The sequence below is a fragment of the Pistacia vera genome, unplaced genomic scaffold (assembly GCF_008641045.1).
Source record: "Pistacia vera cultivar Batoury unplaced genomic scaffold, PisVer_v2 Contig656, whole genome shotgun sequence".
NCBI lineage: Eukaryota > Viridiplantae > Streptophyta > Magnoliopsida > Sapindales > Anacardiaceae > Pistacia > Pistacia vera.
In genome coordinates, this window is record NW_022196508.1 from 1,476,928 (window position 1) to 1,549,016 (window position 72,089).

At 35.4% G+C, this 72,089-nt stretch overlaps 7 protein-coding genes and 1 pseudogene across 7 annotated transcripts; all 8 read left to right on the plus strand.

Annotated features, from left to right (window-relative positions):
- The first annotated feature begins 5,661 nt into the window (after window positions 1-5,661).
- On the plus strand, window positions 5,662-23,047 carry LOC116112143 (WAT1-related protein At5g07050-like). Its single transcript, XM_031398323.1, is given in 10 exon segments — window positions 5,662-5,837; window positions 5,912-5,974; window positions 7,841-7,957; window positions 8,069-8,324; window positions 8,824-8,982; window positions 9,111-9,147; window positions 9,150-9,261; window positions 10,133-10,222; window positions 13,916-14,028; window positions 22,503-23,047. Coding segments are annotated over 10 exon segments (1,668 nt in total).
- A 2,714-nt stretch (window positions 23,048-25,761) lies between these two features.
- On the plus strand, window positions 25,762-27,665 carry LOC116112145 (annotated as a pseudogene).
- A 2,312-nt stretch (window positions 27,666-29,977) lies between these two features.
- LOC116112146 (UDP-glycosyltransferase 71A16-like) lies at window positions 29,978-37,217 on the plus strand. The gene is made up of 6 exons (XM_031398324.1): window positions 29,978-30,091; window positions 31,822-32,278; window positions 32,528-32,770; window positions 32,977-33,032; window positions 36,413-36,634; window positions 36,912-37,217. Exons 1-6 carry the CDS (start codon window positions 29,978-29,980, stop codon window positions 37,215-37,217), a joined length of 1,398 nt encoding a protein of 465 aa, XP_031254184.1.
- A 1,893-nt stretch (window positions 37,218-39,110) lies between these two features.
- Window positions 39,111-40,821, plus strand: LOC116112200 (anthocyanidin 3-O-glucosyltransferase 2-like). The gene has a single exon (XM_031398374.1). The coding sequence runs from the start codon at window positions 39,149-39,151 to the stop codon at window positions 40,589-40,591; it is 1,443 nt and encodes a 480-aa protein (XP_031254234.1). The 5' UTR covers window positions 39,111-39,148; the 3' UTR covers window positions 40,592-40,821.
- Window positions 40,822-40,973: 152 nt separating this feature from the next.
- Window positions 40,974-45,543, plus strand: LOC116112147 (anthocyanidin 3-O-glucosyltransferase 2-like). The gene is given in 6 exon segments (XM_031398325.1): window positions 40,974-41,741; window positions 42,856-43,077; window positions 43,572-43,778; window positions 43,780-43,937; window positions 44,941-45,082; window positions 45,340-45,543. Coding segments are annotated over 6 exon segments (1,659 nt in total). The 5' UTR covers window positions 40,974-41,015.
- Window positions 45,544-47,282: 1,739 nt separating this feature from the next.
- LOC116112201 (anthocyanidin 3-O-glucosyltransferase 2-like) lies at window positions 47,283-49,586 on the plus strand. The gene has a single exon (XM_031398375.1). It carries the CDS (start codon window positions 47,365-47,367, stop codon window positions 48,817-48,819), a length of 1,455 nt encoding a protein of 484 aa, XP_031254235.1. The 5' UTR covers window positions 47,283-47,364; the 3' UTR covers window positions 48,820-49,586.
- A 224-nt stretch (window positions 49,587-49,810) lies between these two features.
- LOC116112202 (anthocyanidin 3-O-glucosyltransferase 2-like) lies at window positions 49,811-52,980 on the plus strand. Its single transcript, XM_031398377.1, has 3 exons — window positions 49,811-49,927; window positions 50,395-51,866; window positions 52,901-52,980. The coding sequence occupies exon 2, from the start codon at window positions 50,400-50,402 to the stop codon at window positions 51,846-51,848; it is 1,449 nt and encodes a 482-aa protein (XP_031254237.1). The 5' UTR covers window positions 49,811-49,927; window positions 50,395-50,399; the 3' UTR covers window positions 51,849-51,866; window positions 52,901-52,980.
- A 1,988-nt stretch (window positions 52,981-54,968) lies between these two features.
- On the plus strand, window positions 54,969-56,643 carry LOC116112182 (anthocyanidin 3-O-glucosyltransferase 2-like). The gene has a single exon (XM_031398356.1). The coding sequence runs from the start codon at window positions 54,995-54,997 to the stop codon at window positions 56,495-56,497; it is 1,503 nt and encodes a 500-aa protein (XP_031254216.1). The 5' UTR covers window positions 54,969-54,994; the 3' UTR covers window positions 56,498-56,643.
- Window positions 56,644-72,089: the final 15,446 nt, after the last annotated feature.

The following is a 72,089-nucleotide window of genomic DNA, read 5'->3' on the forward strand; positions in this document are numbered from 1 at the left end:
TTTCTTTTTTTCAGGTACATGAGGTATCCAAATCCATATTGGAGTTAGTCTAATCCTCAAGGTCATGAAACATCCTATAAGCCTAATAAACCAAAGTAATTACACAAATGTGATAAGTACATCTTATGTGACTCGAACACAAAACCCCCTAAATATAGCTAACATCAGTGGCTAAATGGTTTGTCATTCGACTACAAGAGAAGAGTTATATCTAGACTTTTGTATTATGGATAAACCTAGAATATCAATATCTAGACTGTAATGAGTGGGATAATTATGAAAAGCTTCGTCGAGAAGGTTCTTAGATTGATGATTGGAGCATTTTTTGAGCGTTTTGTTTCGTCCAAAAATACTCAGTTGGTCAGGTGTTTGGATGACTGCACCTTCAATATACCCAAGAAGCACTATGGAGTTTTATATGTAAGTGATGAAGTGTGAAAGGATTGTATTTTTAGTTGAGTTTCAAATATTACGAACATTTGTTATCGACTCTTAGTTTACTTTAATATGAAGGATGCTTGGGTTTTATTCATATGATAATTCTCGATTGTGGATGTTTCTACTAGGTAAAGAATCCTTTTTATGAATTTGGTTTGTAGTTTGTCATGGTATTTTTCTACTAATTCACTATTGTAGTTTTTCAAATATAATAATAGTTTATTAGCCTTTGTATGTTGATGCGCCCGAAATACCCAACGGTGAATGATGGATACTATTTGAGTTTTGAGAATGTGTGTTCTTAATTCCAATTTGCAAACTCCAAGAATGTAAGCTTTATAATGAAGAAAACAAAAACATTTTAATCAATCAAATATATCTAAAGCATGCATAAAAGTAAATATAAATTACATTAATCTTCTGTAAACCAATATATGACGCAAATAAAAACCTACACTATCTTTAGGTATATATTAGTAAATGTATATAAAAACTAAATCATTATTTAAGTTAAATCATACCGATCAATGTTAACCTAAGTAATAAAATACGCTTTGTATCTTTAGATGCTTGCAAAAAATGGGGTTCATAAAAGGTTTGGAAGCATAGTGAAGTAACTTATAAATAATTCTACTTGGCAAATTAAGTGAAGGATGAGTCAGAATAAATTCAAAGTTTGAAAATTAAGTAAAAAAATAAGTCAGAATAAATTCATACCTTGGAAATTAAGCAAAGTATATGTGAGAATACATATGTAAGTTTAATTTAGTATGTAGAATGACCCACCATGTCTGCAAAGGCTTAGACAATAAGGTGAAAAAAGTATTAATTTTGTAATAATTGTAAAAAATTTCCATATAATGGAGAGAAGGAATCTAGATGCCCAAGATTGAGCCTAAGATTGAACAAGGGAAACAGTAGGAGAAAGAGAAGATGAAAATATAAAAGTAATCTCTTATAATTATAAAGAATGATATGAATGATCGTTTTAAGAAATATATATAGTTTACTTAATTTATGTTTCTATTAACAGATTAACCTTGTATATCAAGGGTCACATTTAACACCTTTTTCGCTTAAGCTCAATCGTATCATCTATGCATATAAATTAAACTCATTTTATTTCGTACTTTCAAACTTAATACACAAAAGAGGTGTGGATTTGAAGAACTTAACACAGTGATCATGTTCTATGTTTTGTGGGGGAAAATATTGTGATCTCACATCAAATAAAACAGGTAGACAATATCACATATGGGCTATTCTTTAAGGTATTGACAACTATCAAGCTCGTAACATTAGTCATCATTTCGCTCGTAACACTAGGCTCACAAATTTATGCATGTTTGTATAATTAAAAGCAAAAGAAGAAAAAATAAAACAATTAACAAAATGAAACAAAAATAAAACTACTTTTATTGAGATGAAGCTCAAACTCTTAGATTTATGCGTTAACCGAATGTCAATGGAAAAATTCAAACCACCACCACACCCAACGATTCTTATGCCTAAATCCATTGAGAACCTAATAAACTCCAACATGCCTAAAACCAATCTCCTACTTCTTCAATACAAATCCAGACAGTTTTAAATTTGAAATTGGAAAAATGGGTATAAATAAAAAACCTAATTAAGAAATTGGATAAAAGTTGTATAAACAAAAATTGTAATTAAGTTTGAAATTGAGGGAAAATGATGCAAATAAAAACCCTAATTTAAAGGGATTTCTTTTAAATATAAATAAAGGTGAGAAGGGATAATGATCACTTCCCAAACTAGGCTCAAAGATTGGTTAGATGTTTGTTGGGTTAACATCCTTTTGAAATTAGGGGCCTTGTGTCGCCTGTTGGGCTTTGTGTTATGCTTTAAATTTAGACTCACAATTATGCAGGTTTTTATTGTGTAGCCTGTTGGGCTTTTTGGGGGCACAGTTTTTGTTGGGGTATTGTGTGGGCTGTTGGGCTGAAGGTCCAACCCATTACCTTGACACAGAAATTTAAAATTAGAGACCATGGTGATGGTACAGTTGGAACATAGGATATCAATATCATTTTTTTTTTTTTTTTTTTGAGGTACATGAGGCATCCAAGCCCATATTAGAGTTGCCTTATCCTCAAGATCACGGAACATCCTACAAGTCTAATAGATTAAAATAATTATACAGATGTGATAAGTACATTTCATGCAACTCGAACACAAAACCCCCTATATATAGCTAGCATCAGTGGCTAAAGAGTTTATCATCCGACCACAAGGGGAGAGATATATCTAGACTTTTGTATTATGGATAAACCTAGAATATCAATATCTAGATTGTAATGAGTTGGATAATTATGGAAACCTTCGTCAAGAAGGTTCTTAGATTGATGATTGGAGCATTTTTTGAGTGTTTTGTTTCGTCTCAAAATACACAATTGGTCAAGTGTTTGGATGACTGCACCTTCAATATACCCAAAAAGCACTATGAAGTTTTATATGTGAGTTATGAAGTGTGAAAGGATTGTATTTTTAGTTGATTTTCAAATATTATGAACATTTGTTATCAACTGTTAGTTTACTTTAATATGAAGGATGCTTAGGTTTTATTCAATTATTCATATAATAATTCTCGATTGTGGATGTTTCTACCGGGTAAAGAATCTTTTTTATGAATTTGGTTTGTAGTTTGTCATGGTATTTTTCTACTAATTCACTATTGTAGTTTTTCAAATATAATAATAGTTTATTAGCTTTTGTAAATTGTTGATGCGCCCGAGACTTATAATCTCTCAAGGATAAGGATGAATGAAATTAATTCATTTTTTGAACTCAACTTATAGGGTTGTACAAAATTACCCGCTACCTGAACCAAAAAATTTGAATACTTGGAAATTCAATTCGAATACTGGTAGTATCATATGAGGTACCCAAATCTTCGGTTCAGGTACCGGTTCAATTTAAAAAACAAACGAGGTACCTAAACCGAACCAATTTAAATAAAAAATTAAAAAACCTTAAACACTGTTTCAACTTTCAGAAAGACAAAAATGCCAAATCAATTAAACCTAAAAATTTAAGTTCTAAACAGTAAACTAAAATCTCATCTTCTGCTTCTTAAATCTCGATTTTTCCAGTTCTCCTTCTCACAATTGTTCGTCATTCTCGCTCCAGTCGACAATCGCTCATCAGTCGTCACTCAATCTCACCCTCTTCACAAAACTATTTTAACTTATTATTAAATGTAAATGATCTTTTTTCTTTTCTTTTTTAATCTATTTTATACATACTACCAAATTGAAAAAAACCCTAAATTGGAAAAATATCTCATTTAAAAAGCCTTTCTAAAAAAAATAAAAAAATAAAATTTAAAATGTGGATTTTAGGATTCCAATTTGATGTGATTGTCTTTAGAAAATCAATACAAGTCTAGAGCCAAAAATCATTTTCCGAAAGTTGAATAAGAGAAGGACAAATGGAGGCCTTGTATACACATAACATAAAGTTTTAAAGTGGTATTAATTTTACTTTAAAAGCACTTTTAGAAAAAATTATTTATAAGAATGAAAGGCACTTAAGAAGAAGCATGCTTGTATGCAGTATGCTGTATGCATCACTTTTACTTTTTTATAAGAACGTCCCGAAACAAAACTAAATAAAATTAATTAGCATTGACATTGACATTGGCTTTATAACATTACAATGAAAATTCTGAGGTGCAACCCTAAAATAGAGACTTAAAAATTGAATCTCAATTCTCATTAATTAGAGTTCGTATGAAATATGTTTTGTCTTTTCACATAAAATCTTGACGGTTAAAGTTAACTTATGCATTGTTTATGTATTTCAGATCCAGACATATGATAGGTGAGTTCTCAGAGATATTGTCTTGAAAAGGCGTCTCTGGATAGTGAGGGTGTCCTTGTGCTATATAAGTAACCAAGACCCTCGTCTTCCAATCGATGTGGGACTTTGACACCAACATGCATAAATGAATCAGTTCTATGTTTTAAAATAATCAAGATGCTATGGTTTAGTAAGTAAATCTTAATTGTCCGCAAAAGTTAACTTATACATGCATGAATTAAACCTGACCGATGAGAATTGAGGTTAGACCTTAAAAAATCAGGACATTCGTAGAAAAGAATACCTATTAGAACCAATATATATATTTCCAACTATAAATTGCAGAAATGGGACAAGACATGTATAAAAGGGCTTTTACAAGTACTGTATATTTATATATGCTTCTTGCATGTGCTCACTAATAAACTAAAAAATTCCAAGTTCTTCTCCCATAGAAGTATATGAAAAGGGCATTAAATATCTCTTAATACCTCCAATATTTGAGATTTGTTCACATAATATATCAAGATTTGTGATTTGTTCTTAAAGTGAACCTCAACTTATTAAAGAATCAAAGCAATTCTGAATCAGGTTCTCTGAAATGAATGTTTCAATATTGCTTGATTAAATTTCATAGTTAAATAAATTTAATTAATATCCAATTATCTAGCAATAACTAATAAGTGGTCCATGTAGATAAATTGTATGATTCTATTATCACTAGAATCTCTTCGAAAGCATCTTACTCATCAAGCACTAGCCCCAAAGATTTATAATTGAATTATGAATTGAAATGACTGAAAATTCTCAAATGTAGATGTTTGTAATTATTAAAAATTCGAATTCATGTTTCTTTGTTAATTATTCTTTAACATTATCAAAAGTAATATTAAACAAGAATATTCTAGATATTCTAAAAATATAAACATCTACGTAATAGAACGGCGATAATTAAAATAATTATTGCCATATCATAAACATTAAAGCTAAAATGTAAGACTAGCAATAGTAGTCATATTCATGGTAGCGCCGCTCTCTCTCTTCTCTCTAAAATCCACGTTTTTTTTATTTTAGATTAATATTAAAAAACAAATTTTAGTCAAATTTATAGATCTAAAAGACTATAGGTACAAACTTTTTTCTTTATTGTTTGGCATTTCCCAATAATAATAAATGATAACATTCTACATTTTAAAGAAATAGAGACATCTACGTAAAAGAACAACTATGGGTCTAATAATTATTGCAAAGTCATAAACATTAAAGCAAAAATGTAAAGCTAGCAATAGCTATCATATTCAGGTGGTGTGATTTTCCTCTCCCTCTCCCTCTCCATCTCCAAATTGTTTAAAACAGAGAGAATCCCGAAATCAAAACAAAAAACCTGGGAGATTGAGAGAAATGTTGAAGGAGTTAAAGCCTTATATACTAAGCATATTTTGCAGCTTCTGCTATGCAGGTTACAATATTGTCTCCAAGGTCTCTCTGGATGATGGCATGAGCTTCTATGTTTTGGTTGTTTACGCTCATGGCTTTGGAACTTTGGCCACTGCTCTTCTTGCTCTTCTCTTTGAGAGGTAATTACTTCATTAATTAATCTTCTAATTGTTGTTATGTTTAATGTGATTCAGGATCTCTCTCTTGTATGCAGGAATAACGAAAGCAAACTAAGCATCCAAATCTGGAGAAACATCTTCTTTCTTGGCCTTTTAGGGTGAGTAATTTAATTATATGATTTTTTTTATCGTATAAATCTTTTAATTATGAAGATAAGAAACACTCGAATATTCATAGATCCATATTCCAAGAATAAAAACAAAGAAGAAAGGTTTTATTTGGTATGCTGGAAGTGTTCGTCTTGGGGAAAATGATATTGTGTTATTAAAAAAATAATAAGTTACATGATCACCTATCATATAAATCTATTAATTATGAAAGAAATATATAAGAAATACTTGTCTATTCATAGATAGCTCAATATTTTTTTCGAGAAAAAGAAAGAAGAAAGCTTTTATAAGTACAACTACACTGGTAAGTATCCTTATAAACTACTTCTAGGAATTGAGTGGTTTGATAGAAACTTTTAGGTGTATTACTCGAGAGGTCTTGAATTCAAATCCCTTTTTAGTGCTAATAGTGGTAATCATTAGAGTTCTCACCTGTTTACTAGTTTCAGGGTCTTGAAGATTGGTTGAAGTACGTGTAAACTGATCTAGACACCTCGATATATATATATATATATATATCCCTATGAACAATTACCTTGTGGAAGATGATATTATGACACAAGGGGCGGAGCTAGGTTTAGTTCTAGGATAACTATGGCCATCCCGGCCATCACATAAATCTTTAAAATTTATATAGAAAAATATTTTTTAAGCCTTACAGATGTAATTTTTATCATTCTGACCACCTCTAGTTTTTGAAAGCAACACTTTAGCCCCAATAAAAATAACTTTCTGAGTACTGTTTGGCCCCCTTATTTATTCAAGATAACATTTTGGTCCCTAGATGTTAGACCTGGCAAAATGGATCCAGACCCACGGGTCGACCCAAAACCTGAGAAAAGAATATAGGGCGCGGGTCTTTAAACTTCGACTCATTTTGTATCGAACCATACCTAGACCGACCCGTTTTGCCAACAAGTCACACGGGTCCACTTGTAGGTGCCCACAAGTACCTCTTTTTTACCCAAAAAATTAAAAAACCCTTTTCCCTTTCATTTTGCCCCAAATCATGAAACTAAATGAATCCCTAACCTTCTCTCAAACTTAGTCTCTCATCTCATTAGCCTTCTCTCAAACGTTGTCTCTTATTAGCCTTCTCTCAAAGACTCATTGTCATCGTCATCAATTGTCTCTAATTGCCGACGCCACTTCTCCTGTCTCCACTATTATCTACTTTCCTGTCTCTAATTCTCCTATCTCCACAGCTAGATTTTTCTTTCACACAAGTGATTTTCACTTCTTGTATTAATAAGAGAGCTGAAAAATTTGCAATTATGGCGAAATTGGGAGGAGGAAGTTTGAGTTTATGGAGAAACATAGACAATTAATGCAGTAAAATAGGCTTTGGGAATCTGGAATTGACTTTGGGTTGAGTAGGATATTTGGAGAAGGAAGTTTGAGTAACTGAGTTTATGGAGAAACGTAGACAATAAATACAGTAAAATAGACTTGGGAATCTGTGATTGACTTTGGGTTGAGTAGGAAATTATTTATGAATTTTTAAAAGACGTTTTTGTTTTAATTGAGGATATTATTTGGAGTAGTTTTATGTGGGTGTAATTATAAAAAATGAAAACCACATTAATTTTGGGGGTGTAATTATAAAAATTGAAAACTGAAGAGAGAAAAAAAAGAGACCCATGGGTCCACCACTACCCGCATAGGGTAGGGTCTAGGTCTAATATTTTGGACCCATATAATTCAACCCATTTTAGGCTCGAATCCGTTAGGACCCAACCCGACCCACCAGCTGGTTTTGCCGGGTCTAGTAAAAGTAGAGATATTACTTTGATTAGAGAATTCTTGATCAACTTTTGGGTGGAAAATTAATTTATATATATTTATTATGGCAGAGCTCTGCTGGGAAGAACACTGTTTTTTGCAGGATTAAAATACACTTCACCAACATTTGCTTCAGCCATGGCCAATGCAATTCCAGCCATCACCTTTATCTTGGCAGTTTTATGCAGGTAAACTAATGAAAATTAAAAGTAAAAAATTATCAAAAAAATAATTAATTAAGAGAATTTCACTTTTTTTTTTTTTTTGGTTGCAAAAAAAACAAAAAAAAAAAAAATCAGAATGGAGAAACTAAAGATTTCAGAAGCAAGTGCTCAAGCAAAAATTGTGGGCACTGTTGTTGCCTTAGCTGGTGCAACACTTATGACTCTATACAAGGGTATTGTGGTAATTTCCTTACCGTCGTCCTCTGGACACCATAAGAAGAATCAGAGTGTTGGTATCAACTTAACATTTTTCTCAGATGCAGATTGGATAAAAGGCTCTGTCATGCTCTTCATTTCATACCTTGCATTAGCTGCATTCTTCATCTTACAGGTAATATTATCGTTAAATTTAATAGAAAAGTGAAAAGACATAAATGCCCTTAAACCAATAACGAAGGAAAATAATTTTTTTCTTTTTTTTTTGAAAAAAAAATATAGGGTATATCTGGTTGATAGTATTGGACTGCACTAAAAGGGTAGAGCGTATTATTTTGAAAATATAAAACATTTGGTTTCATTTGAGGGAGGATGAACTGTATTAAAATTTGAAGGCTTGCTGTGGACAGCACAAGAAAAAGTTAAAAACATTTGTATTACATTAAAACTAATTAATAAATATTAAAATAAATAAAAAAATTGGTTGATCGGTGTAACGGCGATAATGACCGTCATTGTCGGTGATGCATCCGTAGACATTGTTGGATAAATAATCCAACAATCTACCCCAAAATGGTAACAGAAAGGTTGCAGGAAGCGACGTTTCACCGGAAAAAGCAAGCAAAGATTCACTGAATGACTACCATTCTTTAACTTGCTTAAAACTATTGCAGGCGTGGACAATCAAGAAGTATCCAGCACCAATAACTCTCACATTCTTAACTTGCTTAGCAGGAACTTTACTTGCGGCAATAATGACTGCTATTCTTGATCATAAACCTTCTTCCTGGAAATTGTCCTGGAACATCAGCCTTCTTGCTCCTGTTTACAGTGTAAGTTTATTTTTCAACTTCGATACCAACGCTAGCTATAACGTGACTCTGTCGATTATAACCAATCAATAACATTATCGAATCAATAACTTGATAGTTCATGACATTTGATTAATTAATTTTTGCAGGGAATTGTTATATTTGGAATCACAGTATATTTACAAACTTGGTTATAAGGGAAAAAGGTACAATTTTCATGACAGCATTTAGATCATTGGCAACAGTAATTGTAGCTGTTATGGGACTCCTCATTTTAGGAGAAGAACTCTACTTGGGAAGGTATGCATTTTTATTTTACTGCTATAATATATAATGCTCGGATACTCTCCAGATTCGAACTTTCATAAATTTTACAATATATGTATATTATGACATCAGTAAATGTTGTGAAACCCAACTCGAACAATGACTCGGTTAGACGACCGAGTCCTAGGTTGAATAGTTTAACTAGTTCGACCGATGGGTTAGATCGGTAACATCATCATGCTATTAATCATTTTGCTTGTATAATTTTCTCCCTATTTTCAAATTTCTCTTGCAGCCTAACAACTCTATCAAAATTCACATCTATTACTTCAATCATTTGAACATTTTGCAAATATTCCAATGCTTGTTTTGAAACTGCATTCAGAGCCTCCTTCTTGCTCCTTCTCCATGACCCTTGGAAATGGCTCCGAACTTTATTTCTATGATCAAATATTTCAACAGAACCTCGATATTGTTTTGCATGGTCAGGTCCTTTGCTTTCAATCGAAAACGTTGGACGAGCAATATTAAGCTGCTACAATGAATCTCTTAAAATCTGTTTGAATGGAATTTCTACTCTTATTTTCTCCATATTGCTGCAAATAACAATAATATTTTGATACTAATACTCTTATATTTATATTCATTTTCATAATTATTGCCAAACTCATCAACTTCTAAACGTTTGATTATCATGGATCAATTATTAATCTAATCAATATGTATACATTAAATATATTTATCTTTTAGAATTTAAGGGAAACTCTTAGTTTTCTTCAAGAAAATTAATGTCGATTATTTCTAGAAGATAATATATTGAATTAACCAAAGGTGTTAGGTTTTTTCAAGATTTAAACATTAATTTTTGAAATTAATTAACTATTTTTTTCTTCTGATTTTTCAGTATTGTGGGATCAGTATTGATCGTTCTTGGTTTGTATGCAATTCTATGGCAAAAGATTATGAGAAAAAGAAGAAAGTCTTGGAGCTCATGGTCTGTGATCAGCATACATGAATTGAGATCAACTCATAAAAATGATATATATATGACACAACGCACTAATGGTTCCAATCATTGTGTTATATTTAATTGATATATATCGTCAATTTAATGTGTAAATTTGATCGATAAAAGTTTTAATGTGTAGACTTAAATGGGCAACGATTAGTCTGACTTCACAAAATATAAACTTGAGGTCATTGATCTTTAATCTGCATCTTGAAAAATTCAAGACATTGAGTCTAACTTCACAAAATATAAATATCAATGTCAATAGTAATCTAACTAGTCTAGATAATTAGATGCTGTAATAAAGAATCTTAAATATATTATCCAAGAGGTCTTGAATTTAATTAATATAAAAAAAGATAGACGAGAGATTTAAACTGGCCGGAGACTTTAAAAATTATTGTTTTAAGTATATTTATTTTTAAATTTTGAAGAAGAATATTGGAAAGCGACAATTCACATAGGATCCTTAAATTCTTAAAATCCGATTATGATAATAATAATTAGTATTAAAATGATCGAACAGAACAGACCAAACAAAACCCATGTTGTTCCAATGAACTAAAATCTCTCTCTCTTCGATTCTAAGTGCAATCCAAAGTGATGGAGATGGAACAACTACTAAGCATGGGCTTCCCAAACGAGTTAGCCGCCGAAGCCCTCGCCGCCACCGGCGGAAAATCCACTCTCAAAGCCACCGAATGGATTCTCTCCCGCCGTCCCTCCGCCGACCCACCGCCGAACAACCCATCTCCCACCCAACCAAAACTCGATCGTTTCTTCGCCAAACCCATCATACCCGCCATTGCTACTGCCATTGCCACTGCCTCCGCCAACCAATTGGTCGAATCTGCTCCCCCATTAAAAAAACTTAAACCTGTTTCAACTTTCAGAAGACAAAAATGCCAAATCCATTAAACCTAAAAATTTAAGTTCTAAACAGTAAACTAAAATCCATCTTCTGCTTCTTAAATCTCGATTTTCCAGTTCTCCTTCTCACAGTTGTTCGTCATTCTTGCTCCAGTCGACAATCGCTCGTCAGTCGTCACTCAATCTACCCTCTTCACAAAACTATTTTAACTTATTATTAAATGTAAATGTTATATCCAGCCTAAATCAATCTACTCATCCACAACAATCTAAACACACAATCAATCAAGACAATAAACCAAAACACAAGAATTTTACCGTGGTTCAACTATCCTTTAAAGAATAGTCTACATCCACGTTGAGACAAATTGAGGGGCTCCCTTCACTAGATTTAACCTTTGTTCAGTTTATACAAAACAGAATCAACTCCTCTTAATAGATCTCACAACCTCTCTTGATACACTACTGCAAACTATCACAAGAAATACTCAACCTGCACTTCTTTACAGAGATTAAACTAAAACCCCCAATATGTGATCATTTGATCACAAACTCAGCATACAGCAATCAGAAGAATGGTTTCGCAAGAACTCACCACAGAGAAGAAAAACGCAAAAGAGATTTGCTCAGATCTGATTCGTGAGGAGAAATGCTTTTGTATATAGTTGGACAGGTGCACTTACAGCCCTTGATCATCCTCTAATTAAAGGTCACTAAAGGTGCAAGCCAAACGCAGCGTTTCGGCTTCACCTTTAACAGTAAATGATCTTTTTCTTTTTTTTTTTTATCCATTTTATACATACTACCAAATTGAAATGAAATTAAATACATTTACGTTAAAAAAACAAAAACAAAAAACCCCTAAACTGGAAAAATATCTCGTTTAAAAAGCCTTTCTAAAAAAAATAAAAATTAAAGTGGTGGATTTTAGGATTCCAATTTGATGTGATTGTCTTTAGAAAATCAACAAATCTTGAGCCAAAAATCATTCTGAAAGTTGATAAGAGAAGGACAAATGGAGGCCTTGTATACACATAACATAAAGTTTTAAAGTGGTATTAATTACTTTAAAAGCACTTTAAAAAAAAATTATTTATAAGAATGAAAGGCACTTAAGAAGAAGCATGCTTGTATGCAGTATGCATCACTTTTATTTTTTATAAGAACGTCCCGAAACAAAACTAAATAAAATAATTAGCATTGACATTGGCTTTATAACATTACAATGAAAATTCTGAGGGTGAACCCTAAAATAGGGACTTAAAAATTGAATCTCAATTCTCATTAATTAGAGTTTGTATGAAAATGTTTTGTCTTCACATAAAATCTTGACTTTTAGAGTTAACTTATGCATTGTTGATGTATATCGATCAAAACTATGATATGTGAGTTCCAGAGATATTGTCCGCTTGAGTTTAAGACCTTACAACTTGTCTTGAAAAGGCGTCTTGTGAGTGGTCAGAGTGTCCTTATGCTATATAAGCGATCAAAGCTCTCATCTCCTAACCGATGTAGGAATTTGATACCAACATGCATAAATAATATTCTTACTAGTGAGAATCAGGTCTAGTTTTAAAATAATCAAGATGTTATGGTTTAGTAAGTAAATCTTAATTGTCACAAAAGTTAACTTATACAGTGCATGAATTAAATCTGACGATGAGAATTGAGGTTAGACTTTAAAAAATCAGGACATTCGTAGAAAATGAATACCTATTAGAACCAATATATATATTTCCAACTATAATGCAGAAATGGGACAGAACATATATAAAAGGGTTTACAAGTATATTTATATATGCTTGTTGCAGGTGCTCTCACCTAAAAATTCCGAGTTCTTCTCCCAAAAAGTATATGAAAAGGGCATTAAATATCTCTTAATGCTCCAATATTGAGATTGTTCACAGAATATATTAAGATTTGTGATTTGTTCTTAAATGAACCTCAACTATTAGGAATCAAAGCAATTCTAATCAGGTTCTCTGAAATGAAATTTCAATATTGCTGATTAAATCTGATAAATTAAATAAATTAATTAATTCCAATTATCTGTAATAAGGGGTCCATATGGATAAATTTTATGATTCTCTTATCACTAGAATCTCTTCGAAAGCATCTTACTCATCAAGCACTAGCCCCAAGAGTCATAATTGAATTATGAATTGAAATGACGAAACTTCTCAAATGTAGATGTTTGTAAATATTAAAAATTCAAATTCAAATTCATGTTTCTTTTTAATTATTCTTATATTATCAAACAGTAACATTAAACAAGAATATTCTAGATATTCAAAAAATACTGACATCTACGAACCGTAAATAATTATTGCATATCATAAACATTAAAGCTAAAATGTAAGACTAGCAATAGTAGTCATATTTATGGTAGCGCCTCTCTCCTCTCTCTTTTCTCTAAAATCCACGTTTAATTATTTTATTTTAGATTATATTAAATAAAATAATCAAATTTATCGATCTAAAAGACTATAAGTACAAACTTTTTTCTTTTTTTCTTGGCATTTCCAATAATAATAAATGGAATATTTACATTTTAAATAATACGACATTTACGTAAAAGAACAACTATAGGTCAATAATTATTGCAAATCAATACATTAAAGCAAAAATGTAAAGCTAGCAATAGCTATCATATTCTGGTGGTGTGATTTTCCTCTCCCTCTCCTTCCATCTCCAAATAGTTTAAAACAGAGAGAATCCCGAAATCAAAACAAAAAACTGAGAGATTGAGAGAAATGTTGAAGGAGTTAAAGCCCTAATAATCAATATTTTGCAGCTTCTGCTATGCAGGTTACAATATGTCTCCAAGGTCTCTCTAGATGTGGCAGGCTTCTATGCTTTGGTTGTTTATGCTCATGGCTTTGGAACTTTGGCCACTGCTCTTCTTGCTCTTCTCTTTGAAGGTAATTACTTCATTAATTAATCTTCATTGTTGTTAGTTTAATGTGATTCATGATCTTTATTCAGATCTCTTTTTGTATACGGAATAACGAAAGCAAATTAAGATCCAAGTCTGGAGAAACATCTTCTTTTTGGCCTTTTAGGGTGAGTAATTTAATTATGATTTTTTTTTAGTATAAATCTTTTAGTTATGAAATAAGAAACACTCGAATATTCATAGATTCATATTCCAAGAATAAAACAAAGAAGAAAGGTTTTATTTGGTATGCTGGAAGTGTCGTCTTGGGGAAAATGATATTGTGGTATTAAAAAAATAATAAGTTACATGATACCTATCATAAAATCTATTAATTATGAAGAAATATATAAGAAATACTTGTCTATTCATAGATAGCTCAATATTTTTTTCGAGAAAAAGAAAGAAGAAAGCTTTTATAAGTACAACTACATTGGTAAGTATCCTTATAAACTCTTCTAGGAATTGAGTGGTTTGTAAAAACTTTAGGTGGTACTCGAGAGGTCTTGAATTCAAATCCCTTTTTAGTGCTAATAGTGGTAACCATTAGAGTTTCACCGTTTACTAGTTTCAGGGTCTTGAAGATGTGAAGTACGGTAAACTGATCTAGACCCCTCATATATATAATATATATATATAATATATATATCCTATGAACAATTACTTGTGGAAGATGATATTATGACACAAGGGGCAGAGCTAGGTTTAGTTATGGATAACTAATGGCCATCCCGGCCATCACATAAATCTTTAAAATATATAGAAAAATATTTTTTAAGCCTTACAGATGTAATTTTTATCATTCTGACACATCTAGTTTGAAAGCAACACTTTAGCCCAATAAAAATAACTTTCTGAGTACTGTTGGCCCCTATTTATTCAAGATAACATTTGGTCCTAGAGTTAGACCTGGCAAAAGGATCCAGACCCACGGGTCGACCCAAACCTGAGAAAAGAATATAGGGCGGGTCTTTAAACTCGACCCATTTTGTATCGAACCATACCTAGAACGACCCGTTTTGCCACAAGTCACAGGTCCACTTGTAGGTGCCCACAAGTACCTCTTTTTACCCAAAAAATTAAAAAACCTTTTCCCTTTCATTTTGCCCCAAATCATGAAACTAAATGAATCCCTAACCTTCTCTCAAACTTAGTCCTCATCTCATAGCCTTCTCTCAAACGTTGTCTCTTATTAGCCTTCTCTCAAAGACTCCTGTCATCGTCATCAATTGTCTCTAATTGCCGACGCCACTCTCCTGTCTCCACTATATCTCTTGTCTCTAATTCTCCTATCTCCACAGCTAGATTTTTTCACACAAGTGTTTTCACTCTTGTATTAATGAGAGAGCTGAAAAATTTCAAATATGGCGAAATTGGGAGGAGGAAGTTTGAGTTTATGGAGAAACTAGACAATTAATGCAGTAAAATAGGCTTGGGAATCTGGAATTGACTTGGGTTGAGTAGGATATTTGGAGAAGGAAGTTTGAGTAATGAGTTTATGGAGAAACGTAGCAATAAAATACAGTAAATAGACTTGGAATCTGTGATGACTTTGGGTTGAGTAGGAAATTATTTATGAATTTTTAAAAACGTTTTTTTAATTGAGGATATTATTGGAGTGTTTATGTGGGTGTAATTATAAAAAATGAAAACCACATATTTTGGGGGTGTAATTATAAAAATTGAAAACTGAGAGAGAGAAAAAAAAGAGACCCATGGGTCCACCCTCTACCGCATGGGTAGGGTCTAGGTCTAATATTGGACCCATATAATTCAACCCTTTAGGCTCGATGTTAGGACCCAACCCGACCACAGCGGTTTTGCCGGGTCTAGTAAAAGTAGAGATATTACTTGATTAGAGAATTCTGATCAACTTTTGGGTGGAAAATTAATTTATATATATTTATTATGAGAGCTTGCTGGGAAGAACACTGTTTTTTGCAGGATTAAAATACACTTCACCAACATTTGCTTCAGCCATGGCCAATGCAATTCCAGCCATCCTTTATCTTGGCAGTTTGATGCAGGTAAACTAATGAAAATTAAAAGTAAAAAAATTATCAAAAAAATAATTAATTAAGAGAATTTCACTTTTTTTTTTTTTTTTGGTTACAAAAAAAAACAAAAAAAAAAAAAATCAGAATGGAGAAACTAAAGATTTCAGAAGCAAGTGCTCAAGCAAAAATTGTGGCACTGTTGTTGCCTTAGCTGGTGCAACACTTATGCTCTATACAAGGGTATTGTGGTAATTTCCTTACCGTCGTCCTCTGGACACCCTAAGAAGAATCAGAGTGTTGGTATCAACTAACATTTTCTCAGATGGAGATTGGATAAAAGGCTCTGTCTGCTCTTCATTCATACCTGCATTAGCTGCATTCTTCATCTTACAGGTAATATTATCGTTAATTTAATAGAAAAGTGAAAAGACATAAATGCCCTTAAACAAGAACGAAGGAAAAAATATTTTTCTTTTTTTTTTGAAAAAAAAAAATATAGGGTATATCTGGTTGATAGTATTGGACTGCACTAAAAGGGTAGAGCGTATATTTTGAAAAATAAACATTTGGTCATTGAGGGAGGATGAACTGTATAAAATTTAAGGCTTGCTGTGGACAGCACAAGAAAAAGTTTAAAAACATTTGTATTACATTAAAACGAAGTAATGTAATAGAAATATGATTAAAAATAGATAATGTAAGTTGAGAGATGATAAAATAATCATACCCAACGGTGAATGATGGAATATGGATACTATTTGAGTTTTGAGAATGTGTGGTCGCAATTGCAATTTGCAAACTCCAAGAATGTAAGCTTTATAATGAAGAAAACAAAAACATTTTAATCAATCAAATATATATAAAGCATAAATAAAAGTAAATATAAATTACATTAATCTTCTGTAAACCAATATATGAAGCAAATAAAAACGTACACTATATTTAGGTATATATTAGTAAATGTATGTAAAAACTAAATCATTATTTAAGTTAAATCATCGATGTTAACTTAGTAATGAAATACGTTTTGTATCTTTAAATGCTTACAAAAAAAGGGGGTTCGTAAAGGTTTGGAAGCATACTTAAGTAACCTATAAATAATTCTACCTTGAAAATTAAGTGAAGAATGAGTCAGAATAAATTCAAAGGTTGAAAATTAAGTAATGAATAAGTCAGAATAAATTCAAACCTTGGAAATTAAGTGAAGTATATGTGAGAATACATATGTAAATTTAATTTAGTATGTAGAATGACCCACCATGTCTGCAAAGGCTTAGACAATAAGGTGAAAAAAGTATTAATTTTGTACTAATTGTAAAAGATTTCCATAAAACGGGAGGGAAGGAATCTAGATGCCCAAGATTGAGGCATAAGAGTGAACAAGGGAAAAAGTATGAGAAAGAGGAGATGAAAATATAAAGGAGATCCCTTATAATTACAAAGAACAATATGACTGATAGTTTCAAGAAATATATATAGTTTACTTAATTTCTATGTCTATTAACAAATTAATCTTGTACCTTTTTTGCTTAAGCTCAATCGTATCATCTATACATATAAATTAGACTCATCTTATTTCGTACTTTAAAACTTAATGCACAAAAGAGGTGTGGATTTCAAGAACTTAACACATTGATCATGTTCTATGTTTTGTGGGGAAAAATATTGTGATCTGACATCAAATAAAATGGGTAGACTATATCACATATGGGCTATTCGTTAAGGTACTGACAATTATCAACCTCGTAACATTATTAATGATTTTGCTCGTAACACTAGGCTCACAAATTATGCATGTGTGTATAATTAAAAGCAAAAGAAGAAGAAGAAGAAGAAGAAGAAGAAGAAAACAATTAACAAAGTGAAACAAAAATAAAACTATTTTTATTGAGACGAAGCTCAAACTCTAAGATTTATGCGTTAACCGAATGTCAATGGAAAAATTCAAATAGCCATCATACCCAACGATTCTTATGCATAAATCCATTGAGAACCTAATAAACTCCAGCGTACCTAAAACCAATCTCCTACTTCTTCAATATAAATCCAGACAATTTTAAATTTGAAATTGGAAAAATGGGTATAAATAAAAAACCTAATTAAGAAATTGGATAAAAGTAGTAAAAACAAAAACTGTAATTAAGTTTGAAATTGAGGGACAATGATACAAATAAAAACCCTAGTGAAACCTAATTAAGTTCAGGTTATTTTTAGGGATTTCTTTTAAATATAATAAAGGTGAGGATGGATAATGATCACTTCCCAAACTAGGCTCAAAGATTGGTTAGGTGTTTGTTGGGTTAACAACCTTTTGAAATTAGGGGCCTTGTGTGGCCTGTTGGGCTTTGTGTTGTGCTTTAAATTTAGACTCACAATTATGCAGGTTTTTATTGTGTAGCCTGTTGGGCTTTTTGGGGGCACAGTTTTTGTTGGGGTATTGTGTGGGCTGTTGGGCTGAAAGTCCAACCCATTACCTTGACACAGAAATTTAAAATTAGAGAGCATGGTGACGGTACAGTTGGAACGTAGGATATCAGTATCTTTTTTTTTTTTTTTTTGAGGTGCATGAGGTATCCAAGCCAATATTAGAGTTTGTCTAATTCTCAGGGTCATATAACATCCTACAAGCTCAATGAACCAAAGTAATTATATACCTGCGACTCGAACACAAAATCTCCTATATATAACTACCATCAGTAGCTAAAGAGTTTGTCATCCAACTACAAAAGGAGAGGTATATCTAGACTTTTGTATTATGGATAAACCTAGAATATCAATATCTAGACCGTAATGAGTGGGATAATTATGGAAACCTTCGTCGAGAAGGTTTTTAGATTGATGATTGGAGCATTTTTTGAGTGTTTTGTTTCGTCTCAAAATAGCCAGTTGGTCAGGTGTTTAGATGACTGCACCTTCAATATACCCAAGAAGCATGAAGTTTTATATGTGAGTGATGAAGTGTGAAAGGATTGTATTTTGAACTCAACTTATAGGGTTGTACAAAATTACCTGCTACCTGAACCAAAAGATTTGAATACTTGGAAATTCAATTCGGATTCTGGTAGTATCATAGGAGGTACCCAAATCTTCGGTTCAGGTATCGGTTCAATTTAAAAAACAAACGAGGTACCTAAACCGAACCAATTTAAATAAAAAATTAAAAAACCTTAAACACTGTTTCAACTTTCAGAAAGACAAAAATGCCAAATCCATTAAACCTAAAAATTTAAGTTCTAAACAGTAAACTAAAATCTCATCTTCTGCTTCTTAAATCTCGATTTTTCCAGTTCTCCTTCTCACAGTTGTTCGTCATTCTTGCTCCAGTCGACAATCGCTCGTCAGTCGTCACTCAATCTCACCCTCTTCACAAAACTATTTTAACTTATTATTAAATGTAAATGTTATAATCCCAGCCTAAATCAATCTACTCATCCACAACAATCTAAACACACAATCAATCAAGACAATAAACCAAAACACAAGAATTTTACCGTGGTTCAACTATCCTTTAAAGAATAGTCTACATCCACGTTGAGCTCCACAAATTGAGGGGCTCCCTTCACTAGATTTAACCTTTGTTCAGTTTATACAAACAAGAATCAACTCCTCTTAATAGATCTCACAACACTCTCTTGATACACTACTGCAAACTATCACAAAGAAATACTCAACCTGGCACTTCTTTACAGAGATTAAACTAAAACCCCCAATATGTGATCATTTGATCACAACTCAGCATACAGCAATCAAGAAGAATGGTTTCGCAAGAACTCAGCCCTTACAGAGAAGAAAAACGCAAAAGAGATTTGCTTCAGATCTGATTCGTGAGGGATAAATGCTTTTTGTATATAGTTGGACAGGTGGCACACTTACAGCCCTTGGATCATCCTCTAATTAAAGGTCACTAAAGGTGCAAGCCAAAACGCAGCGTTTCTGGCTTCACCTTTAACAGTAAATGATCTTTTTTCTTTCTTTTTTTTTATCCATTTTATACATACTACCAAATTGAAATGAAAATTAAAATACATTTACGTTAAAAAAAACAAAAACAAAAAACCCCTAAACTGGAAAAATATCTCGTTTAAAAAGCCTTTCTAAAAAAAATAAAATTTAAAGTGGTGGATTTTAGGATTCCAATTTGATGTGATTGTCTTTAGAAAATCAATACAAATCTTGAGCCAAAAATCATCTTCTGAAAGTTGAATAAGAGAAGGACAAATGGAGGCCTTGTATACACATAACATAAAGTTTTAAAGTGGTATTAATTTTACTTTAAAAGCACTTTTAAAAAAAAATTATTTATAAGAATGAAAGGCACTTAAGAAGAAGCATGCTTGTATGCAGTATGCATCACTTTTACTTTTTTATAAGAACGTCCCGAAACAAAACTAAATAAAATTAATTAGCATTGACATTGGCTTTATAACATTACAATGAAAATTCTGAGGTGCAACCCTAAAATAGGGACTTAAAAATTGAATCTCAATTCTCATTAATTAGAGTTAGTATGAAATATGTTTTGTCTTTTCACATAAAATCTTGACTTTTAGAGTTAACTTATGCATTGTTGATGTATATCGGATCAAAACATATGATATGTGAGTTCTCAGAGATATTGTCCGCTTTGAGTCTTAAGACCTTAACAACTTTGTCTTGAAAAGGCGTCTTTGAGTGGTCAGAGTGTCCTTATGCTATATAAGCGATCCAAAGCTCTCATCTCCTAACCGATGTAGGAATTTGATACCAACATGCATAAATAAATAATTCTTACTAGTGAGAATCAGGTCTAGGTTTTAAAATAATCAAGATGTTATGGTTTAGTAAGTAAATCTTAATTGTCCAAAAAAGTTAACTTATACATGCATGAATTAAATCTGACCGATGAGAATTGAGGTTAGACTTTAAAAAATCAGGACATTCGTAGAAATGAATACCTATTAGAACCAATATATATATATTTCCAACTATATATTGCAGAAATGGGACAGAACATATACAAAAGGGCTTTTACAAGTATATTTATATATGCTTGTTGCAGGTGCTCACTAATAACCTAAAAATTCCGAGTTCTTCTCCCATAAAAGTATATGAAAAGGGCATTAAATATCTCTTAATGCCTCCAATATTTGAGATTTGTTCACAGAATATANAAAAAAATAAAAAAATAAAATTTAAAATGGTGGATTTTAGGATTCCAATTTGATGTGATTGTCTTTAGAAAATCAATACAAATCTTGAGCCAAAAATCGTCTTCTGAAAGTTGAGTAAGACAAGGACAAATAGAGGCCTTGTATACACATAACATAAACTTTTAAAGTGGTTTAATTTTACTTTAAAGGCACTTTTAGAAAAAATTATTTATAAGAATGAAAGGCACTTAAGAAGCATGCTTGTATGCAGTAAACATCACTTTTACTTTTTTATAAGAACGTCCCAAAACAAAACTAAATAAAATTAATTAGCATTGACATTGGCTTTATAACATTACAATGAAAATTCTGAGGTCCAGCCCTAAAATAGAGACGTAAAAATTGAATCTCAGTTCTCAGTAATTAGAGTTCGTATGAAAGATGTTTTGTCTTTTCACAGAAAATCTTGACTTTTAGAGTTAATTTATGCGTTGTTGATATATATCGGATCCAAACATATGATAGGTGGGTTTTCAGAGATATTGTCCTGAAAAGGTGTCTCTGGATGGTGAGAGTATCCTTGTGTTATATAAGTGATCAAGACCCTCATCTTCCAATCGATGTGAGACTTTGACACCAACATGCATAAATGAATTACCTCTTGTTTTAAAATAATCAAGATGTTGTGGTTTAGTAAGTAAATCTTAATTGTCCGCAAAAGTTAACTTATACATGCATGAATTAATTCTGACCGATGAGAATTGAGGTCGGACTTTAAAAAATCAGACATTCATAGAAAAGAATACCTGTTAGAACCAATATATATATTTTCAACTATAAATTGCAGAGGGCTTTTACAAGTATATTTATATATGTTTGTTGCATGTGCTCACTAATAAACTAAAAATTCCAAGTTCTTCTCCCATAAAAGTATATGAAAAGGGCATCAAATATCTCTTAATGCCTCCAATATTTGAGATTTGTTCACATAATATATTAAGATTTGTGATTTGTTCTTAAAGTGAACCTCAACTTATTAGAGAATCAAAGCAATTCTAAATCAGGTTCTCTGAAATGAATATTTCAATATTGCTTGATTAAATTTGATAATTAGATAAATTTAATTAATATCCAATTATCTAGTAATAAGTGGTCCATATGGATAAATTTTATGATTCTCTTATCACTAGAATCTCTTCGAAAGCATCTTACTCATCAAGCACTAGCCCCAAAGATTCATAATTGAATTATGAATTGAAATGACCGAAACTTCTCAAATGTAGATGTTTGTAAATATTAAAAATTCAAATTCAANTTGTTGTCTCGTTGTCGAGTTCTTACGCTTAACGCGTTGAAACCGTGCCACGTTGAGACACTTTTGAGGCGAGCAGTGGAGGATATCGATAGGGCTGCAGAAAGAGTGTCTGTTAAGCAACTTAAGTCTATGGAGGAAGAGATGAATTTGGTGTCGAGTGAAGAAAATCGTTCTGTCGTGGCGATTGTCACCTTGGATGATGCAAAGGAGGCATTTCAATGTAAGCATCTTGCTTATGATAGAGCAGGGGAAGAACATTATAATGTGATCAGTGCGTTACATAAGTCTATGAGGGGAAATGATGCTAATGCGGCTATATATTGGTTGGCAAGAATGTTGGAAGGAGGCGAACAGCCTCTTTACATTGCAAGGCGGTTGATAAGGTTTACGAGTGAAGATGTTGGATTGGCTGATCCATTGGCACTTAATCAAGCTGTGTCATGCTACCAAGCTTGCCATTTCTTGGGTATGCCTGAGTGCAACGTGATTCTAGCGCAATGTGTGGCCTGTTTGGCTTTGGCTCCTAAATTAATATCTGTTTACCGTGCAATGGAGGTTGCATAGAAGGTTGTTTACCTTTTCAAACACTTTTTAATATTGTGCCTAACTATAAACTTCTAAAAGCATTTGGTTGTGCTTGTTACCCTTCCCTCAAGCCTTATAGTGCACAAAAATTTAATTTTCATACTTCTAAATGTGTATTTGTAGGTTATATTCTTGTTCATAAGGGTTACAAGCGCTTAAATGCAAATGGCCAAGTGTATATAGCTCAAAGTCTAAAGTTAAATGTGTCTGATTTTCCTTTTGTTAATAATTTTCTATCTCACAACTCTCCTCAAGTATATAGTTTTAAGTTTGAATATCTCAATACCTCTTCTACTTGGTTTTTACCTCATTGTTTAGCAGATTTTAATTTAAAGTTTACTAAGTTTGATCAGTCTTCTGAATATTGTACTGATTTTTCTTCTTCTTTAAGTCCTAAGATAACAGCTACTGTTCTTGGTGACCACACTAAATTACACCGTCAGTCTTCTCCTTCTCTCATACAATCCTCTTCTAAAAATATTGCCTCGTCCTTAAAGTCCAAGCTTGATTCTTTATCTCCTAGCTTTACAAAATTAGTCTTTACGTCTTAAAAAACTGACGAGTGTCTATCACATATGGTAGCTGCTATGGTTGTATCTTCTAGTTCTCTTTCTTCAGTACAAGAACGTTCTGTTTTACGAGCTCTCTCATCCCCAGCTTAGAAAAATGCTATGCAAGCAGAGTTCAGTGCATAAAACTTGGACTTTTGGGCCCTACAGTCTTGACATGAACATAGTGCAACATTAGTGGGTCTTCAAAACTAAGTACAATGCAGATTGTTTTATTAGGGGACTTAAACCTAGAATTGTGGTTAAGGGGCTCCAAAAAACTGCTAAGAGTGGATTATTTTGAAATTTTACTCCGGTGGTCCAAGATAAACATAGTGCAAAATTAGTGGTCCAACTTGTTAATTGTAGTATATATCTTAAATGAAAATAAAAAATGGTTCTTACTAATTGAATACTTAAGAAATATAAAATTGCATGAAAATGACATTGGATATTAATTTTTTTACGTTCTTGAAATAGTATATTATTAACTATTTAATAAATATAATACTCCCTTTGTTTTTTTATAATTGTCGTTTTGAGGGTATCAGTTCTTTCCAAAATCAATAACGTTACTAACCCAACCCTCTCTCTTGCTCGACATTTGCCCTTGTCGTTTTTCTTTCGCTATTTTTTTGACCCATATCTCTTTTCTCTCTTTCTTTACTCTGCCCTCATCTCCTCTCTCCAATTTCTCTATGACCCACATCTTCTCTCTCTCTCTCTCTCTCTCTCTCTCTCATCTCCTCTCTTCCACATTTTCTATCACCCACATCTCCTCTCTCTTTTTCTCTATCACGGTCATGGTGAGTGATGAACATAATCAGAGAGATGGAAGTCACTAAAAAGAGATGACCATGGTGAGTGACAAACAGAATAAAAGAAATGGAAGTGAGCAACAAACAGAATAAAAGAAATGGAAGTAAGTTAGTAGGAGAGAGAAAATGACAATATATACATATTAAAATTTTTAGTATTTCACACGTGTATGTAGTGGGAAAAACAATATTTTCCCAGCTATAATATTAAAGGAAAAAGTAGTTTAAGAAGAGATAAAATTGATTTATTAAAAAGTGTGCAGAGGTTTAAAACGACAATTATAAAGAAACGAAGGGAATATTATATTTTGTTACATGTGACTTAATATAAGTGTTGTTTGTCGTTAATATAATATTGTTTATGAAGTGTTTCAATTACAAGCAATAAACATACCCAATATTAAAGTTGTTCAATAATTATCAATTAGGAAAAAATTACGTAAGTGTGCATAAAGAATGAACTCATATTAAAAAGTGGTTTTTGACAAACTTGCATGTCTTTTATATGTTTTAAAACAATTAAAATTAACAGTGTTAGTCTCATCAAATAGTCTAAATACTAAGGGGATGATGCTCGAAAAATAGAAAATTAATCCTAATTAATTAATGAAGTAATTTATGATAATAGAAATATGATTAAAAACAGATAATGTAAATTGAAAGATGATAAAGTAATCATGGTCAACAGAATATGTGGTCACAATTGCAATTTGCAAAGCCCAAGAATGTAGAAAACAAAAACATTTTAATCGATCAAATATATCTAAAGCATGCATAAAATTAAACAAAAATTACATTAATCATTATTGGAAAATATGCCACCACTTTTCTGCCACCCTTCCCTTTCACCGCCACTTCCCAAACTCAAAACCCCCACAATTCATTTCCGTCTTAGCAAAATATGCTAGGAAGGCCAACCTCATTTAGCCCGGCAACTGTTCGTCACAATTCCCCGCCCAACAACCGTCCTTTGGAACACCATCATTATTGGTTTTATTTGCAACAAAATGCCACAAGATGCCATTTTGTTCTATGCCCAGATGAAAAAATCCGTTCCTTATACTTTGTATGATAACTATACTTACTCTTCGGCTCTCAAAGGCTTTTGCCGCGACACGCAATTTGAGAGTCGGTAAAGCTGTCATTTCCGTTTAATTAGGGGCTTATTGAACCCCAGTAGGATTGTGGATAACTCTCTGTTGAATATGTACTCTACTTGTTTGAGTTCTGTGGTGGATAGTGAAATTAGTGCGTGTGGTTATTCTGATTTTGATTATTCAAAGTATGATTTAGTTTGTAAAGTATTTGATACGATGAAAAAGGAGAAATGTCATTTGGGTGTTGTTGCGTGGAATACTATGGTCTCATGTTACGTAAAGACAGAGAGGTATGCAGAAGCGATTAGGCAATTTAGGATGATGATGATGAAGTAAATTACACCCGGTACTGTTAGTTTTGTTAATGTTTTACCGGCTTGTGGCGAGTTTAGGGGACTATAAGAACGGTAACGTACTTAATGGATTGCTTGTTAAATTTGGAAGTGAATATGTAAATGATTTGTTTGTTGTGAGTTCGGCTATTTTCATGTATGCTGAGCTTGGTTGTCTTGATTTCGCTAGGAAGATTTTTTCTGTTGTTTGGAGAGAAACACTGAGGTTTGGAACACTATGATCGGTGGGCATGCACAGAGTAGTTCCCCTGTTGAAGCTATTGTGCTTTTCATTGAAGCTATGTTATCAGGTGAAATTGATTTTGATGAGGTGACTTTTTCTATCGGTCTTAACTGCAGTTTCACAGTTGCAGCGACTGGACTTATCTTAACAGCTGCATGCCTATATAATTAAGAATTTGGCAACATTGCCAGTTATTGTATTGAATGCAATAATTGTCATGTATTCAAGATGCGGCTTTGTCCTTACATCATTTAAAGTTTTTGATAATATGCTGGAACGGGATGTTGTTTCTTGGAATACAATGATTTCTGCTTTTGTTCAGAATGGGTTGGATGATGGAGGATTAATGCTTTTGTATGAGATGCAGAAACAACAATTTATGATTGATTCCATTACTGTTACTGCTTTGCGTCAACAGCTTCAAATCTGAGAAACCGTGATATTGGAAAGCAGACCCATGCTTATCTCTTAAGGCATGGCATTCAGTTTGAGGGAATGGAAAGTTATCTTATAGACATGTATGCAAAATCTGGTTTGATTAGAGCTTCTCAACAAAATTTTGAGAGAAACCATACTGGGGACAGAGATCAAGCCACTTGGAAAGCTATGATTGCTGGGTATACCCAAAATGGATTGGTTGAGGAAGCTTTCATTACTTTTAGGCAGATGCTTGAGCAGAACGTAACTCCCAATGTTGTGAATATAGCATCTGTGCTCCCAGCTTGTAATCCAATGGGAAATATAGAGTTGGCCATTTGGGCAAGCAACTTCATGGATTTTCTATCCCCCATTTGTTGGACCAAAATGTCTTCGTAGGCTCTGCTTTTGTTGATACGTATTCTAAGTCGGGGTCAATTTCTTATGCTGAAAATGTGTCTGCCCAAACCTCTGAAAAAATGCAATTGTAGAGCTCTTTCTTTGTTTCGCAGAATGCAAGAATGTTACATTGAACCTGATGCCGTTACCTTTGTCGCAGTGTTGTCTGCTTGTAGTTATGCTGGCTTGGTTGATGAAGGTCTTCAAATATTTGAGTTGATAGAGAGTAAATACAAGATTCAGCCCTCAACTGAGCACTATTGTTGTGTTGTGGACATGTTAGGTAGGGTTGGGAGGGTGGTTGAAGCCTATGAGTTTGTCTAAAAATTAGGTGCAGGGGGGAATGTGTTGGAAATTTGGGGTTCGCTTCTTGGTGCTTGCAGACTTCATGGAAAATCTGATTGGGAGAAGTTGTTGCCAAGAAGTTGCTTGAATTAGATACAAGAAAAAAATGACGAGCTATCATGTTTTGCTCTTAAATATCTATGCAGAAGAAGGAAACTGGGAAAATGTTGACAAAGTAAGGAAAGAGGTGAGAGAAAGAGGGTTGAGAAAAGAAGTTGGATGTTCTTGGATTGATACTGGAGGTTATGTGAACCGTTTCACGTCTAAGGATCAAGAGCATCCGCAAATTGATGAGATATATGAGACGTTGGAAGGATTAGCCATGGAAATTAAAAATGCTGGTTATAGGGCGAACCGAAGCTCTAATCTAGATGTCATCTCGCAGTTTAATGAATGAACTGGAATATTCATTATAGACTTTGAAAATGGGAGAATGAAAACCATGTTTAATGAAGACAACTAGCTGCAAAATTGTTGGCTGTTGAAAGGCCGGTAGTTGGTCATTTAATTATTGGGGATGCAAGATGATGGTAGGTCTAAATCTTGGTCTTCTGTCAAGACTGACAATTTCGATCAATGCTCAACTTGCTCAGTTGAGCAGCTCAGTGTTTAGCATGACACAATTATTTGAATGTTTGCATGGTCTTTAATATAAGATTACTGGATCTTATATTACTATATTTGGTTGTCAAGTAATATAAGATTACCGGATCTTATATTACTTGACAACCAAATAAGGTAATCAAGTAATATAAGATGACATTAATTCAGTAATCCTATATAACCCCTAAACAAACACGCCCTTAGGGTTATCATTTTCCTTAATCCCTTGTTAAAGGAGGATTTCATTTCAATTGAGAAGCGTATCATTTACGAATATCTCATAGAATATCTTATTAATATCTCATATCATTCCTATTATACTAGATGCCAAATTCAGGTACTAAAGTCATAAACCATGATTTTTTTTTTTTTTGGTTAAAATTATTATTCAAAGCCTCTTACAATAATAAATTCACTCATAAGCTTAACTTATATATTTATTTATTTATATTTATAGTTGCAATGTCTTTGAACCCTTGCCCCATCTCGCCCCTACTATATTAGATGCCAAATTCGAGTACTAATTAAAGTCATAAACCCTATCCCTCCCCGTCACAGTGGAGACACAAACCTGGGACATTGCTAAAACTGAATGCGCTCCCTTCTACTAGGACAAGCCTTCAGTGGTACTTTTATATTTAATTAGAATATTTGAATATAATTTAATGTATGACTTTAGTTTCAGACTGTATGCACTATTTATAATATTTAATATTATATAATTATATATAGATCGTAAAAAAAAAAAAAAAAACCCAAAAGGCTACATGGTCACTCTAAACCGAGCAAGCCCTCTTTCTAGTTGCCTGTGTCTGTTATCGAGGATTTACTGATTTCACCTCTAAAAAGGGTAATGATTTTTAGCCCTACATTTTTTATCAGAGGCCCCACTTTATTTTTTTTTTGACAAGTTAACCTTAAGTAAATTACTATAAAGGGAAACTATAAACTTCGTTCATCTTCCCACAGATCACATTCACTTCCTGGATCCAACCCCAGAAAATTCTTCCCTTTATTTATTGAATCTCATAAACCCAATCAAGCGCTGTCCTCTAAGCTTCTTCACTCCGAGTCAGCCTCCGATGACTCAACCAACTCGCCGGGTTCGTTCTCGACATGTTTGTGCAAAAAAAGATTGGCTATGAAAGGCTAGCAGTTGGTCTTTTAGTTTATATGGATACAACTCGATGATAGGTTAATGTTGGTAGTCTTTTTTCCTGACTAACAATTTGGATCACTGCTCAAGAAAATGCAAATTATAAAACAAATTACTAATGATATACAGGATTTGATATACATTAAGTTAACAAGAAAATGCATACTTTAGGCTCTCTGTGGTTTTTTGTTTTTATTTCCTTCTCCATGCTCTGATGAATGTTAATAAGAATTAATTCATGTAATTTCATTTTCCCTTTTTTTCGAAAGAACAGATGTTACATGGATTTCGGAACTCAACAAGACCATATTCACCCCATAGCGCTTCTTGTTCAGGATCGACAAACTCTACAATCTGGTAATCTCCTCATCATCTGCAATTGAGCAGGAAAAAAAATAATGGAGTTGGCAGGGGAGTCAACGCCATCTACCGCCTTCTGCAAAGTTTGCGCCCGCTTAAGTTCTAACAGGTAAAGGATGCCCAAAATATTTCTTGTGAATTCCAATAGATAAACAATAATCTTCTTAATTCTTTTCACACTGCATTTATATAGAGCAAATATGGCTTATATCTACCATGTCACAAGTTAATACGTGAACATCTGATAAACGAGGCAAGACTTGACTTTTAAATAATTTGCCATAACCTAGTTTAGGATGATTTTGATTAATCAAAAAGCAAGACATCTTCGTCTATTGGTAAAATATTTGAACATAAATCAATAAAGTAAGGTTAGATTCATTATCTGAAAAGTATTACTCAAGCTACTTTTCAATTATCAGTTATTTGAACACATACAGGTCTTCTCCCTGTTAGCAAAGCATTTACATCATCACTGACTTATCGTCTTGTTTACATAGATAGTTTTACTTCAATTAATTTCTATTTAAAATCCATTAACTTTCACTGAATTTTACTCTCAAAACTCAAAAACACAATAACCAGCTTCAATGAACAAGAAAGCCAACCTCGTCTTCATCCCTACACCAGGCGTCGGCCACCTCGGCTCCACCGTGGAGCTGGCAAAGCTCCTCGTCCACCGCCACCAATGCATCTCCATCACGGTCCTCGTCATGAAATTACCCTTTGAATCCAAAGTTAACACCTATCTAAACTCACTCCCTACTAGAGACTGCATCAACTTCGTTCATCTCCCAAGCGATGACCTTCAAGAATTCGACCCCAGAAGCTTCTTCACTTCGATCATTGAATCTCATAAACACCTCGTCAAAGAAGTCGTTTCTAAGCCTGTTCACTCCGAGTCAGCCTCCCATGACTCACCTTGACTCGCCAGGTTTGTCCTCGACATGTTTTGTACCAGCATGACTATTGGATTATTAGTATAATCAGTTAATTAGTTTAGTTAGCTAATTAATCTGTCAGTTAGTTTGTTAAGTGGTTTAGTTAATTGGTTAAATAGTTAGTTAGTTGTTAGTTAGGTGTTATGGTTAATTAACTGTGGTTGACTAACTATGGTTACTTGTATATATATATATATAAACTGTTCTTCTTGTAAACGGATCCCTTTAAGCTGAATAAAAAATTTCTCATCTCTCCAATGCAATTTGTTCATAGTATCAAAGTAGTGTTTTTTCAACAGTTAGATCTTTGGTAATTGATTTGACTTTTTTCGATCAGATTCACTGTAAATTTAACTGAAAAATGAGAGATCGACGTACTACTGATTAGATCTAGTTAGTAGTGTACCATTATACTAGACCCGATCATCTTTCAATGGTGGTAGTCAGAATCTGACAAATATCGATAAATGGAGGTGTTTTTATCAATTTTTAATTTTTATTGTGGGTGTTTAGTTAAATTAATAAACTTAAAGGATTTAAAAAAAGTTGAATAAAATATAATAATATTTTCAGAATAGAAAAATAAACTGGTATTTTAGAAATAATATGAATAAGATATTGAAAAATACTAAACCAAATGGATCTAGAATTCCCCAAATTCAAATCTCCTCTCAAAATTCACTGTCCTAAATTGGCAAACCAAAAAATAACCAACTGAGGTGGCATATGTCATGTAAAATGCCACGTCATGCAGTCTAAAGGTAACATTATTCTACTTAAAAACAAAAATTGAATAGAATAAAATAAGAAAATGAAGTATAATAAGACAAAGGATATTAAAGTCTTTATGTGTTGTACACCCATTGATGTGTCTCACTCTCACGTTGGTTTCCACACATCCGCCGACACTATCACACAAATAATCAAAGAGCACTACAATGATGAACAACACCACATTCATGATGAGTCAGTTACCGAGTTCACATTTATGATAACTCAATGCCTTCAGATATGGACGGTCGAGATGATAATTTTAAAAAAAATATTTTGATTTAGAAGCGTGATCTCGCCCGTCACACCTAAGCCGGCGGCGACCAGGCCACATTTTTTATTCCTTTATTATTAAATAAATATTTTTCTCATAAACTGGCATAGTAATTATATCATCATCTTCATCAGCCCTTTGTCCTGTATATTCCTTTATGATGAGTCAGTTACCGAGTTCACCGAAACAGGAACATGTGTTTATCTTGGTCCACTGTGGCCACCGCCTCTCCATCACCGTCCTCATCATGCAGCTCCCCTTCGACACTAAAGTCCCCGTCTACCTTCATTCACTCTCTCTCTCTCCACTCAACCCGAACTTCAAAATCATTCAACTCCCAGAAGTCAATCTTTCCCCTTCAAAATCATCTTCTCGTATAAGCTTCATGGATTCGTTCGTGAAAAGCTATTAACACCTCGTCAAAGAAGCAGTCACTAAGCTAATTCAGACGAAGTCAGCCTCTGGTGACTCACCTCGACTCGCCGGGTTCGTTCTCGATATGTTCTGTGCGGACATGATTGAAGTTGAGAATGATTTTGGAGTTGCTAGCTACATTTTCTACACCTCCAGTGCAGCTTTTCTTAGTATGCAGTTACACTTGCAAGTTCTTTGTGATGAGCCCATCACTGAGTTGAAAGACTCGGTCACTGAGTTGATTGTCCTGAGTCTCATTAAGCTGTTTCCTGTTAGGAATTTGCCTATTGTGTTCACAGAGAAAGAGTGGACTACTGTTATGTTTCAACAAGCAAGCGGGTTCAGAGAAGCAAAGGGCATCATTGTAAATACATTCAAGGAGTTGGAATCCTATGCGGTCGAGTCTTCCTCTGATGCTAAGTTGAACAACACCCCACCTGTGTATACACCGGGACCCATTTTGAATTTAGAGGGTGATGAGATTGATCGAGGATAAGGTGGATCAATCTCAATAACAGAGATCAAGGAGTGGCTTGATGATCAACCGCCATCATCGATTGTGTTTCTTTACCCCGGGAGCATGGGAAGCTTCAGTGAGGACCAGGTGAAAGAAATCGCTTGTGCGCTTGAACATTGCGGCCATCGGTTTTTGTGGTCCTACTGGTTATGCTAATCTGACGGACGTGCTACCATTTTATCTTCCATTTTATCTGTCCGACTCAATTTACCGAACTTTTCAGACAAGACCCACTTCCTGAACACACACAAGAACAGCATCCGTGCAGTTGTCGGGAATGCCGCGGCCGGCGCTGAGGCTGAACTGATAGAAGCTTTGCCAAAGCTTGAGATCGCGGTAAGTTTCAGCGTGGGGCTTGACAAAGTTGACTTGGGGAAGTGTAAAGAGAAGGGAATAAGAGTCACAAACACTCCTGATGTGTTGACTGATGACGTGGCGGATTTGGCAATTGGGTTGACTTTGGNTGGTTTTTTGTTTTTATTTCCTTCTCCATGCTCTGATGAATGTTAATAAGAATTAATTCATGTAATTTCATTTTCCCTTTTTTTCGAAAGAACAGATGTTACATGGATTTCGGAACTCAACAAGACCATATTCACCCCATAGTGCTTCTTGGTCAGGATCGACAAACTCTACAATCTGGTAATCTCCTCATCATCTGCAATTGAGCAGGAAAAAAAACAATGGAGTTGGCAGGGGAGTCAACGCCATCTACCGCCTTCTGCAAGGTTTGCGCCCGCTTAAGTTCTAACAGGTAAAGGATGCCCAAAATATTTCATGTGAATTCCAGCAGATAAACAATAATCTTCTTAATTCTTTTCACACTGCATTTATATAGAGCAAGTATGGCTTATATCTACCATGTCACAAGTTAATACATCATGAACATCTGATAACCAAGGAAAGACTTGACTTTTAAATAACTTGCCATAACCTAGTTGAGGATGATTTTGATTAATAAAAAAGCAAGACATCCTTCTCCATTGGTAAAATATTTGAACATAAATCACTAAAGTAAGGTTAGATTCATTAGAGTCTGAAAAGTAATACTCAGCTACTTTTCAATTTCCAGTTATTTGAACACATACAGGTCTTCTCCCAGTTAGCAAAGCATTTACATCATCACTGACTTATCGTCTTGTTTACATAGATAGTTTTACTTCGATTAATCTCGATTTAAAATCCATTAACTTTCATTGAATTTTACTCTCAAAACTCAAAAACACAATAACCAGCTTCAATGAACAAGAAAGCCAACCTCGTCTTCATCCCAACACCAGGCGTCGGCCACCTCGACTCCACCGTGGAGCTGGCCAAGCTCCTCGTCCACCACCACCAATGCATCTCCATCACGGTCCTCGTCATAAAATTACCCTTTGACTCCAAAGTTAACACCTATCTAAACTCACTCTCTGCTAGCGACCGCATCAACTTCGTTCATCTCCCAAGTGATGACCTTCAAGGATTCGACCCCAGAAGCTTCTTCACTTCGTTCATTGAATCTCATAAAAACCTCGTCAAAGAAGTCGTCTCTAAGCTTGTTCACTCCGAGTCAGCCTCCCATGACTCACCTCGAGTCGCCGGGTTTGTCCTCGACATGTTTTGTACCAGCATGACTATTGGATTATTAGTACAATCAGTTAATTAGTTTAGTTAGCTAATTAGTCTGTTAGTTAGTTAGTTTAGTGGTATAATTAATTGGTTAAATAGTTAGTTAGTTGTTATGGTTAATTCACTGTGGTTGACTATATATATATATAAACTGTTCTTCTTGTAAACGGATCCCTTTAAGCTGAATAAAAAATTTCTCTTCTCTCAAATGCAATCTGTTCATGCTATGAGCCAAATTTTTGGTCGTTGATATGATCTTTTTTTGTTAGATCCATAATAGATCTGGTCAAAAAATGATAGATCGGCATACTACCGATCGGATCTAATCGATAGTGCACCATTATACCAAATTTCGGCTATCTTTCGATGGTGGTGATCAGAATCTGACAAATATGGATGAGTGGGGGTGTTTTTATCAATTTCTAAACATTTTTTTCGGTGGGTGTTTAGTTAAATTAATATTAAGGGGTTTAAAATTAGTTGAATAAAGTATAATAACATTTTCAAAATAGAAAACAAACTGGTATTTTAGAAATAGTATGAATAGGATAGGGAGAAATACCAAACCAAACAGACCTAAAATTCCCCAAATTCAAATCTCCTTCCAAAATTCATTTATCTTAAATTTGCAAACCAAACAATAACAAGCTGAGGTGGCATATCTCAAGTAGGATGCCACATCATGAAGTAAAATAAAAATAGTGTAATAGTAACATTATTCATACTTAAAAACAAAAATTGAATGAAATAAAATAAGAAAATGAAGTATAATAAGACAAAGGATATTAAAGAGCCCTTTTGTTTTATTATTTTGGATAAGATTTTAGGGATAATATTGGGTAATTGAATAAGGGAGTATTACGAGGTAAAATTTAAAAATTTATTAAAAAAAACCCCTAGATTTGCTAATTTAATAAACACTCCAATATATAAAAATATTGTAAAATGATCAAAACACCCCTACCACCCGCAGTGCTAAATTCCGGCCACTACCGTCAGAATCTGGTCGAAAAATTGCGTAACAACACATATTGGTCAGATCTGGCAGGTATTCGATCGATATGGCATTTTCCAGCCAGATTCGTGGCGAATCTGGTTGGAAAAGGCCAGATCTACGGCCAAATATGGTCGTCGACGCTGGAAAAGTCTATCTTTGGCCGATTTGGCTGTCGTTGACTGTCAACGATAGCCATTTTTTCAGCCAGATCAGTGAATTATCTGCCATTTTCGATGGTAGTGTAGACCATTGTGACAGATTTTGGCTACTACCGACGGTGATTATCGGAATCTAGTAAGTATTGGTGGGTGAGGGTGTTTTTGTTAATTTTTAAATTTTTTTTAGGGATGTTTGATGAAATTAATAATCTTAAGAGATCTAAAAGTAATTAAAAATATACTAATATTTCTCAAATAAGGATTAAAAATATAGTTAGAAATAATAAGCAAACTCCACACATCCGCGGACACTATCAAACAAACCTTTCACTACCAATCAAAGTCCAACACCACGTTTATGATGAGTCAGTTACCGAGTTCACTGAAACAAGAACATGTGTTTATCTTGGCCCACTCGCCCCGTGACAGGGGCACGCACAATAATAACTCAATGCCTTCAGATATGAATGGTCGAGATGATAATTTTAAAAAAATTATTTTGATTTACAAGCGTGATCTCGCCCGTCACACCTAAGCCGGCGGCGACCGCCGACCAGGCCACATTTTTTATTCCTTTATTATTAGATAAATATTTTTCTATAACTGGCATAGTACTTATAAGTTATATCATCATCTTCATCAGCCCTTTGTCCTGTATATAACTGTCCATCAACTTTGTTAGTAAACAAATGTACAAAACAAAAGGATGAAGAAAGCTGAGCTAGTGTTGATCCCTTCATCGGGCGTCGAGGATCAGGTAGATCCATCTAAATAACGGAGATCAAGGAGTGGCTTGATGATCAACCGCCATCATCGATTGTGTTTCTTTGCCCCGGGAACATGGGAAGCTTCAGTGAGGACCAGGTGAAAGAAATCGCTTGTGCCCTTGAACATTGCGGCCATCGGTTTTTGTGGTCCCTATGTCAACCTCTACCGAAGGGTCAAGTTGGTAATCCTACTGATTATGCTAATCTGACGGACGTGCTACCTGAAGGGTACATTGATCGGACGACTAAGATTGGAAAAGTAATCGGATGAGCAATTTGGATGTTCACAAGAATTGATTCATTCAAAAATTTGTAATCTCATTTTCCCTTTTGTGAGAATCAGTTATAATTGTGAGAATAACAAATGTTACATGGAATGCGGAACTCAGAAAGACCATGTTTACTGTAGAGCACATCATCATCTATAACCGAGTGGCATGATCGTAGAGTTGCCAGGGTAGTTGACACCATCTACCGCCTTCAAAACACTAGTAAAAGGGTGCTGAACTATTTCATGTGAATTACAATTACCCAATCCTATCTGAAAATCAATCCTACTCGAATCAAATTTTCAGGTATGCGGCAAACAGGTAGAAAGCTTGGATCTTGATTCATCTTCCATTTTATCTGTCCGACTCAATATACCGAACTTTTCAGACAAGACCCAGTTCCTGAACACGCACAAGAACAGCATCCGTGCAGTTGTCGGGAAAGCCGCGGCCGGCGCTGAGGCTGAACTGATAGAAGCTTTGCTAAAGCTTGAGATCGCGGCGAGTTTCAGCGTGGGGCTTGACAAAGTTGACTTGGGGAAGTGTAAAGAGAAGGAATAAGAGTCACGAACACTCCTGATGTGTTGACTGATGACATGGCGGATTTGGCAATTGGGTTGACTTTGGCTGTGTTGAGGAGGTTGTGTGAGAGTGATCGGTATTTAAGNAAACACATTATAGGGGTATATTTGTAAGATTTTAAACCTATAAGGACTGATATATTTTTAGGGGTGTGTTAGTAAGATTTTAAACTTTTTGGATCACTAGAAACCGTTGGTTTAACCAGTCGGACTAGTCAACCCAGGACGTAGTGGCCTTGGTGGGTCCCTTAATAGGTCGGGCTTTGAAACAGGGGTTGGAATTAGCGGTTGAGGTTAAAATGGATTATAAGAAGGATATTTCAAGCGAGAGTGTAACAGTTGTGATTGCAAAAGATATAGAGAAAGGAATCAAGAAATTAATGGAAGATGATAGTGAGATAAGGAAACAGATGGGGGAGATGAGTGAAAAGAGCAGAAAGGCAGTGATGGAGGGTGGATCTTCCTTCTCTTCGTTGGGTAGCTTCATTGATGATGCGATGGACAACATTGGAATATTTATTTCACTTTAAAGAGGAATGTATTAGAACACCAATGATGCTCTAATGGATGTTCACAAGAATCAATTATTCAAAATTTTGTAATTTCATTTTCCTTTTTTTTGAGAACATCAATTATAACCGTGACAGGAGCAAATGTTCTTGGAACACAATTTGCAATATGTTGGTCAATGTTCAGAAGAATTAATTCATTCAAAAGCTTGCAATTTCATTTTCCCTTTTTGTGAGAATGAGAAATGTTACATGGATTGCGTAACTCAAAAGACCATGTTTAATCGAGTGGCATGATCGTAGAGTTGCTACAGGAGTTAACACCATCCACCGTCTTCAAAGCACTAGTAAAAGGGTGCTGAACAATTTCATGTGAAGTCCACCAGGCAAATAATATTCTTTTGTTTCTTTTCACCCTCAATTTATATGGAGTACGTGTGGTTCTGTTGGGAATTTAGAATATTTAATGAAGAAGCTGCAGCAAAGAAAATAATAGAAAGTGTTATGCCCAAAAAAACCAGGGTTGAGGTGAGCTTAAATAAGCAAAGACCAATCAAAATTAGAAAGGTTTTCTATCATCTTGATGCAGTCAAGTCCAGCAAGGATGAAAGGGGTAAGGCCATCGTCAGTGAGACAGGTGAACGATAGACTTATGAGTGGTTAGGAATTATCTACCTGTTGAAGTCCTATACGATTTAAGAATATCTCTCATACAGACAACTAATGGGAAGTGGATTAGAAATTGTACCACACCTACGCACATGCAGAATCATGATTACCAGCTTAAATCCTTCAACTATAAATAGAGAGCTCTCCTCCATTTTACATGATTGGCTCACCCACCGCTAAAAACATATACTCTCTCTTTCTCTTTACACTTATTTTCTCTATTGTAATTCAGTTAGCCGAGTACAACCTGATTGTTATCACCCATTAATATAATTACAGTGGACATATGATTTATCTTAGGCATCTAAACCACTTTAAAAATTGCTACATATTCAATATCTCTTTTTATACTTCCATATTATGTGTGATTTCTAAATTTATTTAGTATTTTATATGCGTAAATAGTTAATATCAAAATCAAACATCATCGTAAAGAAATGCATAAAATTGAAGCTCACTTATTATTTACGAACTGAAAGTGCCTATTTAGATAGGCTTACAACCAAAAGCAAACTAGCAGAGCTTTACTCAACCACTACAGCCACTAACGAGATTTTAGCTACAATATCAGACCCTTTATTTGACTAACAGAAGTAGAAAAATATGGGCCAATATTAACAAACCAAAAGACCAAGTCAAACTTTGAATCATTCCTCAACACTCTCCCGTGATTCAAGGTTGCAAACACCAAGCTGAAATCACAAGTAAACAAACTTATCTCTTGGCAGAGGCTTTGTAAGTATAAATGCCAATTGATCATTTGTGTTACTAGAGGATGTTCTTGGATCGATACTAGAGGTTATATTAACCGTTTTGCATCTAAGGATCAAGAGCATCCACTGAGTGATGAGATGCTGGAAGGATTAGCCATGGAAATGAAAAATGCTGATAAGTGCCTGAATTGAAGAAATGCAAATTATGTCCGTAATCAAAGGCCGCCTTCATCTACACCTACTCCTAATGTTATTAATTTCAACCAAGTATAGTAAATTATTAGTTAATTGCCTTCGCTTTATCACTTTGAACTAGAACATTTATTTTTCTATAAAATATGCTTTGAATAAAATTATCGCCTTTGACTTCGATGATTGCATGAATCTTTTAATTAAGATATAGTCTACTGATTTAATTATCACATGCTTTGAACAACTTACTTGGGAGTCTCAAAGAAAATAATCAAATATTATTGCCGTCATTTTTTATTCATAAATAATTTTACTTCAATCTCTATATAACTTTCATTCAATTTTACTCACAATACTCAAAAACAATCACCAGGTTCAATGAACAACAAAGCCGAGCTCGTCTTCATCCCTGCACCAGGCGTTGGCCACCTCGGCTCCACAGTGGAGTTGGCCAAGCTCCTCCTCCACCGCCACCAACGCATCTCCATCACTGTCCTCGTCATGAAATTACCCTCCGACTCCAAAGTTAACACCTATCTAAACTCACTCTCTTCTGGCGACCGCATCAGCTTCCTTCATCTCCCCAATGATGACCTACAAGGATTCGACCCCAAAAAATTCTTCCCTTCTTTCATTGAATGTCATAAAACCCTCGTCAAAGAAGCCGTCTCTAAGCTTGTTCACTCCGAATCAGTCTCCAATGACCCACCTCGACTCGCCGGGTTTGTTCTCGACTTGTTTTGTACAAGCATGATCGATGTTGCTGATGAGTTTGAAGTTCCTAGCTATATTTTCTTCACGTCCGGTGCGGGTTTTCTGGGTTTGATGCTTCACGCGCAGGCTCTTTATGATAAGCAGAACAAACACATTGCTGAGTTGAAAGACTCGTATTCTGAGTTGGAAGTACCGAGTCTCATTAACCCATTTCCTACTAGAGTTTTGCCTTCTGCGTACTGGGAGAAACCCATGATTCTGTTTGAGCTAACGAGGAGGTTCCGAAGGGCTAAGGGCATTGTTGTAAATTCCTTCATTGAGCTGGAATCATATGCGATCAACTCTTTCTCAAATGGTGAAACCAACATCCCACCCGTTTATCCTGTAGGACCCATTCTGAATCTAAATGGTGATAGCATTGATTTAGGTTTAGGTGGGTCCAAAACAAAAGCAGAGATCATGGAGTGGCTTGATGATCAGCCGCCATTGTCAGTTGTGTTCCTATGCTTTGGGAGCATGGGAAGCTTCGATGAGGATCAGGTGAAAGAGATTGCCTATGCGTTGGAGCAGAGTGGGCAACGGTTCTTATGGTCTCTTCGTCAACCTCGACCTAAGGGTCAGTCTGGCGCTCCAAGGGATTACACAAATCTAACGGACGTGTTACCAGAAGGGTTTCTCGATCGAACGGTCGGGATTGGAAAAGTGATCGGGTGGGCCCCACAAGTGTCGATCTTAGCCCACAAGGCGATCAGAGGGTTTGTATCGCATTGCGGGTGGAATTCGACGCTAGAGAGCATCTGGTTTGGAGTTCCAATCGCCACATGGCCGATGTACGCGGAGCAGCAATTCAATGCGTTTGAGATGGTGATTGAGTTAGGACTAGCGGTGGAGATTAAAATGGATTATAGGAAGTCGGAAGAGAATCAGACGATTGTGAGGTCAAGGGAGATCGAGAAAGGGATAAAGAAATTAATAGAGGATGAGAATGAGACAAGAAAAAGAGTGGAGGAGATGAGCGAAAAGAGCAGAAAAGCCATGATAGAAGGTGGATCTTCGTTCACTTCATTGGGGTGCTTCATTGATGATGTGATGAGTAATTTGTCATAAAATTATGATAGAACATGATGTAATAATTATATTTATAATAAACAATGTTATATTAATCAAATACATCTAATTTATTATGCCATTGTTCTTTCAAAAGGCAATTACGTGTTGTAAACTAATATAAAATCTTAACACCATCCATCTTGTTATACAGAATCTGAAGTGTTTATTTATTTATGATGAGTCCTCGTACGAGTTAGGTACCGAGTTGACTGAAACAGGAACATATAATTTTAAAAAGATTATTTTGATTTACAGGCGTTATCTCGCCCGACAACACCTAAGCCGCCGGGGACCAGGCCACAACTTTTTTTTATTCATTTATTAAAATTTTAGAATATTTTATTTCTTATTAATTTAGACAAAGCAATTACATCATCATCTTCATCATCATCCCATCAACTTTGTTAGTAAACCAAACAAAATGACAAAGAAAGCTGAGCTAGTGTTGATCCCTTCATCGGGCGTCGGCCACGTTGTAACGATGGTGGAGATGGCAAAGCTCCTAGTCCACTGCGATCACTGCCTCTCCATCACTGTCCTCTCATGCAGCTCCCCTTCGACACCAAAGTCCCCGTCTACCTTCACTCACTTTCTCTCTCTCCACTCAACCCGAACATCAAAATCATTTAACTCCCAGAACTCAAATCTTTCCCCTTCAAAATCATCTTCTCGCATAAGCTTCATGGATTTGTTCGCCAAAAGCCATAAACCCCTCTTCAAAGCAGTCACTAAGCTAATTCAGACCGAGTCAGCCTCCGGTGACTCCCCTCGACTCGCCGGGTTCGTTCTCGACATGTTCTGTACTAACATGATTGAAGTTGCGAATGATTTTGGAGTTCCTAGCTACATTTTCTCCACCTCGAACCAGCCCATCACTAAGTTGGAAGACTCGGCCACTGAGTTGATTGTCCCGAATCTCGTTAAGCCATTTCCTCTCAGGAATTTCCCTGTCGTGTTGATGGAGAAAGAGTGGACTACTGTTATGTTTCAACAAGCAAAGGGCATTATTGTAAATACATTCACGGTGCTGGAATCCTATGCGGCCAAGTCTTTCTCTGATTGTAAGTTGACCAACACCCCACCTGTGTATACACCGGGACCAGTGGCGGATCCAGGATTTCTGTGGAGGGCGGGCCTCCGCAACTCCGTCAATTATTTGTCAAACAACTAGTGAAAATTTTAAAAAATTATAAAACTTTAAGCAAAGAAAATAATACAATATCAAGAATTTGAGAGAAAATAATGCAATAACACAATACTTTTCTACTTGAATAAAATGATGAGAAGCAAAATTTTGAGTAAATGTATTAAGTAAACCTTGAGCAAAACCTTTTAAATTATTATTATTTTTTTCTTTTTTGGCTTCCAAAGATTATAATATAAATATCTAACCTAAGCTAAAGTTAATAAAAACTTAAATCAAGTCAATATTGCATTAACTTTTAATATGAATTAGTAAAAAAATGAATTTTTTTTTATATAAACATATATAGTAACTCAAATTTCTTTAATATTTTGAGTAGCAAAATGGTAACGTTTGAAATATAGGAAAGTGATGAGTGAATGGTAAAAAATAACGTCCTTTAAAATATAGTTAATATTTTGATTTGGAAAAATATGTCCATTCTTAAACACAAAATACAAAATTAACTTACAAGATCCATATTTTTTTCCCTCAAATTAGAATAAAAAAAAGCATGATTCAATCCTAAAATAAATTAAATTGAAATGAACAATACACATACATAAAACTGATAAAACAGAAAACAGAGCTAATTAATCCTAAAATAAATTAAATTGAAATGAGCAATACACATATATAAAACTAATAAAACAGAAAATAGAGCTAATTGTAACACCTTGAGTAGTGAAAGCTTCAACAATTTCAGTCTTTAAAAGTTTTAAGATCAAATAGCATGAAAAAGAGAATGAGAAAGTAAAGAATTTTGAAGATAAAATCATAAAAGGCAAGTGGAGCTTTGGAGAAGATTAGTAGAGAGAGTTTTAAACTTTTAATATGATATGGGCTTGAAATATATATATTACTAGCAAGTGTTTTTAGGGTCTACATATATATATATAATAATTCTTATTTTTTAAAAATATGAAGGTAGGCTTAGGTATATATATTAATAGCAAATTTTGTGGGTGTATATATTAATAATTTTTTTTTTTTTTTTTATTTAAAACTTGAGAGTGGGCCTAGGCCTGCCCTCAAAGGGGCTGGATCCGCCCCTGACCTAGACCCATTTTCAATTTAGAGGGTGATAATTGATAAGATTGATCGAGGATCAGGTGGGTCCGTCTCAATAACAGAGATCAAGGAGTGGCTTGATGATCAACCGCCAGCATCAGTTGTGTTTCTTTGCCCCAAGAGCACGGGGAGCTTCGGTGAGGATCAGGTGAAAGAAATCGCTTGCGCGCTTGAAAATAGAAGGCATCGGTTTTTGTGGTCCCTCCGTCAACCTCCACCAAAGGGTCAAGTTGGTAACTGTTGATGCGTGATTTTGACACCAATTAAACGCACGTGTGAAATGTTGAGCTGTCCTAGAAGACACACGTGAATTGAGTGAATGAGAGTAAAAGAAAGTGACAAGATAGTGTTTAAAGTGGTTCGGATGCTTAAGGAAGCAAATCCTACGTCCACTAATGTTATATTAATTATAGCGGTCAGGTTGCGGTTAGTGAGCTGACTTTACAAGTGGTTTTACAAGAGAGAGAGAGAGAGATACAATATATGTTATTTCCTTGAGAGATTAGCTGATCCCGAAATTGAGAGAGGAACTCTCAATTTATAGTGGGATGTATTAAGGTTATGATTACTGAATCTGTGAGTTGGTGGGAGTATCCGTACAAATCTTCCTTTACGTCCCATTGCACATCTTCCAAAGCGATTTGCGCGATTTGGTGCAGACATTGGACACGTGGAAGCTCTCCAACTCTTGGCTGGCCTGGCGCGCACCCACTACATTGACAGAAACAGGCTGTTCCTTCGTCACGTGACTCGGCTATGGGTTTCCCAGGTTCTGACTTTTGCATGTTGACTTGGCCCTACGTCAGCCTTGTTTTCTTTAGGCATAACAGTAACACTACTTATTATGCAAATCTGATGGACGTGCTACCTGAAGGGTTCATAGATCGTATGACTAAGATTGTGAAAGTAATCGGATGGGCCCCACAAAATATCGATCCTAGCCCACAAGGCGATCGGAGGGTTCGTATCACATTGTGGGTGGAATTCAGTGTTGGAAAGTGTATGGTTTGGCGTTCCAATTCCGGCGTGGCCAATGTACGCTGAGCAACAATTCAATGCCTTTGAGATGGTGATGGAGTTGGAATCATCGTTTTAAAACCCGAACCGAACCGACCTGTCAGACCGGTCCAACAGAGACCTGACACCTTCTTTGGTCCTGGTTACCAATTTTTACTATTCACAAAATCCCTAATTTGATCGTTGGTGAACGAGGGGGTACAGGGGTTAAAGGGATTTTGTAGAGTGGAGGTCGGTAATTCAAAGGGTGGTATCGGATTGAATTTTGGATGTTAGAATAAGCCAAAATTTGGCCAAAAAATTCAACCCAATTTGCAAGTCACGGCCAGCGAATGGAGGGCTACCAAGTGCCAGGTTAGAGAGATTTTTGTAGAGTAGAGGCTGGTGGTTTAGGTGGTGGTGTTTGATTGAATTTTGGCTGTCGAAATCAGTTGGAATTTGGCTGTAATCAAAATCCAAATAGATCCTTGGGGTGTATTTGCTAGATTTCAAATTTGTAGGGACTGATTCATATTTTTCAAGGGTGTGTTTCTAAGATTTTTATTTTTTGGATCACTGGTTAGATCGCTGGTTTAACCGTCGAACCAGTCAACATGGGACCCAATGGCCTTAGTGGGTCCCTTAACGGGTCAGGTTTTGAAACTAGGGGTTGGAATTAGCGGTTAATATTAAAATAGATTGTAAGAGCATCTCTAAAGGACTCTTTACATGACCCAAACTCTTTATTATAAAGAGTTTATTCATAAAAACAAAAGTCCAACAAACTCTTCATCCTTTAAATATAAATTAAATAGTGAGTTTGACTATTCACATTTAAATAATCAAATTTCACTTTCTATTATAATTTTAATTAATAAATTACAAATTTCTATGTATTTTAATTATTAATTCTCTCTCTTATTAAGTCTTTTTTTTGAAGAAAAAAATATCTTCATTAAATTTAAATAATTTATTAGATTTGAATAAAAAATTTATTTTTATTTAAAATTTAATAAAAATATCTTTTATTTATATAAAATATATTTTTTAAAATAAAGAGTATAGTTGAAAATGGTTAATGAATGATATTTGAGAGTGCAAAAGAAGGAATCAAGAAATTAATGGAAGGTGATAGTGAGATACGGAAACGGATGGCGGAGATGAGTGCAAAGAGTAGAGAGGCTGTGATGGAAGGGTGGATCTTCCTTCTCTTCGTTTGGTTGCTAATTGCTTCATTGGTGATGTGATGGACAACATTAATTGGATCAAACGAAGCTAATGAACCTTGACCAAATTGAAGTTAATTTATTAGAACTCCAATGATGTTCTAATGGATGTTCACAAAAGTCAATTAATTCAAAATTTTGTAATTTTTTTTATTTTTTTTTTTTTGCGGGAGAACATCAATATAATTGTGACAAGAACTAATCTTACATGGAATGCACAACTCAACAAGACCATATTCTCCTTCTAGCGCATCATCATCTACAATCAGGCAGCATGGTCATGGATCAGGAAATTGATGGAGAATGATAGGAATAAATTGAATGAGATGAGCGAAAAGAGTGGAAAAGCCATGATGGAAGGTGGATCCTCATTCACTTCACTGGGTTGCTTCATCGATAATGTGATGAGCAATTTATCTCAAAATTATGAGAAAAACTATTCATGTACAAGATTTGACATTGGTATACTTTGAGTGGATTCTTTTGGTTTCTTGTTTTTATTTCCTTCTTCTTGGAAAACAGTTTACAATATGTTGGTCGATGTTCACAAGAATTGATTCATTCAAAAACTTGTAATTTCATTTTCCCTTTTTGTGAGAATGAGAAATGTTACATGGATTGCGTAACATAAAAGATCATGTTTACCGTATAACGCATCAGCACCTATAATCGAGTGGCATGATCGTAGAGTTGCTACAGGAGTTAACACCCTCCACCGCCTTCAAAGCACTAGTAAAAGGGTGCTGAACAGTTTCATGTGAAGTCCACAGGTAAATAATATTCTTCTGTTTCTTTTCACCCTCAATTTATATGGAGTACGTGTGGTTCTGTTGGGAATTTAGAGTATTTAATGAAGAAGCTGCAGCAAAGAAAATAACAGAAAGTGTTATGCCCAAAAAAACCAGGGTTGACGTGAGCTTAAATCAGCAAAGACCAATCAAAATTAGGAAGGTTTTCTGCCATCTTGATGCAGCCACGTCCAGCAAGGATGAAAGGGGTAAGGCCATCGTCAGTGAGATAGGTGAACGATAGACTTATGAGTGGTTAGGAATTGTCCACCTGTTAAAGTCCTACACGATTTAAGAATATCTCTCATGAAGACAACTAATGGGAAGCGGGTTATAAATTGTACCACACCTACGCACACGCAGAATCATGATTACCAACTTGAATCCTTCAACTATAAATAGAGAGCTCTCCTCCATTTTACATGATTGGCTCACCCACCGCTAAAAACGTATACTCTCTCTCTCTTTACACTTATTTTCTCTATTGTAATTTAGCTAGTCGAGTGCGACCTGATTGTTATCACCTATTAATATAATTACAGTGGACATAAGATTCACCTTAGGCATCTAAACCACTTTAAAAATTGTTATATATTCAATATCTCTTTTTATACTTTCATACCACGTGTGATTTCTAAATCCATTTAGCATTTTATATACGTGAATAGTTGGTGTCAAAAATGCATAAAATTGAAGCTCACTTATACTGAACTGAAAGTGTCTATCTACAACCAAAAGCAAACTAGCAGAGCTTTACTCAACCACTAACGAGATTTTAGCTACAATATCAGACCCTTTATTTGACTAACAGAAGTAGAAAAATATGGGCCAATATTAACAAACCAAAAGACCAAGTCAAACTTTGAATCATTCCTCAACACTCTCCCGTGATTCAAGGTTGCAAACACCAAGCTGAAATCTAAAGTAAACAAACTTATCTCTTGGCAGAGGCTTTGTAAGTATATATGCCAATTGATCATTTGTGTTACTAGAGGATGTTCTTGGATCGATACTAGAGGTTATATTAACCGTTTTGCATCTAAGGATCAAGAGCATCTGCTGAGTGATGAGATGTTGGAAGGATTAGCCATAGAAATGAAAAATGCTGATAAGTGCCTGAATTGAAGAAATGCAAATTATGTCCGTAATCAAAGGGCGCCGCCTTCATCTACACCTACTCCTAATGTTATTAATTTCAACCAAGTATAGTAAATTATTAGTTAATTGCCTTCGCTTTATCACTTTGAACTAGAACATTTATTTTTCTATAAAATATGCTTTAAATAAAATTATCGCCTTTGACTTCGATGATTGCATGAATCTTTTAATTAAGATATAGTCTACTGATTTAATTATCAGATGCTTTGAACAACTTACTTGGGAGTCTCAAAGAAAATAATCAAATATTATTGCCGTCATTTTTTATTCATAAATAATTTTACTTCAATCTCTATATAACTTTCATTCAATTTTACTCACAATACTCAAAAACAATCACCAGGTTCAATGAACAACAAAGCCGAGCTCGTCTTCATCCCTGCACCAGGCGTTGGCCACCTCGGCTCCACCGTGGAGTTGGCCAAGCTCCTCCTCCACCGCCACCAACGCATCTCCATCACGGTCCTCGTCATGAAATTACCCTCCGACTCCAAAGTTAACACCTATCTAAACTCACTCTCTTCTGGCGACCGCATCAGCTTCCTTCATCTCCCCAATGATGACCTACAAGGATTCGACCCCAAAAAATTCTTCCCTTCTTTCATTGAATGTCATAAAACCCTCGTCAAAGAAGCCGTCTCTAAGCTTGTTCACTCCGAATCAGTCTCCAATGACCCACCTCGACTCGCCGGGTTTGTTCTCGACTTGTTTTGTACAAGCATGATCGATGTTGCTGATGAGCTTGGAATTCCTAGCTATATTTTCTTCACGTCCAGTGCGGGTTATCTGGGTTTGATGCTTCACGCGCAGGCTCTTTATGATCAGCAGAACAAACACATTATTGAGTTGAAAGACTCGGATTCTGAGTTGGAAGTACCGAGTCTTGTTAACCCAATTCCTGCTAGAGTTTTGCCTTCCGTATACTTGGAGAAAGATTGGTCCATGATTGGGTTTGAGCTAGCGCGGAGCTTTCGGAGAGTTAAGGGTATTGTTGTAAATTCGTTCATGGAGCTGGAATCATATACGATCAAGTCTTTCTCAAATGGTGAAACCAACATCCCACCCGTTTATCCTTTAGGACCCATTTTGAATCTTGAGGGTAATAGCATTGATTTAGGGTCAGGTGGGTCCAAAACAAAAACAGAGATAATGGAGTGGCTTGATGATCAGCCGCGATCGTCAGTTGTGTTCCTATGCTTCGGGAGCATGGGAAGCTTTGATGAGGATCAGGTGAAAGAGATTGCCTGTGCGCTGGAGCAGAGTGGGCAACGGTTCTTATGGTCTCTACGTCAACGTCGACCAAAGGGTCAGTCTGGCGGTCCGAGGGATTACACAAATCTAACGGACGTGTTACCAGAAGGGTTTCTCGATCGTACGGTCGGGATTGGAAAAGTAATCGGGTGGGCCCCACAAGTGTCGATCTTAGCCCACAAGGCGATTGGAGGGCTCGTATCACATTGCAGGTGGAATTCGATACTAGAGAGCATATGGTTTGAAGTTCCGATCGCCGCGTGGCCGATGTACGCCGAGCAACAATTGAGTGCCTTTGAGATAGTGATTGAGTTGGGATTAGCGGTTGAGATTAAAATGGATTACATGATGGATTTTTCAAGAGAGAATCAAGAGATTGTGAGCGCTGGGGAGATAGAGAGAGGGATCAGGAAATTGATGGAGAATGATAATAAGACAAGGAAAAAATTGAAGGAGATGAGCGAAAAGAGTAGAAAAGCCATGATGGAAGGTGGATCTTCATCCACTTCACTGGGTTGCTTCATCGATGATGTGATGAGCAATTTGTCATAAAATTATGGGAAAAACTATTCATATAATACTTTGGATGGATTCTCGGTTTCTTGTTTTTATTTCCTTCTCCTTGGAACACAGTTTTCACAAGGCCATGTTTTGTAATTTCATTTTCCCTTATTGTGAGAATAACTAAATTATATGTGGGGGATTACACGTGAGAAGCTTTGATGCATTGTCTCCTCTTACTACATAAGACGCTTGTTCAAGTCTTACAAAAAAAACCATATGATGAGATATATGAGATGTTGGAAGGATTAGCCATGGAAATGCAAAATGCTGATGTAAGGCCACCTGAAGCTCCAAACTAGATGCCATCTCTCAGTTTAATGAATGAACAGGAATATTCTTCACAGATTTTGAAAATGGGAGAACGAAAACCATGTGTACGTAGTAAACTGAAGACAGCTAGCTGCAAAAGTAATTGGCCGTTGAAGGCTTGCAGATATAAACACGATGGTAGGTCTAAATGTTGGTCTTTTGTCCACACTGACTATTGATGCAGTGATACTTTTGCTGGAAATGCATCAAATTTCCAGTTTGCTGTTTGAATATTTTGGCGCCAATTGAATTCTGTTTCTGCAGTTGGTCTGACTTGTGTAGCTGCAGTTTTGGTGCATTTTAGTTGATTGGTTTAGGAGTGATTAAGTCATATAAATGATGTACTTTGAGCTTGTTTTTGTTGGTTGTTAGAGTTTAAATTCAAATGAAAAATCTCTGCTGTAGTTGTTGTAACAGTGGATGGTTTAGTTGTATTGTTGTATAAATTGTCAACTTTAATGAAGTAACTTCGGCTTTTCCATACTCTCATCAGTTTTTCCTTTCTTTTTCTTTGAATTCTCCGGCCATAATATCATCACTCACAATTTGGATCACTGCTCAATTGTTCAGTTGAGCAGTTCAGTGTTTAGCATGACGCAAATAGTCTGGATTCTTTAGTGGATCTTTCACACTTTATTTAAACAGGTCTTAACTCTTTTTTCAGGTAAACTACAAAAATCCTTTTCTCAACGCCATCTACCGCCTTCTGCCAGTTTGCGCCCCTGTCGCTCTGCAGAATCATACGAGTTAAACCTGGAGATCAACCAGGCAATCTAAGGTCCAACAGGTAAAGGATGCCCAAAATATTTCATGTGAATTCCAGCAGATAAACAATAATCTTCTTAATTCTTTTCACACTGCATTTATATAGAGCAAGTATGGCTTATATCTACCATGTCACAAGTTAATACATGAACATCTAATAAACAAGGCAAGGCTTGACTTTTAAATAATTTGCCATAACCTAGTTGAGGATGATTTTGATTAATCAAAAAGCAAGACATCTTTGTCTATTGGTAAAATATGTGAACATAAATCACTGAAGTAAGGTTAGATTCATTAGAGTCTGAAAAGTAATACTCGAGCTACTTTTCAATTACCAGTTATTTGAACACATACAGGTCTTCTCCCTGTTAGCAAAGCACTTACATCATCGCTGACTTATCTACTTGTTTACATAAATAATTTTACTTCAATTTCTATATAAAATCCATTAACTTTCTTTGAATTTTACTCAAAAAACACAATAACCAGCTTCAATGAACAAGAAAGCCGACCTCGTCTTTATCCCTACACCAGGCGTCGGCCACCTCGGCTCCACCGTGGAGCTGGCCAAGCTCCTCGTCCACCGCCACCAACGCATCTCCATCACGGTCCTCATCATGAAATTACCCTCCGACTCCAAAGTTAACACCTATCTAAACTCACTCTCTGCCAGCGACAGCATCAACTTCGTTCATCTGCCAAGCGATGACCTTCAAGGATTCGACCCCAGAAGCTTCTTCACCTCGTTCATTGAATCTCATAAACCCCTCGTCAAAGAAGCCGTCTCTAAACTTGTTCACTCCGAGTCAGCCTCCCATGACTCACCTCGACTCGCCGGGTTTGTCCTCGACATGTTTTGTACCAGCATGACCGATGTTGCTGATGAATTTGGAGTTCCTAGCTATATTTTCTTCCCACCCAGTGCAGCTTTTCTGGGTTTTATGCTTCACACGCAGGCTGTTTATGATAAGCAGAACAAACACACTGCTGAGTTGAAAGACTCGGATTCTGAGTTGGAGGTACCGAGTCTTGTTCACCCAATGCCTGCTAGAGTTTTGCCTTCGGTATACTTGGAGAAAGAAGGGTCCATGATTGTGTTTGAGCAGGTGAGGAGGTTTCGCAGAGTTAAGGGTATTCTTGTAAATTCGTTCATGGAGCTAGAATCCTATGCAATCAAGTCTTTCTCAAATGGTGAAACCAAAATCCCACCCGTTTATCCTATAGGACCCGTTTTGAATCTTGAGGGTGATAGGATTGCTTTAGGGTCAAGTGGGTCAAAAGCAGAGATCATGGAGTGGCTTGATGATCAGCCGGCATCGTCAGTTGTGTTCCTATGCTTTGGGAGCATGGGAAGCTTCGGTGAGGAACAGGTGAAAGAGATTGTCTATGCGCTCGAGCAGACTGGGTATCGGTTCTCGTGGTCTCTAGGTCAACCTTCTTTGAATGGTCAGTTTACTATTACAAGTGATTACACAAATCTAACAGACGTGTTACCCGAAGGGTTTCTCTATCGAACAGTTGGGGTTGGAAAAGTAATCGGATGGGCCCCACAAGTGTCGATCTTAGCCCACAAGGCAATCAGAGGGTTCGTATCGTATTGCGGGTGGAATTCAATTCTAGAGAGTATATGGTTTGAAGTTCCAATGGCGATGTGGCCGATATACGCGGAACAACAATTCAATGCGTTTGAGATGGTGATTGAGTTAGGAGTAGCGGTGGAGATTAAAATGGATTATAGGAAGGAATTTTCGGGAGAGAATCAGATGATTGTTAGGTCAAGGGAGATAGAGAAAGGAATAAAGAAATTAATGGAGGATGAGAATGGGATAAGAAAAAGAGTAAAGGAGATGAGCGATAAGAGCAAAAAAGCCATGATGGAGGGTGGATCTTCCTTCACTTCATTGGGGTGCTTCATTGATGATGTCATGAGCAATTTGTCATAAAAGCAATTTCGAGAACATGTATGTAATAATTATTTTTATAATAAACAATATGTTATATTAATCAAATAAATATATATTCTAAATTTCTAATCCAAGGGCAGCCATTTATTTATCCGGCCGAACGACTTGTGCATACCCAAGATTTATCGTAACGACAAGTTGGTACCCAAAAGGTTTTAAAATGATAAATAGGTACCTTCCGTCATATTCTGTTACTGATTTCTGTTTATTAATAGTGAAAAGACTAAAATGCCCTTCAAAGTTTCAATTTTAGATTTTTATAAATTTAAAAATTTCTAAAAAACCCCCTAAGTTTGCTAATTTAATAAACACCCCCATATATAAAAAGTTTGTTAAATAACAAAAACACCCCCAGTGCCAGATTCCGGCCACCATCGTCGGAATCTGGCCAGAAAACTAGGTCTGTGTCGTAACGTGCCGATCTGGCCTTTTCCGGCCAGATCCGTGGCGGATCTGGCCGGAAAAGGCAAGATCTGGCCGTCGAAGCAACAGCCAGATCTGGCCTTTTCTAGCCAGATCCGTGGCTGATCTGGCCGGAAAGGGCCAGATCTAGCCCTAGATCTGGCCATTTCCGGCCAGATCAGCCACGGATCTGGCCAGAAAAGGCCAGATCGACGCGTTACGACACATATCCGACGGGTCTGTGTAGTAACGCAATTTTCCGGCCAGTTTCCGACGGTGGTGGCCGGAATCTGGCACTGCTGGTGGCGGGGGTGTTTTTGTTATTGTACAAAATTTTTATACATTAGGGTATTTAGTTAAATTTGTAAACTTAGGGGGTTTTTTAGAAATTTTTAAATTTATAAAAAATCAAAATTCAAACTTTTAAGGGCATTTTAGTCTTTTCACTATTTATAAACAGTAATAAACAGAAACCACTAACAGAACATGACGGAAAGTACCTATTTGTCATTTCAAAACCTTTTGGATACCAACTTATCGTTACGTCAAACCTTGGGTACGTATAAGTCGTTTCCCTTATTTATCCCTAAGTTGGAAGTAACGTGTCTTGTTAACTCAATTCCTAATAGGGTTTTGGCTATCGTGTTATTGGAGAGAGTAGACTTATAGTTCTGTTTAAGCAAGCGAGAAGATATAAAGGATTGAAGGGTACGATCGTATGCTGTCAAGTCTTTCTATGAGGGTCTGATGTTCAATATACCACTTCTACAAACGGTGGGCTTGATCATCAACCTCCGTGAGCAAAGAAATCGCATGTGGATTAGAGAAGGGAATCAAGATATTATTGGACGGTGATGGTGTAGATGAGTACAAAGAGTATGTACTATGTACTAGAATACCAAAGTGGACAAAATTTAATTTTCCAAAGTGGACAAAATTTAATTTTTCTAAATCTTATAACCAAAATAATATTCCGTTAGTTTCAATGTCTACGTCATTCTAGACTTAATTTTTTTATATAATAAGTGTCTTTTCGACAAAAAAAGTTGAGCGTCCCTCTCTCTGTCTCTCGTTTTACGAGCCCTGTCTCGTCTCTTATTCTTCTCCTCTCTCTCTCTCTGTCTCTTCTTTATATTTTTGTTACTTGGTGTGCCCTCCATTTTCAAGAAATTTAAGATCCCTCGTATCTCAATTTTGAATCTGTCTCCGCGACTTAAATTGACATGATCTTAGCTTGTTATAGAGAGCCAGAAACGTAACCCACGTTAGCCTTCTCTATATCTCTATGTTTATATACTGTGTTTGAGTAATATTACATTTACCAAAATTTTATATTGAATTTTTATATCAAAGGACAAATCAATCAGTTAAACACGATTACGTTGGAGTTTTTTATTAATAAACAATCACCTAATATTTATAGACATTTATCTATATTTAATAGACTCATATTTATATTTAATGGACTCTCGTTCATATTATATGGACAGATATCCATTTATAATAGACGCTCATCCAAAAATTTTTACATTAAGTGGAAAGACATCCATTTTAGATAGACGTCTGTCCATTGTTTAATTAAGATGACATATTCATTTTAAAAGTGTAAAATTTTTAGATGAAATAAAAGAAAAAAAAATTGATTTTTAGCAAAAGTATAGACGTGCAATTGAACATTGGCTGAGCTTTTCATCTAAAAAAATTAAAAAAATAAAATAAAATTTGAGAATGGAAAATTTTTCATTTTTTTTTTCATTTATAAACAAAATGCAAAGCAAATAAAACCTGTTTTGGGAAGCTAAAATTTTAAACATTTTAATTGAAAATTTAAAAGAATATTTTTTTTATTAGACTAAATTTTTTTAATGGACAGGTGTCCATTAACATATGAACGTCTGTCTAATCTTTAGGGATGACCGTTTATAACCTATGAAAGATCGTCCTTATTTTATCTTTATATTTTTTATTTCATTTACTCATGAACGAACGTCCTTTAAATGGAGACGCCCGTCCTAGGAAATGGTTTTGTTTACATTAAAAATTACTTTCTTATAAAAGAGAAAAGTATGTCGTTTAAAATTATGTAATTTGTTAAAACCACCGATAATTTGATGGGAGGTGTAATAGAATAATCTCAAAAGTATTATATAATATAATATAATATACATTACTTTATTATATAAAAAATTATACATACTTAAAAACAAAAATTGAATGAAATAAAATAAGATAATGAAGTATAATAAGACAAAGGATATGAAAGTCTTTTTATGTTATAAACCCATTGATGTGTGATGTGTCTCACTCTCACGTTGGTTTCCACACATTGGCCGACACTATCCAACAAATCTTTCGTTACAAAACCATTACATCAAAATGGAACTGCTCATTAAACAACACCACATTTATGATGAGTCGGTTACCGAATTGACTGCACCAGGAACATGTGTCTATCTTGGCCCACTGGCCACTGGCCACCTGAAAGGCACGCACCAATAATTAATAACTCAACGCCTTCAGATGAAGGGTCGGGTCGAGAAGATAACTTTAAAAAAATTATTTTAATTAACAAGCGTGATCTCGCCCGTCACACCTACTTTATTATTAAATAAATATTTTTCTCGTAATCTGGCGTAGTAATTACATCATCATCCTCATCATTCATCAACCCGTAGTCCTGTATATAACTTCCCATCAACTTTGTTAGTAAACAAAGCAAAAGGATGGTGAAAGCTGAGCTTGTGTTGATCCCTTCATTGGGCGTCGGCCACGTTGTAACGATGGTGGAGATGGCAAAGCTCCTGGTCCAGCGCGACCACCGCCTCTCCATCACCGTCCTCGTCATGCAGCTCTCCTTCGACACCAAAGTCCCCCTCTACCTTCATTCACTCTCTCTCTCTCCACTCAACCCGAACTTCAAAATCATTCAATTCCCAAAAGTCAATCTTTCCCCTTCGAAATCATCTTCTCGTATAAGCTTAATGGGTTCGTTCATCAAAAGCCATAAACCCCTCGTTAAAGAAGCAGTCACTAAGCTAATTCAGACTGAGTCAGCCTCAGGTAACTCACCTCGACTCGCCGGCTTCGTTCTCGACATGTTCTGTGCGGACATGATTGAAGTTGCGAATGATTTTGGAGTTCCTAGCTATATTTTCTACCCCTCGAGTGCAGCTTTTCTTGGTATGCAGTTACACTTGCAAGTTCTTTGTGATGAGCAAAACCATCCCATCACTGAATTGAAAGACTCGGTCACTGAGTTGATTGTCCCGAGTCTCGTTAAGCCGTTTCCTGTTGAGAATTTGCCTATAGTGTTGACAGAGAAAGAGTGGACTACTGTTATGTTTCAACAAGCGAGGGGGTATAGAGAAGCAAAGGGCATTATTGTAAATACATTCAAAGAGTTGGAATCCTATGCGGTCGAGTCTTTCTCTGATGGTAAGTTGACCAACACCCCACCTGTGTATACACCAGGATCCATTTTGAATTTAGACGGTGATAAGATTGATCGAGGATCAGGTGGGTCCATCTCAATAACAGAGATCAAGGAGTGGCTTGATGATCAACCGCCATCATCGGTTGTGTTTCTTTGCTTCGGAAGCATGGGAAGCTTCGGTGGGGATCAGGTGAAAGAAATCGCTAGTGCGCTTGAACATAGCGAGCATCGGTTTTTGTGGTCCCTACGTCAACCTCCACCAGAGGGTCAAGTTGGTAGCCCTACTGATTATGCAAATCTGACGGATGTGCTACCTGAAGGATTCATTGATCGGACGATTAAGATTGGAAAAGTAATCGGATGGGCCCCACAAATATCAATCCTAGCCCACAAGGCGATCGGAGGGTTCGTATCACACTGTGGGTGGAATTCAGTGTTGGAGAGCGTATGGTTTGGCGTTCCAATTGCGGCGTGGCCAATGTACGCTGAGCAACAGTTCAATGCGTTTGAGATGGTGATGGAGCTAGAATTAGCGGTTGAGATTAAACTGGATTATAAGAAGGATATTTCAAGCGACAGTGCAACAATTGTGAGTGCAAAAGATATAGAGAAAGGAATCAAGAAATTAATGGAGGGTGATAGTAAGGTAAGGAAACGGATGGCGGAGATGAGTGCAAAGAGCAGAAAGGCAGTGATGGAGGGTGGATCTTCCTTCTCTTCGTTGGTTTGCTTCATTGATGATGTGATGGACAACATTGGATCAAAAGAAGCTAAAGAATCTTTACCAAATTGAAGTTAATGTATTTGGAATATTTATTTCACTTTAAAGAGTAATGTATTAGAACTCCAATGATGCTCTAATGGATGTTCACAACAATCAATTAATTCAAAAATTTTGTAATTTTATTGGTTCAATCCTCCTTGACTCTTTAATCTCAACCATGTGTTTCTAATTTTCTTTTACCAGGGTTTAGGATGAAACTTTGTTTAATGAAGTGATTCACTTTTTAAAAGATTAATTTCCATTTATTTGTTCTTCATAGATTATGGTTTTTGCTTATATAGATAATTGAATTATATATTCTTTCATCATTAATATCAAGTATTTTTGATAGTTAGAATATTGACTTAATTTATCTATGCTTGGTCCTCTAAAGAATAATGTGATTCCTTTGATTCTTTGTGTTCTTCTACCAAATCGATGCAATGAATGCTTAGGCACACAACTAATTGAGAGAAGAAAAACCAATATTAGATTTGTTAAATTTGGGCTTAACTGATTTATCCATGAGATGATATTGATTGATTTCGATTTGCCACTTTGATTTTTGGGAAGTTAATTTGTTAATTAGATCATTTGCTAAGTTAGACAATGGTGGATTCTAAAACCTTGGTAGTTTCAATCCTTTGAATTTTCTAAATTAATTTTGTTATTCTTTATTTTCTCTGCGGTTTCATTATTTAAAATTTCATTGAGTGTTAGAATTTGCTAAAATTAGATTAAATTTTCTAGGCTAAGCAGTCCTTGTGGGTTATTACCTTGTTTGGTAATAAAGATTTACTATTCTAGTCATGGAATAAATTTATTCCTAACTAGATTAGGGTTTTAATTTTTGTTGCATATAAAAGGCAACTTAAAATTAAAATAAAAGGGGAGAACACATTAATTAAATACAAGCCACTCACCTCACTCTCTCACGTTTTTCACTTGGTGGAGAAGAGAATTTTTCTTGAAGAAAAATTATGCATCCTTTTTGCTGGTGTGTCTTGCTAGCACTTGAAACCACAAGTCGATCGTCATCCTGTCTTCGTGTGGATACTGAGAGTTCACTCATATTTCAGAGTGGGAGCGATTCATATCGATTGAAGGAGTCTTCAAACGCTGGTATGAAATCTGGAAATTTTATATTCAATATCATTTTATATGTAAATAACGTAAATCGGGTATAAGGTTCTTGGGGATTTTATTTTTGTTTTCCGTTGCGTAAACCCCATCAGCGACTAACAGTGGTATCAGAGCCTTCCTTATACCTTTTACATTGTTATTCGATGTTTGGTTGAATTGATTTCGATATGTATCGACTATGTTATTGCATGACGTGTAAAAATTGATTTTTTGTGTTAAAAATCTGCCGCGGTTGATGTGTTGCTAATTTGTTTTTGTTTTTTGCATCTATTTTTGGGGGATCGAAATCAAATAAAACTTGATTCCAATTAAGGGAGGATGCTGCCTTGTAGGGTGGCGTGTTGTTGTGTGCTGCCGCGCACGGCAGCAACAAGAAGCAACAGCGACAGTGCGCAAACACGTGCTGCTGCTTCACAGATTGTGTGCGACTGTTGCGTGCTGCCACACAAGGAGGAGTGCTGGCCACATGCTCCAGCATGTGGCCTTGGGCTGTGCTGCCGCAAACGGCACAACAACAGCCTTGTGCGACTACACCAAGGCTACTATCGCACGCAGTAATGGCGCATGCGAATGCACCGCTGCTGTCCTCTTGATTGATTGCTGTTTTGGGGCTGTTCCCAGCACTTGGCCTCGGTTGGCAATTGGTTTTTCAGCAAAGGGCCTGATCTGGTGCGCGTTAAAACGTGCACTAAATCTGGATTTTTTGGGCAACCCACGTAAAGATGCAATGAGCTGAATTTTGGGCCGTGATCGCATTGTTGTGTGATATCTTTAATCCATAATTTTTTAAAAAAATGTTGCTGCATGTTAGAAACATGCTGGAGGCCCAATTGACTGAGGCCCAATAATAAGGGACTACAATAAAAAATTTAAAACTTATTGGATTAAATGTAACACTGTCAAAATTCAAGGGGTAGCTCGTACTTTACCAACCTAATCAAAATTATATTTTGATTGTTTATGCATGATTCTTGTTTTTGAGCATGCATGGTGCTTGGTGCATAAGCCCACGAAACTAATTTAATTGTTTTGGGTTATGTAATTTAAAATAGGGCCTATGTGCCTTATCTTTCTCTAAACCTCCAATGTAACTTCTTTCTCTCATCTCACTCCTCTCGAATGTAACTCGAGGTTTATTTTCAATAATGTAAAATGTAATTTTATTTTTGAAAGTTGTGTAATGTTCGAGAAGAAGAAGCGATAGAAGGGAAGGAGGCGAAATTACTTAAAGAATCCATTTCCTTTTAAACCTAGGTTGACCTATCGATTCCTCTTGACTTGAGGAAATCGGTTTTAGTTAAGGCTATGCACCAACACGTTTATTTTATGCTTAGTATGCATGCTAAGGGTGTATGTTATGACTATGACATGCTAAGAAAGAAAAAATTGGTAAGACATAAAATAGAAAACCCCTCAACTAAAGTATATTAAGTCAAAATTGAAATGTCTTCCATCACGATGTCTTTAATCAAACCACTGTTTGTTGGAACCTTGTTCGCCAAAGCGAATGGTACACTTCTACCAATGGGAGGTTAAAGTTCATTGGAGTTTTCCTTAATGGTGATGGATCGACTTAAAATGACGTGTTTTGCTTGTTCGCCAAAGCGAATGTTGATAAACATGTCATAGACATAGTAGAGAAGCACACATGTTATGTGTACGTGGTAGCATGTAATGTCCACTCTACTAATACTAAGAATCACACATGAGGACAATGACTTCGGTCATTGTATTGTGTGATTGACTTGTTGGCTTGCTTCACATTTGAGATTGGTAGTGGGAGTTATCAATTGACATGAATTAAGTTTGTTGGCCTACCTAATCAACCTATTTTGGCTTGTTTGTCAAAGCGAAGGTTTGAAATAGGCTAGATGGGATCTCAATCTACTAGGAAAGCCAACAGGCTTTCCCTTGAGGAAAATAGTGGGAGCTTTTTTTAATAAAAGACTATATCAAAATAAAAATAAATTTTATATTGACTTTACTTATTCTGCACTTGTAGATTCACTTAAAAATTGAGTAATATGATCCCATCATCATTGCAATAAATCATCAAATTGGGAGACAAATGGAATGGTGAGAATTTCATTGATTGTTATAGAAGTATAAACAATATATTTTAGTCAAGCAATAGATTATACACCATTGAGCAGGATTTGTCACCCGAGCCTACTGATAGTTCTATCCGTCGGACTAGGTATGTATCTATGCAGCATACACATGATGCAAAAGCAGAAATGACAAGATACATTGTGCTTGCATCAATGACACCATTAATAAGATAGCAGTGCCAGAATATGGACTTAGCTTATATTCTTTACTTTCTCTAAAGAAATGAGAAGCATATGGTGTCTCGGTCACTGTTCAGATGCAAGATGGAAGAGGGTACCAAAATTGGTGACCATATACTCAAGTTGACTGAGTATATGAACAAGCTTGAGATTTTGGGATGCAGACTTAATGAGGGTTTAGCGATGGACCTAATATTATAGTCATTGCAAGATTCTTACTCTCAATTTGTCTATGACTGCATTAAGGATGATAAGAAGAATACCATTTTCGAGCTTCTGGATATCTTGAAGGCTATTGAGTCAGACATGAAAATGTCAGAAATATTGACATTGGTTGAAGCCAACTCAAGTGAGAAGGAAAAGGCTCAGAAGTCGTTGGAAGGAATTGTTGTAGATAGGAAGGGTGTTTGTCCTCACTGTGGGAATCCCAGCCACTGGAGGAAACATTGCAAGGCTTTCCTAGCAAAAAGAAAGAAAAATGCTGCTTCTTCGTCAAGTACGTTCATGATTGAGATTAACTTCTCCTATCAAAGATGTGGTACTCACATTTGTTCTGATGTGCAAGAACTATGGCAAAGTAGATTGCTCGTCAAGGGAGAGGTGAACTTACTAGTTGGAAATGAAGTATGTGTTGCTGCATTAGCTGTAGGATCTTATTGTCTGATTTTGCCTACGACCTTGTTACTTGGAACTTGTGGATTATTATGTTTTTTCCTTAGTTTCTAGAAATAATATTTCTGTGTCCACTTAGGACAAGTGAGAATATTACTTTACTAATGGATTGTTTTCCTTGAGTATAAATAATATTCTTTGTGGAACTATTCATAATAATATGTTCTTAAATAGACAATAAGGATATTCTCAAAATAACAACTATGCCAAGTATGTCAAGTTGAGTTAAACATACTTGAAGGAATGTGGAACAGTATCAAAACTCACCCCTCTGTATACACCCAACACAATGGAGTGTTTGAAAGGAGGAATAGGATCTTACTTGAAATGACTAGGTCCATGATGAGTTTTAGTGATTTGCCCACATCATTCTGACTTATGCCCTAAAGACTACGACTCACGTACTGAACCGTGTGCCATCAAAGTCTGTAAATAAGACTCCATATAAACTATAGAGTGGGCGAAAACCCAACTTGTCTTATCTAACGATTTGGGGTTGCGAAGCTTATGTCAAGAAATTGACTTCGAACAAGCTGGGCCTAAAATCTAACAAATGTATATTTGTGGGGTATCTTAAGGATACCAAAGGATACTATTTCTACCACTCAGAAAAGCGCAAAATTTTTGTCGCTCGTACTAGTGTCTTCTTAAAAGGAATTTTTCCTAAGAAGTATTAGTAGGGAAAAGTAAAACTCAATGAAGTTCTAGAACCACAAAATGTATTAGACAAAGGACAGGAGGATGAGCCACAGGAAGTGGTTGAACATCGTGAGGAGGTCACTCCACAATTCATGGATCAAAGTGAACCACCTCAAGTAGAATAGGAGTTACGTAGGTCTGGAAGAGTATGTCATGAGCCCAAGAGATATATTTTCTCATGACTCAACATGGCAACGTATTGGTCTACCAAGACAATGAATCCAGGACCTACTAAGACGCTATATCGGATCTGGATTCCATTAAATGACTTGAAGCCATGAAATCTGAGATGGACTCCATGTACCAGAACCAGTTATAGTTTCTAGTTGATCCACCTTAAGGGGTAAAACTCATAGGGTGTAAATGGGCCTTTAAGAAGAAGACTGACATGGATGGCAAGGTGCATACCTATAAGGCACGACTAGTTGCCAAAAGTTTCAAACAAATTCATGGTATTAACTATGAAGAAACCTTTTCGCTGGTTGCCACGATTAAGTCTATCCAGATTATGCTTGCGATTGTTGCATATCACAATTATAAAATTTGGCAAATGGATGTCAAAATGGCTTTCCTAAACAGAAACCTTGAAGAGGATGTGTATACGACAAAACCCGATGGTTTCATTCTTGACGGATAAGCTGATAAGCTATGCAAGTTGTAGAGGTACATTTATGGACTCAAGCAACCTTCAAGGAGCTAGAACATTTGTTTTGATGAAGCCGTAAAAGAATTCGGTTTTATCAAGAATGAAGATGAGCCTTGTGTTTACAAGAAAGTAAGTGGGAGCGCAATGGCATTCTTGGTGTAGTATGTCGACAACATACTTCTTATCAGGAATGATATACCAAACTTGCAGTCGGTAAAGACTAGGGCTGTGCAAAAAAATCTGATATCCGATATCCGATCCTAATCCGCTCCGCTCCACTCCGCTCCGCTCCGAAAAATTCGGATATCCAAAAATTCGGATCGGATACGGATCAGAATTTAGCAAAATCCGAATATTCGGATCGGATACCGGATCGGGATAATAAAAAAATCGGATATCCGTATCCGATCTGGATTTTGCTAAACTACGTCGTTTTGGGTTTTCAAAATTAAATTCACCCCCTAACACTCCTTTTCAAAATTAAATTCACCCCCTATTCTAACACTGCTAAGTGCTAACAGCCTAACACAGTAACGCACTAAGACACTAACACTAACACTCTAACAGACGTCTCCTCTCCAACGAAAAATACAACTCTCAGTCTCACTACTCTCTGTCTCTGTGTCTCAGACTCGAACAACACGAAGTCACGAACCCTAAAGGCCTAAACAGTAAACACCCAGCAATCCAGCATCTCTCTCGCTCGACTGGAACACGATTCGTTACACGAACACGCTGTCTCGCACTCTCACTCACGCACATTCGTCAATCGTCATCGTCAATCGCAGTATCGCACAGCCTCTCAGTCTCTCACAGCCGTCATCGTCAGTCGCACACGGCACAGCCTCTCAGTCTCTCAGACCAGATCGCGTCTGTACTCTGTCGTCTCAATCTCTCACACTTTCACCAATCTCTCTCAATCGATTGAAGCCCAAATCGATTGTTGTCACACCGTAATAGCCTGGTGAATTTTATTCAGTACTTGACTACTTTCTAGTTGCAAATTTGCAATGCTATTGCCTATTAATCGTAGAATGGGTACTGAGTTGAAGCAAGTGTTTTTTGAAGTCACCAAATATGCAGTTTCATGAAGCGAGTTAACTTTTAGGGTTTTGGCAACTTTCATTTACACGCTAGGAAGTCTAGTTTGAGGGGGATTGTTGAGCAAAGTCCAACTTCTCCAGTTTTAGGTTTTAGCAGTCAAGCTCCCAGTTTCCAGTTTTAGCTTCCACTTTAGTTTGTTTGATGTTTGTTAAGTGATGCAGTGCGTTTTACCTTCAGCAGCCTACAAAAACCCAGAAGCTTGTTATTTCGAAACTGCAGAAATGAGAAAACTCTCTCTCTCTCTTCAATTTGTTTTGCTTCTTCATTTTTCTTCGATTCTGGAATGCTCTTTGAAACTCTTTTACATTTCATGTGCTGTGTTAGCTAAGCTTTTTAAGTGTGTGTTCTCAAAGCGCTTCACTATCATGGATCGTCCATCACCTTAATTTATGAGCCTAATGAATTGACCTTGGTTATATATATATATGCTTATTATCATGTTCCCTTTCTTAAATTAATATTCTTTCTTTTTAAGTTTAGAAAACGAGAAGAAAATTGATGTTTTTAAAGAAAATAGAAAAACAGTTTTCTAACTTTGATTCACTGTTGAGACTGATTATACCAAAATATATTTTCAATCATTTTCTTCGAATGATTGTTCCAAGGACTTTGCTCAACAATCCCCCTCAAACTAGACTTCCTAGCAGCCTGCTGAGATGTGCTTACTTTAATAAAGTTTTAGGAGCAAAAATCTTCATTGGTTAGATTACAAATCATTGCACCAAAAACTTATAGACAATATCCCAGGACAAGTGTATGCTATGAATATCAGGAGCCGTATTAATTAGCGATAATTTCTTTAACCGACTCTTCTCCATTTGCAATTATCATATTACCTAAGTAAAGTGAGATTATTAATCATTATGATTGAATTATTGATTTGTGTTTCTAACGGCTGCTGTGGTTAATTTGCATTATACAGTATAATTTATACTATGTGAAACTTATTAAGTCTTGTCTAATTTGCTGTCTCTACGTGATTCAAATGTTAATTGATATATTCTTTTGTATTGATAATGTAGATGTCATCCACCGGTGAAAATAATAGTACTACTTGTGGGACTTCAAATGCCGTTCATACATCGACGCCGGTGACAAGTGACAATGTAAGTCCTACTCCTGAAAATGTCGTGTCTCCACCAGAACACTACCACCACACCACCACCACCACAGCATCCAAACGTGTAAGTTCTACTACTAGTAGTACTAGGAAAAATGCTTCTGATGTGTGGAACCATTTCCTCAAATGATAGTGAGAAAGGAGAAAATGACTGCTTCATGAATTATTGTGGACTAGTCTTGTTGTGCAAGTAAAAGTGGTACTACTGTGCTACGTAATCACTTAAACCGGTGTAAATATACCCTTTTAATTTAGCGGACAAGAGACAAAAACTTTAGTTTTTCAACAACTCTCAGGTGACTTTGCTAGTGTTTGCACCTAGTTCCACCTCCACATCCCATTCACTTGTAACTTGGAAATTCGATCAAGATATAGTAGACAAGCTGTAGCTAATGTATTATTGATGAGTTACCGTTTAGGCATGTGGAGCATGAGGGGTTCCGATACATGATGAGTGTAACACAACCGAGGTTTCAAGTTCCTTCTCGTACTACTGTGGCTAGGGATTGTTTGAGCATTTATGTTAATGAGAGACAAAAGTTGAAAAAACTATTTAGTAAATACTCTCATAGTGTTTGTCTAACCACTGATACATGGACATCTTGTCAAAATCTTAATTACATGTGTCTTACGGCTCACTTTATTGATGATGATTGGAAAATGAACAAAAGAATTTTGAACTTTTGTCCGATTACTAGCCATAAAGGTTTAATTATTGGATATCAATTGAAAGATGTTTGATTGATTGGGTATTTCTAAGGTGTTCACCGTGACGTTTGACAATGCAAGTTCTAACGATGTTGGGATAGCTTATCTTAAAAAACGGTTAAACGTGGAATGGAAGTGTGTTGAATGGTCTTTTCTTCACATAGATTTTGTGCACATTTATTGAGTCTAACTATCAAGAGGGGTTAAAAGATATGGATGACTCAATATTTAGAATTCGTTCTGCGGTAGATATGTGAGGTCTTCTCCAGCGAGATTACATAGGTTTAAGGAGTGTGTGGGAGCAAAAAATTGAAACAAAAGTCTTTTAGTTCTTGATGTAGAAACAAGGTGGAACTCCACTTACTTGATGTTGGATGTTGCTTTAAAATTTAGGAAAGCATTTGACTTGTTGAAATCCAAGATAATAAGTATAGAGAAGAGCTTACTAGCGGGGAAAGATCAAAGGGGTTGCCTACACATATTGATTGGGAATATGCTCGATACTTATTACCTTTTTTGAAAGTTTTTTATGATGCAACTCTACGTGTGTCAGGTTCCCTTTATGTTACCGCTAATGTTTACATGGAGGAGATATATGGCATTGGCTTGAAGATTTTAATATGGGTGTACAATGATGATCTGAGCTTACGTTTGATGGCAGCGAAAATGAAGAAAAACATGACAAATATTGGGGAAATGTTGATAATATCAACATAATGCTATTCATTGCAGGAGTATGGATCCCAGCAAAAAGTTAAATATGTATATTGGGCTATTGATAAGTCGTATGATGCTGAAAAAGCCAATAAACTCGAACAAAAGTGTATGACACTCTGTTTGCTCTATTTAAGGAATATAGTTTGGCTAAGGCTTCTCCCAGTGTGCAATCAAGTCAACAAACTAAACTTGTAAAAAACATTGATTTGACTGATGCAAATGTTGCTCCTAAGTAACCATGAAGGCTATGTTTAAAGATGAAAGGCTGGACAACATGCTTTGGAGCCTAAATCTGAGTGGAAAAATATTTAAATGAGCATGTGAAGGACGAAAACGAGAACTTTGATACTTGACTTGGTGGAAGATGAATTCACCAAGATATCAAATTCTCTCTTTGATAGCTCGAGATGTTTTGGCTATACCTATTTCTACTGTTGCATCAGAGTCAGCTTTTAGTACTGGGGGTCGTATTTAGATTCATTTCGTAGTTCTCTTACTCCTAAGACAGTGAAGCTCTTATTTGTGCACAAGATTGGATTCGGGCTACGCGTACACCGTCTGTCAATGAGGAGAGCTTGGATGAAATATTGGAATGAGTCAGGTCAAAATTTTGCTTTATTTTCAAATAATTATATTAGTTATAACTTATATCTTTCGTGTTGAATATATTTGGTATCATTACTCATATTGTGTTTTTGTCCAACTTTTTGTAGGATTTCATCTTTGGCAATGGAAAATTCTCGGTGTTCATCTAGATGATTGTTAACTAAGACCATTTCTATGTCATTTGTATTGGTGCACCTCCCAAAAGGTACAATATTGATTTTTTATAGTTTAATTAGTTTTACCAATAATGATTCTTTTTCTCACATACAATTCAATTATATATGTTGAATAAAAAATGTTGTTATGTTAATGTTGTTGATGGTTATTTGAAGTTGTATTATGTAATGTGTTGATTGTTGAAGTGGGAAATCCACTAATTGGTGGGGCTGGTTTGTTTGGATTGAGAAATAGAAGTGTTTTAATTTATGAGTATTTGAGTGAAGATAATTTGCCCTGAATAGGCATCAACTCATATTTTCAAACCATATTTAATTATTTATTCAACTTCAATTGTTGAATCTTTCGAAAATGAATTTAACTTTTTACAATTTGATTTTGCTAAGTTGAGAAATCAGTAGTTTTGTTAAAGGAGATCAATGGTTGGGTCATTGAAATGTCCTTAATGTTTAAAGTTTGGGAATCATCGACATTTGGAAAATCTCAGATGGCTGCAAATGTAGAAGATTATGTTTAACAAACTTTAATTTATGAAATTCTGATTTCCACTATGTAAGAGAATTGTATGTTGAATGTTATGGTGGTGAGGTTTCCAGATTGTATGTTTGAAAACCTTGAAAGTATATGGGATTAGAAGTTTGATGATGTGAGAGGAGTATGTATTGAATGGTATACTGAGGAGGTTGATGGATCTCCCCGGAATTGAATTTATAATTTCAATAATGATATCAAATAAAACAAAAACTAAATAGAAGCCCAAATAAGAAATACAACTGAGTGCCAACAAGATCAGAGTAACAATGTGCAATCATAATTACACCAAAAGATTAAATAAATATTTAACTCACTGTTACTTAGTAACTTGACTCAAAAGGTGCAAGAATAGAGGAAAGTGAAAGAAACTGGAAGGGACGCAGAATGTTCTCACCAACTCTGGATAAAATCTAAGGTCAAACCAAAATTTGATTCTAACAGACCGGAAAAATTAAACAAATTGCTAAAGTTGAGATGAACATTGGCTTTTGGAAGAACAATAATAATTTATACCCTAGTTAGGTGTTCCTAGTCAGTCTCACAGTATATTATAAACATATACACGTGCACCAAATGTGTTTCAGCAACTGCTATCTAGGACTGAAAAGGACAAATATATACATTATGTGTTTCAATTCCGGGGAGGTTGATGGATCTCCCCGGAATTGAATTTATTATTAGAGATGGTTGTTGGCAGACTTGGATACTAGTTGCAATGTTGAAGGATTATGTTCATGCATTTCCAAGAATTTTAGTTCCATGGTAACCCAATTTGATAGTTGTTTATTCTTTTGTTAAATGGGAATTTCAACAAACTTGAATAGTAATTCATACCTTATTTTCAAACTGTACTACAGTGAATTATTGTTGTTATTTTTCATTGTTTGACATAATATTTTTCCTTTTGTGTATTGATGAATTGGAGCACCTTCACCTTGGTCTTTTTAGTTTCTACGTGGGGTGGCAACTGGCATTTGGCAAGGGACAAGACTTGATGGTCCCTTGAGCAACTGAATTCGAGTGATTGGACTCAAACAACTGGATTTTCTCTTGCTGAATTCGAGTGATTGGACTCAAACAACTGGATTTCTCTTGCTGTCTTTATAGTTTATAGTTCATTTTAATTGCTTATACTTTTTAGTTTATAGTTTATGTTTGTAGTTCATTGAACAGTTTCGGATAAAATTTTAAATTGCTGCTTTATAGTTTAAGTTCAATGAAATGAAGGATAGAATGAAGGATTGAATTATTTGGTTTTAAATTTTAATAAGAAAATATTAAAATTCGGATATCCGATGATCCGATCCGAATAATCGGATATCCGGATAATCGGATATCCACATAATTCGGATCGGATTCGGATCAACAAATAGCTTGATCCGAAAATTCGGATCGGATCAAAAAATGCCCTATTCGGATCGGATATCCGGATTTGCACAGCCCTAGTAAAGACTTGGTTATTCAAGTGCTTCTCCATGAAGGACTTAGGAGAAGCAGCCTACATCCTCGGAATAAAGATCTATCATGATAGATCGTGTAGGTTGTATGGCCTAAGTCAAATACATACATACACAAGGTACTGAAGAGATTTAGTATGGAAGAATCCAAATAGAGATTTCTTCCGATGCCACATGGTATCTATCTCTCTAAGGATATGTGTCCTAAAACACACGATGAGAGAGATAGAATGAAGAGGATCCCATATGCGTCAGCAATTGGATCCATCATGTATGTCATGTTGTATGCTCGGATTGATGTCTCATGTGCATTAAGCACTTACAGAAGATATTAATCGGATCCAATTGAGCGATGTGATGTTGTGTACTCAGATTGATGTCTTATGTGCATTAGACACTTGTAGAAGATATCAATTATATCCTAGTGAGCGACACTAGATAGGTGTCAAGAACATCCTTAAGTACTTGAAAAAGGACTAAGGATATATTCTTGGTCTAGGGAGGAGAAGATGAGCTCACTATAAGAGGATACACTGATGCAAGTTACCAAATAGATAAAGATGATTTTTGCTTGCAATCCCAGTTTATATTTTGTCTCAATAGAGCTGTAGTGAGCTAGAAGAGCTCGAAGCAAAGTATTGTAGTGGATACTACAACTGGTGCTAAGTATATCGCATTACATAATGCAATCATGTAGATGGTTTGGATCAAGAAGTTCATTACTGAACTTGATATGGTTCTAAGCATTACTGATCTAGTAAAGTTCTGCTACGACAACAATAAAGCCATTGATGTGACTAAGGAACCACAGTCTCACCAGTGATCCAAACACTTACTTAGTTAATTCAATCTGATCAAAGAAATCAATCAAAAATGGGGATGTGCAGATTTGCAAAATACCTACTAACCCACAATTAAAGTTTTTGTTGCAGCAGAAGCTTGATGGGACTTAGGACCATTCAGTGTTGAGTACATGAATGATTGACTACAGTGCAAATGGGAGATTGTTAGAGTAGGTGCCCTAGAGCCAATCAATTATGGTAGAATTGATTCTTTGAAATAATGTTTATCAATAAATAAAAGGCAATTTTCTTCTATATCATGTAAATCATAATTGCGTGTATTGATATATGTCCTTAGGATGGTAGAACCGTGATAAGGGTATCAAGTGTTTCAAATCGTGAAAACCCTATGATCACATATGGTGGCCATTCTAGAAATATCCGTAGCCCCAGTATTATTCTAACCAAGGACACAGGTAATACAGTAAGGCTATCATAGTGTTAAATGACCCTATCGAAAGACAGTGATTGATCTCACTTATCAAGGTTGTTTGTCGACAACCTGGTATGACACATGGGTGTTTGCTGTAGGTAAGTTCATTGGATAGACCCACCAGAGAATTCATATAGATGGTAAACCCAATGTCTATGGAATAAATCCTTTAACAAATGGTGGTGCATGTGATCCTTAGACTTGAGATCACCGGAACGCCTTGTTCATCGATTGGTGTAGTTTGACACAAGCCTAACGTAGTACTATTCAGAGCTATCAATACGGTAGTGAATGACCGCATTGAGAAGTGTATCAAGACTATGGTGGATCAACAAAGGATTCATCACTCCCGGGTACGGGAGAAGTTATCTCATGACGCAATTCAGTGAATGGCAATGACACTAAAGTTGTGGCCGTAGTGGGATTGCATTGTTACTCATTCCAATTTATTATTCCGGTCATTGGTCCAATAACTGAATAAAAAGATATTGAAGATAACTAAGGTTGACACTATTTATGTACCTCAGCCTCGATAAGATAACAGATGATAAAGGATCAATTTGCACAATAGCCATATCGTTGATAGGCAAGATATTTCACTAAATCCGAATCTATCGGGTAGCCATGATGTCTTGCTAGAGGCCAATCTTGGTTTGTGTTTAGTGATACAATTGATTGGTGTCAATCGCGAGACTACTCATTGCCGATATGATGAGCAGCCTTCGGGTCACACACATAGAAAACAGATTAAGGATGATTGGTAAGAAAATGTATTTTCATCATTTGTGATGAAAGGGTATTTTTGTCATTTATGATAGAAATGATATTTTCATCTTTTAAGATGAAATGACATTTTGGTAATCTCACAGTGTAATTAAATTTGCTGAGGTCGTTGCCTATATTTAATTTCATATTAAGATTAAAATTAGTGAGATTATGTATTTAAATATATTCATATATTTAAATATTATGTATATATTATTCAATATTAATATTTGATGATATTAATATTAATGAAGATAATATATATGAAATATGAAATTCATATTTGAATTTAAATATATATTCAATATTAATATTTGATGATATTAATAAAGATAATATATGAATATGAAAAATCATATTTGAATTTGAATAAGATGTCATGTGGATTATTACCTTGTTTGGTAATGAAGATTTATTATTCTAGTCATGGAATAAATTTATTTCTAACTAGATTAGGGTTTTAATTTTTGTTGCATATAAAAGGCAACTTAAAATTAAAATAAAAGGGGAAACACATTAATTAAATCCAAGCCACTCACCTCACTCTCTCTCATGTTTTCACTTGGTGGAGAAGAGAATTTTTCTTGAAGAAAAATTATGCATCCTTTTTGCTTGTGTGTCTTGCTAGCACTTGAGACTGCAAGTCGATCGCCATCCTGTCTTCATGTCGATACCGAGAGTTCACTCTTATCTTAGAGTGGGAGTGATTCGTATCGATTGAAGGAGCCTCCAAACGCTGGTATGAAATCTGGAAATTTTCTATTCAATATCATTTCATATGTAAATAACGTAAATCGGGTATAAGGTTCTTGGGTTCAATGTTGTTGTTGGGGATTTTATTTTTGTTTTTCACTGTGTAAACCTCATCAACGACTAACAAGAACTTGACCTACATTAATTGTTATCTTATTGTTTTTGAGAGCTTACAAAGAACAGTATAATTCCTAAGAAAATTTGCATAGAACAATTGCCCAGCCCCCCTTAAAAACAAGTTATTATGCGTTTATATAGCTCTCATTTACACGATAAAGTTGAGATAAGATTCAAATACATAGGATTAGAAAGTTGCATGATCTTCAGCTACTTTAGTTGGAATCTAAGTCAATCTGAATATCTTCCTTCCAAATTGAACCAATCTAAATATTTTCTTTCTTAATAAATAATTATCCTCTCTAGATTCACCGCATAACACTAGGGAACAGAACCGTTGGAACCTATGCTAATAAAGACGGAGCAGGGATCCATATACTAAACCCGACTCCCTTGATCAATTTCCATGGATGAAGCTTCGGGGAATGAGCCAGGAAAATTCTGATATCTGACAAGTCAAAACTCCTTCTCTCCTCTTTTCACTTCTAGCAAAGCACTGACATCATCTCTTACTAGCTGTCATTTTGACGTATGAAAAAAAATCATCATTTACAAATTTTTATATATAAATCATTAAATCCATAAAAGCTTCATATAAATTATACTCACAAGTCACAACCAACAAAAGGAATCATCAGACATCAATCAACCAATAAAGACCATGTTTACTGTATAACAATCATCATTGAGATAAGCAAACAGATGGTGGAGATGAGTACAAAGAGTAGAAAGGCTGTGATGGAGGGTGGATATTCCTTCTCTTTGTTTGGTTGCTTCATTGATGCTCTGATGGACAACATTGTATCAAAAGAAGATAAAGAACCTTCACCGAATAGAA

Coding starts and splice junctions, on each gene's coding strand:
- LOC116112200 (XM_031398374.1), top strand. CDS start 39,149: ATGAACAACAAAGCCGAGCTCGTCTTCATCCCTGCACCAGGCGTTGGC.
- LOC116112201 (XM_031398375.1), top strand. CDS start 47,365: ATGAACAACAAAGCCGAGCTCGTCTTCATCCCTGCACCAGGCGTTGGC.
- LOC116112202 (XM_031398377.1), top strand. CDS start 50,400: ATGAACAAGAAAGCCGACCTCGTCTTTATCCCTACACCAGGCGTCGGC.
- LOC116112182 (XM_031398356.1), top strand. CDS start 54,995: ATGGTGAAAGCTGAGCTTGTGTTGATCCCTTCATTGGGCGTCGGCCAC.